Source organism: Pipistrellus kuhlii, unplaced genomic scaffold (assembly GCF_014108245.1).
Source record: "Pipistrellus kuhlii isolate mPipKuh1 unplaced genomic scaffold, mPipKuh1.p scaffold_m20_p_18, whole genome shotgun sequence".
Classification (NCBI taxonomy): domain Eukaryota; kingdom Metazoa; phylum Chordata; class Mammalia; order Chiroptera; family Vespertilionidae; genus Pipistrellus; species Pipistrellus kuhlii.
In genome coordinates this window covers 8,207,779-8,268,726 of record NW_023425493.1, presented here as the reverse complement: position 1 = coordinate 8,268,726, position 60,948 = coordinate 8,207,779, and the positions used below count along the sequence as shown (strand labels likewise).

The 60,948-nt window shown below is 39.1% G+C and overlaps 1 protein-coding gene and 1 long non-coding RNA gene across 2 annotated transcripts in view; both read right to left on the bottom strand.

Moving 5' to 3' along the window:
- Positions 1–2,373: 2,373 nt before the first annotated feature.
- Positions 2,374–34,422, bottom strand: CR2 (complement C3d receptor 2). The gene is made up of 28 exons (XM_036442072.2): positions 34,257–34,422; positions 27,626–27,805; positions 26,206–26,305; positions 25,703–25,791; positions 24,667–25,065; positions 23,508–23,684; positions 23,317–23,419; positions 22,625–22,710; positions 21,073–21,459; positions 19,616–19,804; positions 19,431–19,530; positions 19,113–19,195; positions 17,977–18,384; positions 17,200–17,376; positions 17,030–17,120; positions 16,689–16,765; positions 15,357–15,764; positions 14,795–14,971; positions 14,634–14,721; positions 14,198–14,280; positions 12,358–12,753; positions 11,025–11,210; positions 9,812–10,000; positions 9,141–9,164; positions 8,074–8,149; positions 4,643–4,742; positions 4,214–4,219; positions 2,374–3,155 (listed from the first exon to the last, which is right to left on the bottom strand). Exons 1-26 carry the CDS (start codon positions 34,312–34,314, stop codon positions 4,649–4,651), a joined length of 4,425 nt encoding a protein of 1,474 aa, XP_036297965.1. The 5' UTR covers positions 34,315–34,422; the 3' UTR covers positions 2,374–3,155; positions 4,214–4,219; positions 4,643–4,648.
- A 26,316-nt stretch (positions 34,423–60,738) lies between these two features.
- LOC118721414 overlaps positions 60,739–60,948 on the bottom strand; it is an 861-nt gene continuing 651 nt past the window's right edge. Inside the window, exon 3 of the long non-coding RNA XR_004988734.2 lies at positions 60,739–60,948. This exon is cut by the window's right edge and continues 52 nt beyond it. This is a non-coding gene — a long non-coding RNA (uncharacterized LOC118721414).

Below are 60,948 nucleotides of genomic sequence, written 5' to 3'. Positions count from 1 at the left end.
TCTTTTCTGTCATGTGATGCAATAAAATGTTGGTCTAAGCCAGTGTGAGATAAGATTTCTGTGACTTGGAGATGAATGTGTTCTAGCTCAATCAGGTTGGCAGGTGGGAAGGAGCCAGCGAGGAGAGAGGGAATAACTGATGGAGCCATGTCCTGGAAGAAACAGGGAGGGGGGAAAACAGTGCAGTCTATGAAAGTGGTCAGTGGAATGGATGGATATACAATAGATAAGCTTAGAGGTGGAGGGAGAGGAAATTGAGAGAGATACCGTGTGATGTTTTCATCTGCTAAGTGAAAGATGGATAATAGAGGTGTGGTAGAAGAGAGTAGATGGTCTGAAGTGCATGAACAGATAATGTGGGGAAGTGAAAATGGCACTCTGAATGAATAATATATGTTGAACGACATCTCACCTCTGGCTATATATCCAACCGATTTGAAAGCAATGTCTTCAGAAGGTATTCGCTGCACACCTGTGTTCTAAGCAGTGTTATTTCCACCAGCCACAAGGTGACAACAAGCCAAATGTTCATTGACAAATAAATGGAGAAACAAAATGCATACACATGCAATGATTTATCTAGCCTGAAGAAGAAAGTACATTCTGGCACATGTTACAACAGGGATGAACCTGGAGCACAACATGCTGAGTGGAATACATGTGTCACACAAGGAAAATACTGTATGGTTCCCCTTATATGAGGTACCTAAATTAGTTAAATTCACGGGAACACAAAGTAAATGGTAGTTGCCAGGAACTGGAGGACAGGGGGAAAGTAGAGTTTTTGTTTAAAGGAAGTAACATTTAATTTTTATAGCACAGCAAAGTTCTAGAGATCTATTGCACAACAATGTCAACACACTTAACACTTCTGAACTGTACACTTAAAAAAAAAAGGGGGGGTTCTGATGAAAAATTTTATGTTATAATACTTTTTACCACAATTTTAAAAAAACATGCCAAATAGCATGTATAGTCTGAGAGGAGATTGGGAGAGTAATTATTGGTAGCCAGTAAGCAGGGCTTTATTTTCTCAATAGATTAAATGCTGGAGCAGAGAAAATCAACAGCTGGATTTAGAGAGTGGCCAGAGAGAAGAAGGTTGATGATGTGCTGGAGAAAGCTAATAGTAATGGAAGAAAAATTCTTTTTTTTTTTTAACTTAAAAATTAAGCTGTTTATTCAGAGATGTAGTAACAGAACCATTGGTATTAACCAAACACAAAACAGATCTTTTTCACCCTATGATTTTGTCCAGAAGATAAATGCCCTCAAGGAAAATAAGCAATAGAATTGCTAGCACAATTGTGGCTAAAGGAAGAAATGACTTTTCTTTAATATGGGCAATGTTTGTTTTAATTTCTGTGCAACATTTCCTTTTGCTTTGTTCCAGGCATAATCACTCTACAAATACCTCCAGAGAGCTGGCTGTGTGCAGGAGAGCACAGTGGTTAGGAGTGAGTTGAAATGCAGGCTCCAACCTGATTTCAGATACAACTTCCTTCTTTTGCCAAGGCACTTGACTTCTTTAAGCCTCAGTTTCCTCATCTGTGGAATAAAAATAATACCTGACTCCCTAGAGTTGTTCTGAGGGCTGACTGAGATACCTCTGTAAGCAGTTGGCATAAAGACCTATTAGTACATGAAGATGATGATGACGACGATGATGATGATGACGATGACAACTAATTCTACTGTCAAGAAGTCAGCAGATCTTCTGGAAAGGGGATGTCTGAGCAATGCCAGTTCCTGGACCAGCCGGCCCTCGCCAGCTCGGAGTTGTGTTGTATTCTCTGCTCTACATGGCCTTAGGCTGGTCCTCCCTGGGCCTCTTTTGCTTCAACCATAAAATGAGGCTCCTTCCTTCAGAGTTGAATGGCTCTAAAGTAGCAAGAAGCAGACTTCAGTTCTCCCTCTCTGGCTTTCCAGCAGCTGGTGGCCTCTGACAGTTCCAGGCTGGGGATGAGGACCGGCATGACAGGGCTAAGATGGTAATGGGGTTGAGGTTCTGTATGAGGATTTCCAAGAAGAGAGTGGCAGAAACAGAGGTTCTCAGCAGTCCTGAGCATGTCCTGGGGTGTGCTGACTCTGGAAAGGCTTCGGGGATTCTGTTACTCCAAGTTGGAAAATGGTGGCCTGAAGAGGTGAGATAGCCAAAACCAACAGACCATTTCCTCTGCATCTTTCCTATTTTCTCTGTAAGGGAAATTCTTGAGGATGAGGAAATAAGATTGTGATTTAAGACTTTGGCCAAAAAAGCCCCCAAAGTGGTGGTATCTAGAATGAATACATGTTTAATCACAAACTCTAAAACCCTATGTTTGTATTCAGGAGTTCATTGAATCCAGAAAAATAGCATATAAGGCACATTTCTTAAAGATAAAATTTATTCTAATAACAAATGTACATATTATTAAATGACATTTTACAAGCAACCAGAGCTTCTGACAAAACTGCCAAGGAAACACCCAAAGTATAAATTGTACACCAAAACGTTACAATTAAAACTTGACTCTCTTAACTTAAAAAAAAAAATGTGCAAATTAGAATTACTGAGTGATTGAGGAAAGGCAAATAAACCAATAAATTCTGCCAAAAAAAACCCCAATAACCAAAGGCAATATGTTGTGAGAAAAATTCAAGCCAAGTGAAAAAAGAAGTGAAATGTTTAATCATATCTGAGGAGGAGATTACTATTACAGTAAAATCGGACTTCCCAACAAAGTTATGCGATCGTAACCACAGACAATGCTTCATACTTTGCTTAATTAAAACTGCGCTATCACCAAAAGTATGTGGTAACAGTAAGTATGCTGATTATAAAAAAGGAAGAGTCTGTATATAAAGACAGTTCACTTCAGTGCCTTCCTAGAAAAGGTGACTCCTCAGAGCTATGTAATTGCTTGTAGCCAAAGCCTGGCTCCAGGCATATCCCAGGTGAGGCTTCAGAAAGTCCTTGAAGAGTAGGAGGTGATGAAACTGGGCTCCCGTCTTTCTCATCAGGCAAGTGCTCCTTGTGCCGCTTGAGAATTAGTGCAAATAGGAAGCTACAGCTTAAGAGATCATTTCAGTGAGGTGGCGCTTGTGCAAAGAGGCTTGCTGATAGTCAGATGGTTTCTTTCCAACCCGTGTTCAGCTGCATTCCAAGCAAGAAGAATTCCTGGTGAGGAGGCAGCATGGAGAGCATTGGTACGAACCAAAGCTTAAATAATGTAATGTTAGCATTCTATGTGTAGACCAATTGTAAGCACTAGAACCAATAGAACATCAAGCCATGGTTTCATCCTCATTCATTCACACACGCATTGAACGAATGCTGATGTACTAGGTTCACTGTGGATCGCCACAGGTTTAGATTTAGAGGTCCCTCTGGCATGGTCCCCCCTGTTCTCCTCGACCACCTTCTTCTGACTCACCAGCAGCATATAAACGTTTCTTGCTCTACTGCCACAGCAGTTTTTCTATAACTTTTTTATGGTATATATTCTTATGTGTGTGTTATTTTTTTTTATTTTACTATATAAGTTCCAAGAGATCAGAAGTGGTATTTTTATTTTATAGTTTGTGTGGGATAAAGCTGTTTGAAGTCAGCTCAAATTCTACTTTTGCCAATTAATGACCCAAACCTAAGTTCAAACTGTCAGCAAATCCTCTGATCACGGTGCTAAAAACGTGTGCAGAACCCGCCTCTTCCCACCAGCTTGGTGTAGCCACTCACAGCTTAAGCCTGGATAATTGTGATAGAGTCCTCAGTGATTCCCCCTTTTCCTGCCCTTGGCTTCTTACACTCTGTTCTTAACATAGCAGTTAAGGTGACTATTAGCTTTTCCACTTAACCATTCCAATGGTTTCCAGCTCAGAATAAACACCAAGTCCGTCCAAAGACCTAGCACAGTGGTCAGCAAACTCATTAGTCAACAGAGCCAAATATCAACAGTACAATGTTTGAAATTTCTTTTGAGAGCCAAATTTTTAAAACTTAATATAGGTAGGTACATTGTTATTAACTTAATTAGGGTACTCCTAATTATTAACTCTTGTTATTAACTTAAGGGGCTCAAGAAGCCCATGTGGCTCTTGAACAGCAGTTTGCCAACCACAGACCTAGCATACTGATGGATCATCCCTTACCTCCTCCCTTTCTCTCTCTGATTTAATCTCTGCCATGTGGCTTACTATGGTCTGTCCATAGTAAGCCACATGGCCACTGTGAGCACACAACACCTTATGATCTTTGCACTTACTGTCCTTTCTCCCTGCAATGTGCTTCCACTACATGGCTGGCTCCTTACTTCATCCCAATCTTCGCTCAAATGCCATTTTCTTAAATGAAGTCTTCCCTTCCGACTTCCCTGCCCTCCCTATCCCCTTTTCCTGCTTTATTTGTGTTCATAATACTTACCATCTTCTTATTTACAGTATTCTGAATCACTTTGCTATTTAAGTATTTGTTGAATTGATAGATGAACAAAAAATAACAGGAAGATTAATTGGCAACATGGTCTAATTATGTTAATTTCTATGCAAGATTTAAAAACTGCAATAGAATAAATACTTAACACTGTGCTTATTGATGAGTAGAATTTGAATAACATTTTGACATAGAAATTAATTAAAACATTTTAATTAAATACCTTTTATTTTCTGGTTAGCTTGCTGGGTTGTACGGATCAATAGAATATACTTCTCGTGTTTCTAAGTGAAGATCTCCTTCTGTGGGGCTTTTGTTTGTATAATAATTGCTAAATGGAAGAAGGAAGAAAAAGTAAAATCTTTACTCACAGGCCATGATTACTATAAAGATGTAACAGTTGTTTTCTTTACATAACTCCCAACACATGATAAGTACTTTCATGGATAATACTATTTTTTTAAAATATATTTTTATTGATTTCATAGAGGAAGAGAGAGATAGAAATATCAATGATGAGAGAAAATCATTGATTGGCTGCCTCCTGGAAGCCTCCTACTGGGGGGCCTAACCCACAACCTGGGCATGTGTCCTTGACCGGAATCAAACCCAGGACCCTTGATTCCACAGGGTCGATGCTCTATCCACTGAGCCAAAACAGCTAGGGCACGGATGATACTACTTTATTGTCCTAAGCAACCTATGAAATAATCACTATTTGGAAAGGCCCATAAAAATGAACGATTTGCTAGGTTGCCAAGTGCCCTGGTCAAAAGTTGATGTTACGTAGCTTTACTTTAGATTCAGGACTCTCAATGACTAATAACTATGACTCCCTGTTAGAAAAATAAATAAAATCAAAGCTATTTTTTTTAGGACATCATCATAGATTTGCCTTTGGGGGACAATCTTAAATCAACTTACAAGGAAAATCTTATATTTGATGTTTAAAACATAGTCATATACCATTGAAAGCTTTAAATGATTTTAAGTGAATATTTTTTATTTTTCCTCTTTGAAAGCACATGTACTTTGCTATGCTTCTAAAACCACTTTGCTAAAATTAGGAAAGGACCAGAAAATGTCATTGTTCTATCACGTAGAACTCTGAAATAAAGTATTACAAAATTGCTGGGAAAGAAAGCTTACTTCTAGGATTATTTACAGCATGCTCCTAACTATGGTATTTATGAGGTCAGATTATAGGAAGATACATTAAGAATGTTATAAAATGGTAATTTTAGGTCAATTTAACATTTAGATTTCATGAAACGATTTTAGATGCCTAAAGAGGAATAGTTTCTCCTTCAAATGTTTAGATGGCTTTTATAAATATTTAATTTTGTTACAAAACATCCTTTTTAAAGTGATTCCTCATCTTTTGCAAAAAGTTATTAAGGCAGATGAAATGTCTATATCAACTATAAAAAATAAATTGAATTTGATTAGAAAATGGAAATAAAACAAGAAGGTGATGCTTAGAAATGTGGTTTAATATAAACATTTGGTTCATATCAATTGAGGCACTTAAATAATGGTATGTAATGTAATCATGTTAATACACTTCATGATAATCTATAATAATAAAAGCATAATATGCTAATTAGACCAGACGTCCTTTCCAGATGTCCTTCCTTTCAGACAAAGCCACAGTGGGTGGAGGCCTTGGCAGAGGCCCCTGATACCATGGTGGTGGTTGGGGTCCAGGGCCAAGCCCCTTGCACCAATTTCATGCATTGGGTCTCTAGTCATAAACATAATTATTTCAGGTTGTATTATTCCCAAAGGCATATTCTCCTACACATGCTAGGTCCTGATAGCAAATTTAGGAAGGAGCATGAAGGAAAGAAATAGAGACCACATTCTCTACTTATTTAAATTTGTTATTACTCATGGCTAAAATTATCTTCTAACTTCCTGGGAGGAAAGCCATGCAAATGACATTTCTATTTATTATTTATTGAGACCTTTTTCTCCCTTGAATTCTGTGCAACAATTGTCTCCTGGCTCTCCTCCTACTTCTGACTGGTTCTTCCCCTCTTGTCTTTTAAGCACACTGTCCTTCTGGAATTGGCTGTCAGCCCTATTGTTACTTTTTAAGTCTATTTTGGTGCCAAGGCTCCCATGGTGATTTAAACATCACCTATCTGAATTCAGGCCCCTCTCTCCAGTCCTACATCACAAGGACACAAACTGGCAAGGTCAGCACTGAACTTATCATCTTCCCCACAAACCTGCCCTTTTCCTCTTTTGGTGAAACACTGGGACCATCAAGTGACCCCCACTTGGCTCATTCTCTGTGCCCCTTGTCCCTCCTTTCCACAGGACACTCAGTCCTGGAATCCTAGGTTCTCCACAGGGAAGATGCGTCCTGCATCTGTCCCCTCTCTGGATCCCTGCCACTGCTGCTAGGGCTGATGGCCCAACCCCACCCCTTCTTTAAAAAATGCGAATCTGAACACACTTTTCTCTTGCCTCAGTCCCTATGGTATACACCCTAACTCCTCCTTATGGCCGGAAGGCTTTTGATGATCTAGCTCCTGACCACCTCCTTAGATTCCTCAAATGTCTGTTAAGTGGAACATTAGTTCCAAGAGTTTTTAAATGCATTATGTGAGAGAGAGGAGGGGAGAAAAAGAGTTGGGTAGTCCAATTAGTTTAGGAAACACTGGTTTAAAAATCATGAAACTGGCTTCTTTATTATAGGACTTTACAGAAAAGATGCCAATTTCTCACAAATTAATCTATGGACTTACATGCGATCACAACATTTCTGTTTTTAGAAAATGACAAATGATCTAAAATCACCTGAAAGAACAAACAGAAGAGAATGGGGGGATGGGGAGGGGAAGAATCCTTAAAATAAAAAAGTTATAGCGAGGTGATTCCTGCCCTACCAAATATTATAAGAGTAGAATGCCATCCTTATTAAATACAAGGTGATTTTGATAAAATAGATCAAGGAAGCAGAAAAAAAAGAGTCCAGAAATACAAAATATGCAAATATATTAATAATTTGATAGTCTATCAAGTTAGGACAAACTTTCTGGAAAGTCATTTGGCAATATTTACTACTAAGCATCTTAAAACATCATACACTTATCCCTAGAAATTCTAGAAATCTATGCTCTGGAAATAAGTACATGTATATGAAAAGGTTTATTAAAGGTGTTCATCATATCTTTATTATCAAGATAAATGCAGAAGCAACCTAAAATTACCACAATATAGAAATACGTGAAACAGAATGATCTATTATATAATTAAAAAGAAAGCATGATTTCAAGACACAAAATTATGTACATAAGCCAAATTAAAAAAAAATTAAGACAGGAGATTATAATGTCAAAATTTCAATTTGAAAAGAAAAAAGAATGTAAGAAAAAGATCAGATGGACCATACCAAAATACCTGCATTTGTTTCCACCAGGATTTTTGTCTTTCTCTTTTCTAGAATTTTTATAATGAGTCATTTGAATACATATCATTAAAACATGCGTCCGATACCAATTAAGATCTGCCAGATAGGGCTTCCCCTATGTTGCATAAAATGCCACTTACTGGTTCTCACATTGCTATATTCTTTCAGGTAACTTGTGCTTCCCTATTTAGTTGAAGCTGAAACCTTTAATGAATTTTGGTCCAGCATACATTGAACTTACCGTTTTCTGTGTTTTGGTAGCAGGTATAAGGTGACAGCAGTCAAGAAGAGAAGAAATAGCAAACCTATAGAAAGACCTAGAAAACAAAACAGCAAGTATCAAATGCCAGGAAAATGTGACCTATATGGTTTTGAAGTGATTGTGGGGCCTGTTCCAAGTGGAGGGGAATATGTTACTTTTATACTTATTCTTTCTGAGCCATATAAATATTTAATTCCCAAATAATGATAGTTGGGGTTAAGGTGTTTCTGATTCAATCGAGTCCACATTTAATCTAAAGCAGAAAGCATTTCACCACGTGATTCTAGTCAAGCTCTGTGGGACTTTTCTTTTCCTTTTAGTTTTATTAGTAATATTCCAGTCACTGGGGTAAAATTAGGTGCTCAGAAGACCAGGATCCTACAATTCTGTATAACATTTGACTGTCATTTGTGAAATAGTTTTTGTACTGTAAAATAAGCCAGCCTATTCTTATACTGCCAAACCATGCTAAAGACTAAGAGTTAATGTAAACTAAACTTTCAGCTTAAAAACTGAGAATAACTGGCTGTTCTAATTATTTATTCAACTCGATCCAAAAGTGATAGCTTGTAATGTGAGGGGCACATTAAAAATTTCATGAATACCAAAAAAGATCAATTTCTTATGAGTTAAAGAAAAAAAGATTAGTAATACTCAGGCAGGATACAAGACCTCAAATTTTATCTAAATTTTTAAAAAAATATCACCTTGATCAAATTCATGAAAACTAACAGAGATACTACCCTCTAAAGTAGTTAGGTGTAAAGGGTTTGATGTCTCAAATTGTTTTTGCAATGATAATAATAATGTATTGGATATATGTAGGTAGAGAGATATATATGGGTTAAAGCAAATGTAGCAAAATATAAACAATTGGTAAATAGTTAAATTATATATCAAAGCTTTTATTACAATATTTTTGTAACTTTAAGTTTGAAATTATTTCAAAATATGAGGCTAAAATAAAATGTCTCAAAACTGTTCAATTTTTTTGCTTATTTAAAAAAGATTATTAAGACATTTTTTAAGTAATTAAGAGAACTTACCACCAACGAGAGGAGTGAGTGAGCCTAAGGAGAATCCAAAATCATGAACATATTAGTCTATTGCATGATTCAGTGAAGTCCAAAAACCCATGGCAATGTCTGAAGTTCGCATTCTTTCTAAGTTATCACTCCTATCTCTCGCATTCTACTTAAAAAATTAATCTGAACCTTAAGTCTACCCACTCTTTCTTCATTTTTTATATAACAACTCATTGGACTTTAAACATATTTTCACTTTAATTAAGTAGGAATAGTTCACCAAATAAAAAACCAATATACTCAGTATAACCAGGGATTTCTGGGTTAGAATGCAAATATTAAGTGTTATAACTGGTTTGTTAACATATTTTTTGAGGTCCCTGTCACATCCTTAAGCACTGATAAGTCAAGATATAGCAATAAGGAAAGTCACAGCAGCAACTTCTTACAAAATACAATGTTAGTTTTGCACCTTTTAAGTTAGTGTCCTCTACTTTCTTTACTTCCCTCATCCTCAGAAAAAGTTTTGTTTCTTCTAGATTAGACATCCAACTTCAAATCTGTCTATCTATGGTATCACTGGTTACAAGCCTATATGTCAATTTAAAATCCAGGAGCCCTTATCATTGAGGGATACCCCTTACTGTCTTCTCTTTAGTGAGACAAGTACCAGCTAAGCTCCTTGCACTTACCTTGTGATTTGCAAACAGCCAGGGGAGGGTTCCATCCATGATCCTCCAGGCACTGGCTCTGGGGACTGCCTTCCAGGGTATACCCTTCTTCACACTCCAAATTAACAACTGCTCCGTGCTGATACTTTTTCCCAGAAACCAGCCCCTTCTGGATTCCATTCATATACTCTGGGGAGCTACAGTTTATCTCTGAAATGAAAGGAATCTAATTTACCAATGAAGTCGATACTGCTCTTACTGGAAAGCTTTATGAAACCATTAACTTAGTTCATTCTCAGCAAATAAAGCCTCCTTGAAGTAACAAAATGATAACCTAGGTAGAGTCTTTCAGTGTCAGTCATCTATTTCAATAATCTCTAGGTAACTTAAGCCTGATTATTTTCCTTCCTTATGCTTTAGTTTCTAACTAATATAATAGCTGGCTAATGTTAATGAGTTGTTAGGGCTAAATGGGTACAAATTCTAAATTACTGTTCTATCAGTATTGACTCTTACTCTCCAATTCTTCAGACACGTACATACTTCTTTCCTTCTTTCATATCTTCAGTGTATGGGGTCAGTACTGTGAGATTTTGGATATGAATCCTGACTCTAGGACCTCCTAATGTGTGACTTTGGGAAAGTTACCTCTTCATTCTACTGAGACCTCATCTCTAACATAGGAATAATAATGGGACCACCTTCATATGGTTCTCAAAGAGATTAAATGACAGAGCATTCCAAATGCAGTGCAAAGTATCAGACATACAGCAAAAAGTGCTCAACAAATATTACATATTAACTCAATTCTCATATTCCATATGCTTAATGAAACATAAAAACATATACCCATAATCCTACCATCACTCAAAGGAAATACACTGAAAAAAATTATTGTGCTTTTTTATTAGTATTTTGCCAGATGCATACTTATAATATCTACAATCACAGTGTAACTTCAATCTACACTTTGGTTGTTTCATTTACATAAGCATTTCCATTTTTTTATTTAAATGACTTACTACGTGATCAATCAACAGCGACTACACTCTAAGTCATTTTTCTTATTCTGTGGTATTTAGAGTAACCACATGTATTAATCCAAAGAAATACATTTAATTAATTATCTAATTGAGGCAATTATTTGGTGACTTTAAATCGAAAGTACCTAACTGCATATATAGATTTGGGACAGGTCTGAGTTAAAAATAAAAAAACAAAATAGATAATGCACCTTTACAAACAGGGGCAGGTTGGCTCCAGGTGCCCTCGTGTGTGCAAATGAGGAGTGCCTCTCCCACCAGCCCGTAGCCTTCACCACAGCTGTACACGACTGACATCCCAGGAGAAAATCGAGCTTTCTCACCACCAGTATGATTCCCATTGGATATCTCAAATGGAGGTTGACATCCTATGAAGGCTTAAACACCAATAAAAAAGGGTCTTTAATTTGGTACAGAGGAACACATGGCCAATACTATCTGTGAGTGAGAGCCATACAGGAAGAATGCAGGCAAAAAGCCAACCCATTGGTATCTAGTAATATCCATTCCACACAAACCCAGCAGTACTGGACAGAGATTTCCACTGCCTACGTATGTTGTGTACACTTCTGATAAATATACCCAGTAAGCGGGTGCCTAGTTGAAGTAGTTACTGTTATAAGCTACTTCTTATGGGGCCTGACCTGAAGGAAAATGTCAAAAGTAAGATAATGAAACTTCAATGGTTGCAGCCCACAATTGTGCTTTATCAGCCAATAGTGTTCTTTCATTTTCCCTTTAAATTTCCCTTTAAATTGTAGTCTAAGGGTCACACAAGTAGCCAGGTTGTGAGGCCACCAGATATGACGAAGGGGAAAGTATGTGCCCTTCTACAAATGACAGCCAAAGCCCAATTCAAGCAATTGTTGCCTTGCAGGAAAGCAGAGGAGGCCCTCACTGGATCACGGGTTCAACATTGATCTTGGGCTTGGATATGGGTTTCACTTAGGAGAGACTACTGTGTTGGCCAAAGAGAACAGTTCTGGTAAGTTGAATTCAACTCATGGGTCATTAATTGCCAGTCCCTGTTGTACATAGTCACCTAGTCACTGACAAAAATAAGACTAAATAATAACTAAAATAAAGGATAACTAAAATGACAAGAAAGACAATTCACTGGGTCCGAAGGCCAGCTTCATGCTTCCGAACACTCAAAGTTCTCTTTCTAACTGGTATTATAGCCTTAAATAAAAAATTATCAAGCAATATTACTGCCAACATTTGCCCCCAAAAATGATAAGTGAATTTTTATTAATCAAATTTAAGAAAAATAATAAATTTTGTAGAAGCCATCTCTTTGGAAGTTAACCATAATCCTTTCGTGTACTTTTGCTCAACTGACTTAGTAAGGAAGAGGAGTACGGGGATAGAATTTACTGAGAGGATAAGGCAAGTGTCTTATAAAACACTATAATTGTCTCAGCATTTATATGCTTTTCTTTAGCTCAAATGGCAAGTGCAGATTCAAAAAACATTTCTTTATTCTAAGCAATATCCCATAGTTAACTTCTTAAAATAACTTACCCTTTCTGATACATGTTGGCACACCTGGCACCCATTTGTTATTGGTATGGCACTTAATCAAGTCACTGCCATTCATGATGAAACCCTGGTTGCAGGCAACATATACAATGGCATTGTGGGAATACGATGAACGAGTTTTATTTAGCGTGTAGCCATGTTTGACTTGTGGGTGAGGGCAGTGGGCCACGGGAGGAGGTTTTAAGCACTGTGGGGGAGGTCCACTCCAAGATCCATGTCCTTCGGAATCTCTTATGCATCGCATTTTTCTCCTTCCCAGAAGAAGGAATCCGGGATCACATTCATAAGAGATTTCCATTCCATAAAGAAACTGTTCTGCCATCACACCTGTGTGCCTCCCGTTGTCAATCTTCCGTGGAGGAGGTGGACAGAGAATGGCTGTAGAAGAGATTTGGGAAATGCGGCTTCAGCTAGTGTACCAAGGCGGACAGTCGTCATTCGGATGCAAATAAAACTATGTGACTGCGTGTATGACACATAACCATATAATTATTTAGCTTTACAATCTGCATTGTGTTCTCACCAAAACAGCTTTATTAATGTTTCAGATTATATGAGTAATACTTATTCATTCCAAAAGTTTTAAAAATAAAGTAATAAGAAATACAACTATATTACCAAAACCTAGAAATACATGCAATATATATATATTAGAGGTCTGGTACATAAAATTTGTGCATGGGGGTTGTATCCCTCAGCCCAGCCTGCACCTTCTCCAATCTGGGACATCCCTCTCACAATATAGTACTGCTCGCTCCCAACAGTTTGCCTGCCTGCCTTCCTGATTGCCCCTAACCACTTCTGCCTGCCAGCCTGATCACCCTCTAACCACTCCCCTGCCAGCTTGATTGATGTCTAACTGCTCCCCTGCCAGCCTGAGTGCCCCTAACTGCCCTCCCCTGTAGGCCTGGGTCTCCTCCAACTGCCCTTCCCTGCAGACCCAGGGCCCCCCAACTGCCTTCCCCTGCTGGCCATCTTGTGTCCACATGGGGGCAGCCATCTTGTGTATTGGAGTGACAGTCAATTTGCATATTACTCTTTTATTAGATAGGAGAATAGAGGCCTGTGCACAGGTGGGAGCCAGCTGGTTTGCCTTGAAGGATGTCCCAGATAAGGGCAGGAGTTCCCCTGTGGTGTAAGACAGCCTGGGCAATGGGCCTGTGGTGGTTTGCAGGCCAGCCATGCCCCTGTGACCCAAGCAGAAGCCCAGGGATCTGAGATTTATTTATCTTTTATAATTCAAACTTTTTATCTTTGAGTGAAGGCCTGGGCCAGCCAGAGTATGCAGAAAGCTTGGCTTTCTCCATTACCAGGGAAACTCAAGCCTCCTGTTTGCTCTGGGCCACAGCCATTTTTGTTGGGATTTATTTATCTTCTATAATTGAAACTTTGTAGCCTCGAGTGAAGGGTGTGCAGGAAGCTTGGCTTCCTCCATTGCCAAAACAACCCAAGCCTCCTGCTTGCTCTGTGGCCAAAGTCATCTTGATTGGGTTAATTTGCATACTCGTTCCTGATTGGCTGATGGGTGTGGCAGAGTTATGGTCTATTTGGATAATATTCTTTTATTAGATAGGATACACACACACACACACACACACACACACACACACACACATTAGCAGATAGATGCCAAATAGTTCCTACTTGACAACTTTGCTTGTCAATGAGAGTGCTGACCAAACTGTGACAGGTATTTCTTATCTCAGGTACATTGAGATAGAACACAGATAGTTGAAGTAGTAACTGGTACAAGCTACTTCTTATGGGTCCTGCCCTCTCTAACCCCTAACCACCTCACTTAAAACTTTAATTTCTCTCTTACCTTCACAGAGTGGAATCCTTTGGAACCAAATCCTATTCTCATCATCTTCACACTTCTGAAAAGTATGCCCAGTCAGCTCATACCTAGAGTGAGATTATAATACATTACTTTTCTCAATATCACGTCTCTGAAACCTCACCTCCTAACACCACAAATACAGAGGAACTCGTACATAAGAACTTCGGTACAGAGGAATTAAAATCCCTGACCCACCCACTAAGCAATCTTCTTTAGATGAGAGTTGCTCACAGCAAAGCTATTTCCATGTCAAAAAAGAACTAACAAGTCAGAGGTGCTACTTAGACCTTTGGAACCTCATATTCTCTGTGAGTGTGGCAATGAGGAACCTCAACAAGAGTCACCAAGACAAGCTGAGGGTGGAACTAATGCACTAAACAGAGGGGGACCCTCCCTGGGTGGATCATCTCATACTCACCCATCCGGACAGGATCTATTAACTAGAACCACATGCGAATCAGCTGGAAGCTCTTGAACATCTTCTCCCACAGGCTGACATGGCGCTCCTAGAGGAACATAGCTGGAGTTACTCGCACATGCTTGCTATCAAAGGGAAAGGCAACGCTAGAGCTAAAGTACCTTCACACCGAGGGGCAGAAGGGCTCCAGTTTCCGGAAGGCATACAGTGAATGGATTTGTTTCCCACAAGCGAGTAGCCAGGGTCACAGGTGTAGTGTACAGTCATCCCAGAGACAAAGAGGACCCTATTTCCACCTGTGTGCCGACCATGGTGCAGCCCAGCAGGTGGCTGGCAGTCTGAAGAGAAAACTTCCCACATAAATACCAACAAAAGAAGAATTTATACTCAAGAACATTAACAGCACACCATTTGACAACAGACAATCTTAAGCATTTTAGCCACAGATCAGAAAGCTCTAATTCATTACTGAATGCTTTCTGCTCATTTGAAAGAACTAGACTTCTATAAATAGGTCCTCTCAGTATCTACCTTGAATATATCCTGGATACAAGAGCCATTTACATAATGAACATACACAACACACATGGATCATAACATTGTTACAAATAAAAGAAATAGGATAGTAATCTGTGTCCCATTGACTTTTCCCATGAGTGTAGTTTTGTGTGGGAGATGAGAATAATAAGTAAATACCTTGTTTTCTCCCATTGGGCTATTTACCTTTTTCACAAGTCGGTATTTGAGGATCCCAGGTATTATTGGCTTTGCAACGGATCTCACTGCTGCCCTTCAAATTATATCCTTCATCACACTTGACTGTCACACTGTCATTGTAGGCATAAGGAGCTTCCTTGCCCGGTATCAGGTATCCATTTTCAATGTGGGCATGTGAGCACTGAACAGCAGGGAGGGAAAGTTTACAGAGAGGAGCAGGGCCACTCCAGATGCCCCTCTCCTGATCATTGGTTGTACAACGGATGGTGCTCTCCCCGATGAGCTTGAATTCTACGCCTTCCTCTGGCCCAGGGTTACATGAGTAAGTGACTGTGGTTCCGTATGGAAAGTCTTCTGAGGATCTCCCTGTGTGTATCCCATTGTAGATAACAGGGGGCGGTGGGCAGGTGATTTCTGGAGAGATGAGAAGTGACTATATAATTCTGTTTCAATATTAGACACCATAGAAGAAAAAGGAAGCTGGATATAAATCTGTTGTTAACACATTTCCTGGAGGATATGGGTGAGTTTTGATTATATGAGTTATAGCAAAGCTCCTATGTGCACACAGTTCAATTTAAGCACGTTTCAAAGCAAATATTTTTATAATGGAAATCTTTGCTAAAAGTGAACATGTATAATAATTTAATAAAAATATTAAAAAGAAAAAAAGTGAACATGTATATCAATATCATATAGCGAGGGAGTAAAGGCCAGTAGTAAATTATTAATTAAAGCAAAAATTCCTTTTTAAATAAACAATAGATGAATAAAAGGCACAGAGGCACAGAATTAAGCCTTTTTTTTTTAGTTTCATCCTTGTGAGGAGGTTATTTGATTAGTTGAGCCAAGAATATTTATTCTTCATTGAGTATCTACTTACTAACACACAATTTTGTAACTTAAAACGTAGAGATAATACCATTAAGTAAAATAATGTTGAAGTCTGTAATCTTAAGCTGAATTTATAAATGAGGGGCTAAAAATTCAAAGAAGTTACATAAACCACCCAAGATCATATGAAGCCATAGATACAGAATAAGAGATCAGATCCCACACCAATCTCTTTTTTCTCCCCAAACTATAGCTTAACCCCACATTAAACATGATGGCTCATCTACTCATACGCTTTCATCATCTTATACACTTAAATTACAAAAAGAGGATCAGTGACTGAACACATTTAAACTAAGTGGTTGCTATGCTTGGAAGTGGATAGGGATGACAGTACTAAGACAGAAAAACTTGACAAAGTCTTTGGAACAGAGGCTAATATTCTTATTCCCACAACATAGCCTAGAAGAGAAATCTCCCAGGGCAGACATAGATGTTACTCACCTGTACAAAGACGAATCTCCTTAAACCAAGGAATGGCACCTTGACACAGCTGATAAGCACTCTCACCTAACCGGGACCTAGAGATAGAGTCACATCATTTTGCCGTCTAGAGACCATTGAACTAAGCAAGGGCTATTGGCTCAAAAGCAGACTTACCACTTTCAGGACAAGAAACAATACGAACAGAGTGTAGCCAGCATCAGCTCCATCACCCTTAGCACAGGCCTAGTCCCCATACATGGAAAGCTAGCACGATTAGCACGAAGGTAAACTCTTACACACAGCTTGCAGTACGCACTGATAAGACAGACCCAGTTTAGGCTGAGCCAGCACTCACTCACCCTTCATCGCAAGAAGAGTTAACAGCTGGTCTAATGAATCGATTCTGGGGTTTTTTATAGAGATACTTTCCTATGGGCTCACACTCTGCCACTAAGAAAAAGAGACTAAGATGAGAAATCAACTCAAGCAATCTCAAAACTACAAAATATCTGCATGGAAGTCCTGATACCTTTGCACTTGGGGACAGTGGGTGTCCACTCCCCCTCAGAGGTACAATGTATGGATTCTTCGCCCACCAGCACGTAGCCAGGGTCACAGCTGTATTTTATGGATGCTCCAGGCTCAAAGTGGATCCTGTGTGTATCTTCCTTTTGCCCATTGAGGATTTTAGGAGGGGCTTGGCAATCTACAGGAAAGAAAAATGTTTTATTGAATAAACATCAGCAACAGGGAGAAACAGCCAAAGAAATGGACATCAATGCTATAATTCCTCTCTGATGGCAGCTGTGTGACACAGAAGGCATCTTACAGCCCAGCCTGAGATGATTTTAGATCAGCGTTTCACGATCTTTTTCTCTTCTTTGCACTTAGGTTGCTGCACATTTTGTTCTGTTTCCACTCCGTGCTTTACCTCCACTCGTTTCTTCCTTTCTTAAGAAATCACTTCATATGTTCTCAAGGGGAGATTTTAATGTACCCATGGAATGGGCACTTCAATGACTTTCCTTTTAAGAAATCAGTATTAACACAAACAAACACTTTTCCCATAAAGAAATGGGCAACTTAGTGGTTCCTAATGTTATTTTCCCCAAGGACACTTCTACAAAATGAACAATCGGTGGGTGTGGTGTTAAAAAGCCTTCTACGTGATTTATAAACACTATACATATTAAGAACTGAAGCGACTACAAACTGGAAAATAACCTGCTTACACCCCAAGACCCTACCTATAAGCCTTAGAAAAGATAAAATCAGTAGAACCTTTTCTTGGTACTGGAACACTCACCCTTTTCACAGACTGGTTCAGATGGCTCCCATGTGCCTCGGCCACTACACCTTGTTCTATTGCTCCCTTTCAAGGTGAAATCAAACAAGCAACCAAATACCACAGTGTCATTATATGAATATTGATCTTTCTTCCCATATGATATTTGGCCTCTTGGGATCTGGGGAGGTGGACAATGAATTGCAGGAGTAGAAAGTTCACAGCGTGGGGCAGTACCACTCCAGATGCCAGTCTTCTGACTATCACTGGTACAACGGATAGTGTTCTTCCCAATCAGGATGAAGTCCACTCCTATCTCTGGGCCTGGGTCACAAGTGTAAGTGACTGTGCTTCCGTATGGAAAATTCATTGAAGGGTTGCCTGTATGACTTCCACTGAGAATAGGAGGAGGTGTTGGGCAAAGGATTTCTAGAGAAATGAGAGAGAAATGACAAGGTTGCAGCTGTACTACATACAAGAAACCCTCAGATTTGAAATGCCATTCTCAACTCCTAGGTTCAGAGACCTAGAATATTTGAATTGCTGATGAAACATCAAGGCAGCTATCTCTTTATATAAAAGCGTAAGTGAATGTTATGGCTGAACAACAGAATGACTGGAATGACGGGTCGCTATGACTCAACTGCCCCCTCATGGTCAGTGAACTCCCACAGCCAACCTCCCAGGGCTGGCCAACCTCCCATGGTCCCTCTCTCCATTTCTCCCCTGGCCAGCAGGCCCTGCTTGGGACTGGGTTAGATGGCCCTGATTGGCCCTGGATGCCAGCCAGGCCTAGGGACCCCACCCATGCACACATTCGTGCACCAGGCCTCTAGTAACAATATAAGAAAGTATATCTTGCTGATCCTTGGATTTCCGTTACTGAAAATGCTAGCTCATTTATGTGCCTGGCCTGGCTTACAAGTCTACTTAGCTCTAGAGAAAGAAAAGTCTAGGAAGCCTGTTTTACTTGAATAAGCAGAGAATAGAGAGGTAACTGAAGGATGCTTCAGTTATAACCCTTAAAGATGTCTAGGAGAGATATTGGCTCTATAAGGTTGTGTAAAGTGATGACTGAATCAAAATCTTTTAGCTAAAAGTGCCCTGTTGAGCCTCAGGTAAGTAACTAGGTTCAAACCACAGTTCGCATAACCTACCTTCACATATTGGCATCTTGGTCCATAAAGCTCTCTGTCCAACAATTACACACTGACTAGAAGGTTGGCCTCGTAATCGATATCTGGAGACAGAGGGTGGTCATTCAGAACTATTAGACAGCTGCTGATATGGATCAATAATCTCTACTTAAAGCTCAATACAAACTCATTTGTGTGCATCAACTCTTATTAGAATTTTTTCTCATAACCTCACCCCGGGCTCTATCAGATCCTCACAGAGGAGCCTTCACAGGTCATAGCACGCATGGAGAAGCCCAGTGAGTTATTGTACATCTCCTAGGTCCTCCGGACACTCACCCTTCATTACAGGAAAGGGTCACAGTTACGCCAACCCGTCGACTTGCAGGCCCCTTTATCTGCCCATTTAGCAATGGTCCTGGAGCATCACACTGTGCCTCTATGGAAACAAGCCAAAGATGCTCAATGCAGGGCCAATAACAGAATAGCCTAGTTTCTGAAAATTGATTGTAAATTTGGGGTACCTTCACATTGTGGGATGACTGCACTCCAGTCTCCTGAAGACAAACAACGAATGGTCTTTTCTCCAACAAGCAAGTAGCCAGGTTCACAGCTGTAAGTCACAGACAGTCCAGGGACAAAGAGGCCAACGCCCTCTGCTGTGTGATGTCCATTGGGGATCATGGGAAGTGGTGGACACTCCAGGGGGAAATCTTTACACACGCCATTAGAAGAAAAGGCCATCAGATGACACATCCTTCACAATGGAGGTTCTGACATAGTACATTCATCCAACTAAATGACACATTATCTGTGGTAACCAGTCATCATAAATTTTCAACTCAATCTTTAAAACAAGTGTGATGTAATATCCATTTTATACACCATATAGCTCATTATTTACCACTTTCAGTTATTCTTTATGATTTTGTGAAATTTTTAATTTACAAAAAAATAGTCCATTTTCACAAATACTCTCATCCTACTCTCTAGTCCAAAAGTTGCATATTATTAGGGGGTTATCCTGCTAGATATTAGTACTATAGTTTTATATGATCCCATATGTGTTACTTATATACATACATATTGGGTGATTATATGAGTACTCACGTCTTATTCTATGTCTTTCTTTGCTTAATAATCTATTTATGTTATCTTTCCATGTTGACACATATAGGTCAACCTAAATCTTTAGAATGGCTTATTTTCTATAGTCACTCATATTGTGACTATCTTCACATCTTCCTTACCTCCAAGATTATGTATCTACCTACAAATACATAGAATCATATTTTTCTAATAAAAAATTTTCAGCTTCATCAATTGATATTGTGCTTTACTAAGAAAATAAATACCTACTTTTGATTATAATAGTCAAATATGACAGTCCCTGTAATTGTATGATTAAAATTCAGATTTAGATTTCTGCAATAACATAAACCTAAGTAAAAAATAAGTAAATAAATCATAGTAATCCTTACTTTCAAAGTCATTTGAGTTGAAATGTTATGTCTGAGAGATGACTTGGCACAGTAATGCATCACATCAGAAAGTGTTTATAGAGGTCTCATAGAACAGGCATTTCTGCCAAACCATATGAATATCTATTTACAGGTGAGTTCTAAAACATTCAGTATATTTCTTCTCATTTTAACATTAACTCATATATATAGTTTAAAACCACACAATTCACACAGTACCATCAAAGTCTCACCCTCAATCTTGTGAGACTCATTCAGTTCAATTACTTTTTCTCATCATATTTTAAGATTTTTTCTGTTCTACTAATGTTTGTTAAATGAACATCCATACCCTTGATGAATAAAACTAAAAACAGGGAACAATAATTTTCAGCCTTTGCTATGCTTCCTCCTTCACCCCTACCCTTTGCACATCAACATTGTTCTTTGCTCAGAATGAAACAAAACGTTATCTGCAGAGAAATGCAAGGATCCACCCTCCCTTGAGGTTGATTACTCACCACTCTCACAGGTTGGTAGTGGTGTCGGCCCCCACCTGCTATTTGCTTGGCACCAAACAGTCTTGTTTCCTTTCATGGTGAAGTTGGCATTACAGGTGAAGGTCACAGAATCACCATGTCTGTATGGCGGTCTAGATGTTTTATCTTTGTGTCCCCCTGCCACTCTGGGCTCAGAGCAAAAAACTCTTTTATAATATTCACATGTAGGAGCAGCTTTATCCCAGATTCCTTTCACTTGGTCTTTACTTATACAAAAAAGATTCTTTTCTCCAATCATGCGGTGGTTATAGGCACAACTGTACCTCACCAAAGTGTTAAGAGGTATGGGGCCAGAAGTGTAACTATTCCGACCATTTTGGATAGGAGGAGGAGGGTCACAAGAAATCCCTGAAAAATAGAAAAGGAAATGTGTGGTAATATTGATTATGACAAGAAAAAATTCAGATGTAGATTAAAGCTCCAAATACAGTGTATGTCACTTTACCAGAAACAGACTTAGAAATCTGTATAATTTATTTCCTAGAGACTCGGAATCCCTACTTATCCCCAAGCTCCTAAATTCTTACCTTTCTCTTGATTCTCAGCAAAAAAATCAATATAGGACTTAAAAGTACAATCTTGACCAACAATAATAATGAAAGAGAATTTATTAAATAATTCTGAATCTAATCAATTTTAATAAAACTAAAGTTAAACAGCTGTGAAAATAATATGTTAATAACATGATAATCACATGTGGGGAGGTACCATGGACTAATGAAATATAAACTCAGACCTGGTTTCAAATTCCCACTGTTTTTGAAAAGCTGAGTGACCTTAGGCAAGTCTTATGTTCTCTAAGCCTCAGTTTCTTAGTCTATTGTATAAATTAAGCTACTTCATAATGTTGAAATGAGAAGTCAGAGAGATGCAAGTACCTGAAAGGAACAAGAACAAATACCTGAAGCGTACAAATTATCAGATGCCTATTTCAAACACACAGTGGGGGCAACAAGTGGAAGTACATTCTGCCCCTCTACTAAAGAGACTGCAGCCTCATTACAGTCATTTCTCATCTTTTGATGCTGAATCCCTCTGAAAAAGCCACAAGAAGTGAACAAGAGTTTGGAATAATGATCTCATATTCTTAAGATACTTGTCATATTGTTAATTATTTATAGCTGCGTTGGTATATGCACACCTCTCCTGAGTGAGTCTCAGAACAAATGGAAAAGTGCCAATCTCCAGAACTGCTGGTTGATTTCCATTTAGCTCCAAGAGCTGCTCATCAGTAGAGGAACTGGGATAAGGACACATACCACACCATTTCAGCCCTGCAGTGCCGCTCAGTTCCAGTGAGATAAGAGCCTTTACCTTAATATAAATAGAAGACTCAAAACAAGATGTAGTCAACTGAATAAATTCAGTCTTGGTCTACATGGTAGAACATACCAAAGAGTGGCATGTACATGTTCAAAGTATACATATGGATAAGATGTTATAACTGATGAATGCATGAGAACACACCAAAATTCAAGAAGTGAGATTCATACTTATTTTTGCTTCTACTCACGTTCACAGACAGGAAACTTATTATTCCAGAGTACTCTCATTCCTTCAGAGACACACTGACTAGAAGATTTGCCATTTAAACGGTACCTTAAACAATAAGGGGCAGCAAATCATCAGAACAAACCAGTTCTCAGTTGCATGGATTTAATCACGTCTCTCATGTAAGTGATATAAATTAGCTCTATTATTTTCAGCATTTAAGGGTTAAGGAAAAAGTCCAACATTGTTTGTGAATCAGACCAGGTGAAAACACAGAGAAAAATATCCTAATGATCACATATTTTTTTTAAAAAGTTATCCCTTTTCTCTTTGGTATCCAAATGTCAAGATCTCTTGACCATGTAGAATGAAAACAACCTCAGGTTCAAAGTAAAAAAGATATCATCCAAAGAGCGCCACTTACTAAACCCCTATTATCTATGCATCTCCAAAAGAGGGTCCTTAAATTGTGACCCAAAATTTGCTTTTTCAATTGATAAGTGGGTAATTCCCAGTTTGGGCTGGCCATGTACAATACATACACTTGAAGAAAACCAGTAAGGTTTGGTTAATAAGAGAATGAGAATTCTTAGTCATAAAAGGGAAAGGCTAAGAAAGGAAATGAAAAACCAGTAACTGTCTTTACAAATCACATTTTGCAATGCTTAGCTACGAGTCACGATCTCAATCCAGACCCTGTCAACCCACACTCACCCCTCATCACAAACAAAAGAAACCTTTGCCCCAAGCTGGAGATTTGGAGGAGCCACCACCTGGCCATTGAGAAGTTGGTTTGGGATGGCATCACATGATTTCACTAGGGGGAAAAGAAAAGAAACAAGGCTAGCTCACCAAGAGTTAGTTAACAGCAGAGTTCCCTTAAGATGGAATAGAGCTTTAGGCACCTTTACAATTGGGGGCTGTATGGCTCCAGGTTCCCAAGGATGTACACTGTATAGGATTAGTTCCAATGAGAGTGTAGCCAGGCTCACAGCTGTAGGACACTTTCTGTCCAATTGCAAAGAATTCCTTATCCATTTCATTATAATTACCGTGGTGGACATGTGGAGGTGGTAGACACCCTGAGAAAAGAGCAGGGCCAGAGGCTTTTTATTTCTGAAATAAGAACTTTCTTCTCTACAACCTAAGCCAACTTGTTGTTGGCAGGGATGGAATGAAGATGGTCCTGTCAACTCTCCCCAATGTAAAGGGGAGACTCCTTTGGTGAGATAGAGGGGGCTAACATGATGAAGTATACAGCCACCTGCTTTGTCTCTGGATCTGTACTAGGAAACATTACATCCCTCATCATTTTCTACTTCATTTGACTAAAATGACCTGGTCATCCTCTCACTAATATTGTAGTCAAGAGATTCAAACTCTGGTAATACACAATCACTACCAAAATTGACCTCAATTTTCCTGCTCCCCAAACCAAGTTGATAAAGGTTCTGAGTCGTGTAAGAGGGGCTCCAAATGTTGTCCTTTTAATTTGGATAAGTTACACATTCCTCAGAAAGAGTAGGGGAGAAAGGAAGAATGAGGGAAGAGTCTCAATCTTAATTCTAACCTCATAAAGACTACGTTATCCAGTATGAGAACGTATAATGTCTACAGTCTGAATCAAATACAGACACTAGCAAACTTCTCCCAACCTCATGGCCAATAAGATTGAGAATTTATTTATCCCAACTTAAATAAAATTTAATCATATGTTTTAGAAAAATCTCTGATCCTTGGCTCTGCTCTATCTTCTTTCTTTCTTTCTTTCTTTCTTTCTTTCTTTCTTTCTTTCTTTCTTAAGCATCTAAATTCCCCTACACTGTTCCAAAATATGGTAAATTTCCTACCTCTTCAACATTAAGATGTTACTTTCAAGTTTACTTTCAAATTCTTTTTTTTAAATTTCTTTATTAATTAAAGTATCACATATTGTCCTCAACACCAAATTCTTTAACAAGAATATCCAAGCACCTCTACTACTTTTCTCATAGCTACTGTGCCATCTATTCAATCAAAGGTCTCATTTCACTTATAGATCATCGAATGTTCAGCCCAACTCACCCTTGAAGCAACTTGGCAGTGGAGGATCCCATTTATTGTTTGGTCGGCACCAAGCCTTGTTGCTGCCTTTCATGGTAAAGCCAGGCTTACACTTAAACACCACAGTATCATTTAAGGAAAATGAACGACTATATCCAGATTCCATAATTCCATTTTCAACTTCTGGAAATGGGCATTTGACTAACTCAATACACTGAGGAGGAGGGCTGCTCCAGGTGCCAACTTGATTGTCTTTGCTGGTGCAATATATTGACTTCTCACCCACGAGGTCAAAGAGCTTTTTCCCATTCGGTCCAACACGGCACCAATAAGTCACCACCATTCCATAGTAAAAGTTATCTGTACTGCTGCCAGAAAATTCCCCATTGTAGATGTCTGGGGGTGACTTACAAGGAATAGCTTTTTTAGGGTTAGGTGGGAAAAGAAAGAAGACATTTTAATGTTATATCTTCTAGGAATTTTGTCTTCAGTCTTGCAAAACGAACTCTAATTCCACCTACAATTAACCCATTTTTAAAATTGTGTATCCTTATCTCAAAGATGGTTATAAATAAGAGGAAAAGGGTAGGAAGATACATGAATCTTCCCTAATGAAACATCAAAAAAACAAAAAACAAACATACAAAAAACCAACAACAACACACAGACACATACACACCCCCCCACCACCACCACCTCCACCAAAACAAAACACAAAGCTATGATCCTATCAGTAAATCTCATCCCCAAAATACAGATAAACTGTTGTAGGAGGCACCTGGGATGACCTACATTGTGCATGGTATAAACTTGACAGTCTGTAATCTCATAGCATATTTTAGATTTTTACCCTTATTCACTATAAAATAACTTATCATCAAGGGAAAGTGTGGTAGGGATTAGAAGTATAAAAACAAACCACTCCTCTGTGCCCAGAACTTCCCAAACCAACTATAACTTTCCTGGGTACTCATTTTGATATGCAGATGCCTCATTTCCTTCTAGAAGGCTATAAGCAGAATTACATAGGGTGCAATACAGGGATCATTTTACTCACGTTCACAAACAGGCATGTCCCTATTCCAGATTAGAATATTGTTGTGTGAGATAACACATGTAGCAGATGATTCACCAATGAGTCGATATCTAAAGACAAAGAGATGAGTGATCATCTCCCAGCTACATGTACATTTTAGGAAAGCTTAATTCTTTGTCCACTGAAAGAATGGCAAAAACACGGAAAACCAAGTATGAAAAATAGCAGTGATAGACTAAGGACTCATACAAAAGGCTAAAGAATCTAAAGCCAAACAAAAGTTGCCTTCTTGTCAGTAACACTAGAGATTTAAAATTGGAAGATAGGGGAGTAGCTCAGGCGCCATTTTGTTTTCTAGGGATCCTCTCCAGTGGATAGTCTTAAAAGGTAGTCTAGAGAGCAATTCAGGTAGGTGATTCTTTTTCTGCTTATCTATTTGGAAGAGTAGGTGCCAATTACTCAGATTTCTCTTAGAAGGCTGCTGTGAAACCCCTGTGCCCTGGAGATATCGCCTGCCAACTCACCCTTGATTACAAGAAAATGTAATTGTTGACTCAAACACGATACCCATGGGTGTGAGGACAGAGCCATAGAGGAGTTCTCCAGGACTCACACATGATTTACCTACAGGGGAAAACAAAATGAAACAGGATTTGGGGCTGGAATTTGAGGGACCTTTTGTGTTTTATATTAAATCCCAACCTGACTGGACTTGCTGACTAGCTTATTTACGTTTATTCAAAGAAATCTTTTGACATTTACAAAATTTCTATCTCCCAAGGGAATAGTCAACTCCAGAACAGTATTTGTTTAAAGCACATAGTCTATATTTTGAGTGTGCATGCAAACGTAATTTGTGGCCAACCATAATTATAATCTCTCTTTCCCCTTTTTATATTCTGTCAGGTGATGGCATCATTTACCAAGCCTTGTGGCTTAAAAAAAGCACACGTACAGTCACTATTTCCTTTCTGTAACTCATTCTTTATCCCCTGCTCTTCATTCATTTGATCACCCAATTTTAGTGACTGAACTCCAAAACTCTCCAAACCAACTGTCATCACTGCTGTAATCTCTCACTGGATCATTGAGTAACAAAATTTCCCTTTCTAATGCCTTGGTCTCCATCTTCTATGCACATCTACCACTGCACACATTATCTTCCAGAAGCACAAATGTGGTCATGCCACCACCTACATTTAAAAACTTATAATGACTTACCATTGTTGATTAAAAAAAAAAAAAAAAAAAAAAAAAAGTCATGGCCTGTCATAGTTAAGATCCAATCCACTTAATCAACTACTATTCCTCACCACGCACCTGATACTGCAACCACACTGAATTTTTCTATTTTCCACAGATATCATGGTATTTCATATGTCATATATTTCATGATGTTGCATATGCTATTTCCTCAACCTATAATGTCTGGATTTCCCTTATTCATCTAGACAGCATTTCTTATTTACTTCTTTATGAATGATTGAAATTACATCATATTATAGTATTTGTTTAAAGTCAGTCTTTACAATTAGTAATGGAATTCTTCACAGGAAAGGACTGGTAGACCTTTATGGTTCTTTCCAGCCCCTAAAGCTTCATACCTATTAGTTACTCAAAAATATCTCTTGAATAAATGGGGTTAAGAATGAAGTGAAACTAATATCCCTTGCATACTAACTTATAACTCACTCTACCACAGGACAGAGAGCATAGAGCCAACTCATGGAGATTACAGGTGAGGAGGTTTGGCCAGCAGTGATGACTTAACCTCAATACTCAATGCCCTCAGGGGTAAAAGAGAACATGGAAAACCCAGCCTCTCCCAACCCCCTTCTTTAAGAGGATTTACTAATTTGCTGGTCATTTACTATGAAAAATAGCAAGTTAGCTCACAGAGATACACTAATAGGCCCAAAGATGCCTCTATTATAGAATACTCACGTTTACAGTATTGAAGGGCATCTGACCACTGGGAGTTCTCTAGACAGGTGATTATGAATGACCTTTTGGTATACCCAGGAAGGCATTCATAGTTCCAAGATGTCCCAACAGCAAACTCAGAGTGATTACTCATATCTTTAGGCTTAGCAAAAGAATAGCTTGGCAGGAACTTACACTGACCTACAGACAAAAACCACAGGAATATCAAAATAAGAGAGGCTAAAACTTGCACTCCGCTTCTGTTTTGTCTCCAGTGTACTGACAACTTTAATCTTTAGAAAGTAAACCTAATATGGGACAAAAAATTCTGGCATCAAAAAAACATATCTCACAGTTGGGAGTACATACATCAAGAAATAAGCTCAGAAGTAAAAAGACATTTTAGGATAGACTTTAGAGATTTTAGGAAGATATGAAGGAAATCACTTTTCATAAAATTACATATGTACCTTGGAATAATTTTATATTCTTTCAACCTCATAAATAAAAACTAAAACCTTACAAATAAAACATTTTTTCAGGATAGCATCAAAAACTTAAGTACATAAGAGACCTTATACACTGAGCACATGTTTGATTCTCTAACATTACTTTAATTCATATTACTATCTTAATCGTTAAAACTTTAGGTCCTAGCAATAAAAATGTTTATGTTTTATTTTTTATGATTGTATTCCATTAACCTTGTGGAATAACATGCTCTCTAAGAGAGCTTAGTAATTTCTTCCTGAACTGTATTAGATAAAAGGAACTAGTCATTTCAAGTCAGTTCCTGTTAAATAATATTAATGATTAAACAAATTTTATCCTAGGAGATAGATAAGAATCTATGATACCCATATACTTTGAAGATATGCCTGGAAAATTTTTAATTCCATAATGGCAATATATTTTAACATGAAATTTATTATTTTTTCTCTCAAATGAGTCTGAGACAAATACAGGTGAAAGTCAAAGAAAAATTATGGACGGACACAGAACAAACAGAGCTCCCAAGGTTGTAGCCAGATCCAGGCTTGTTGCAGCCCAACACTTCTGTCGGAGGAGTCAGATAGACTGGGTTAATAGCCATCATTGCTGGGACCTAGACCTCACTGTAGTTCTCCTCCTGTTTCTTCCCTGAATTTCCTTAGTTTCCTCTATTAACTCCTACAAACGTTTCCAAGTGCATGCCTGGGCCAATCAGTAAGACTCTCTAGGAAAAGACAGGGTTTGACCAACTTCACTATCATGACGTGGCCAGTTGACTCTAAGCAAGTGATTTAACTTGCAATTATCCAATTTAAATAAGGACAATACCAGTTGGAAAGCCAATGTAAGTCCACAAGATTTGATCAGCAGCAATATGGTTTAAGGTTTCGAAGTAGCAAAAGCAGAAAGGTACTTTATATCATGACCTTCTGGAGTGAAAGTAGAATAACACTTCCCAAATGGAAAATAGTGTGGGAAATTTTTATCCCCAATAAGGACAACTGGGGACTCTTTCTCTTTTGACAGACACTAGCTCTTATTAGTCATGAAACTGCCAAAATCAGAGACAGAATTTCTAGCAATCATTTTCTGTTCCATATCAGAAAAGGGAAGGTTTGTCGATGAATCGTTAAGGAATACAAATTTTCTTAATCCTGCAGGCATCTTCCTAAAATCCAGAATAAAAATTAGAGTCAATCATGACTGGACCTAAAATAGAAGACATTGACATAGACATCCCTTGAACCATGGTGAAAACTAACAAGTTTCTATGGAACAATGATAGATTTAAATTTTTATTTAGCTCCAAGGGGATTTACCTAGCATGGCTTAGAAACCCACTTGAAATTAATGAACAATAACTGTAGAGGATAATAAAAATAAAACCAAAAATTCAGTCGGAAAACAGGTAGGGGAAATGATCATTGAGAATTATCATAATCAAATGCCTTAACACTGGCTACTTGATCCATTTCTGAATGGTGGTTATGAATATTAACCAGGGCACTGTCCTAAGCACAGGAAGGATATCAATGAACAATCACATTTTAGCCAGAGGCCCGCAGCAGGGATGGATTCGCTATACTTTAGGACAGATAAAAAGCGTGTGTGGTGGGCATGCGGTGATCAGTGGACAGTGGCATGAGATCAAGTGAGCAGGCTCTGTAAGGATGAATCACAGGGGGCTCTTCAGGCCACAGGAAGATGTCTGGATGTTATCCTCAGTCGAATCCTTGGAGAGTTCAAAACAGGAGAGTCATTTGGTCTGATTTACTTTTTAAAAAGAATAGTCTGGCAATTGCATGGAGAATGGACTGAACTTTCACTGTCAAGAATGAAGAGTACAGTCTAGAGGCCATTATAGTAGTTCAGACAGAAAAGTGAGGCTTAGACTGCAGAGAGATAGTGAGAAGTGGATGAAATTCAGCATGTATTTAAAAAGTAGAATTAAGACATTTTGTTACATAAGAAAATGAGAGGATTTAGTAATAACTTCCAGATGCGAGATAGGCAGTTTGTACATCCAACTGCCTATCTCGCATCTCCATCTGGAGACCTAGTAAGTATGTTAAATATACCAAATCTAAGGTGCAATTGATTCTGTTCCTACTGCACTAACACACACACACTGGTTCTTTCCCATATCAGCATATACTGTAGTATTACAGGCAAACCAGTAGTTTGACTTGAACTACTGGTTTGCCTGTAATACTACAGTATATGCTGATATGGGAAAGAACCAGTGTGTGTGTGTTAGTGCAGTAGGAACAGAATCAATTGCACCTTAGATTTGGTATATTTAACATACTTACTAGGTCTCCAGATGGAGATGCGAGATAGGCAGTTGGATGTACAAATTTGCCACTCAGAGACAGGTCAGGACTGTAGATAATGAGTCATTTGCATATAAATAGTATTTAAAACCATGAGACTGGATGAGATCTCTTAGGAGGAAAAAGTGCTGAGAAAAATAAAAGAGGTCCAGCATTGAGTCTCCAAACCCTTGAATATTTAGAGATAGGGCAAAAGGGAACAAGCACAGCCAGGGAGGTCCAGAAAAAAGGAGTGTCTTGTCTTGGAAAATGGAAATGGGGCTGTTTAAAGAGGCTGGAACTATTCAGCTTTGCTAAAAGACTGCAAAAGCCAAGAATAAAAAGTGACCACTGGATTTGCCAGCTTGAAGGGCAGCAGTAACGTTGCTGAGAGCAGCTTTTGGAGATTGGTAGGGAAAGAAGCCTGTATGGGGTGGGTTAAGGAGATTAAGTCATGTGAGCAAGTAGTCAATGAGTTTTGCTGAGAATGATGAGAAGAGGGGCAGAAAAATGCAGCTCCATGGTATCATGAGAAGTTCCCTTTCCCAAATAGAAGACAGGGCATGTTTAACGGCTGGTGGGCTTGAGACACAAGTGGCATAAATGCAATGATGCCAGTCAGGGACTTCTGCAGAAGTAAAGAGGGGATGGAAGGTGGTCATGAACACAGGAAGAGGAGCTCATTTTGTCAGCAGAAAGAATACCTTTTCCATTGTTACAGGAGGAAAATCCTTCCTTCCTTCCTTCCTTCCTTCCTTCCTTCCTTCCTTCCTTCCTTCCTTCCTTCCTTCCCTTTCTTTCTTCCTTCTTTCGCTTCCCTTTCTTTCCCTTCCCTTCCCTTTCCTTCCTCTCTCTCTTTCTTTCTTCCTCTCTCTCTTTCTTTCTTCCTCTTTCTTTCTTTCTTTCTTTCTTTCTTTCTTTCTTTCTTTCTTTCTTTCTTTCTTTCTTTCTTGTCTTTCTTCCTTTCTCTCTCTCTCTCTTTCTTTCTTTTTTTCTTGTTTAAAGTATTACAAATAGTAGAACATATGTCTCCCTTTTCCCCTATTGACCTCCCCCTGGCCTCCCCCACCCCACCCCCTGGCACATGCCCTCACCCCCCTAGTGTCTATACAAGTCATTTGGTTGATCTCTTACCATCAACCCCCCCACCCCAAATCTTCCCTACCATCCTGTTGAAGTTTGACAGTCTCTTCGATGCTTCTGAAAAGATCAATCTTATTGAACACCTAATTATATGCTCGTTCTAGAATTACTTGCGTAATGAATCAGGTTAAAGTCTTGCTCCACTGGAAGCTGTATTCCAGCAAGGGACTAAGCCCCAAACAAGTAAATAAGTAAACAAGAATGTTTCATATGAGGATGGGGGCTCTTTGGGAGATAGAACATGGTTATGTGATCCAGCATGACCTGGCAGAGGACTGTTTCACGTAAGAGTCAGAGATGTATCCAGATGAAGTTGAGACCTGAATGCCCAGAAGGAGACAGTCAAGATGATCTGTAGGAGGAGCATTTCAACAGAGGGAACACCCAGTGCAAAGGCTAAACAAACGTGGAGTATATTCAAGGAATGAATGAAAAGAAAGTCAATGTGGCTGGAGCAGAGGAGGTGAGGGGGCAGGACAGAGAAGAATTTGAGAGAGAGAGAGAGAGAGAGGAAGAGAGAGAGAGAGAGAGAGAGAGAGAGAGAGAGAGAGAGAGAGAGAGAGAGAGAGAGAGAGGGAGAGGCCTGGGGTCAAGGATAAGGGGCATTGACTTTGTTCTAATGTGATGGGAAGCCCTTGGCAGGTTTTAAGCAACAGAGAAAAAGGATCCGATCTCTGATGGAGGTAGAGGATTAGAAAACAAGAAAATTCCCAGTTGAGATTTTTGGCAAGAGAGAAATATAAACAGCAAAGGAATCAGTGTATGCAAACAGACAAAAGAAAGAAGTGGAGCAAGACTCTAAGAAAGAAACTTGCTGCCCATAGGACTGCTCACAGCCATGTGCCCTATAGACACCAGCCTCAGAATGTTCCAGAGAGCTTGTTAAACCTCAGCTTCCTGGGCCACAACCCAAACCTATGAATCTCTGGGGAAGGGGAGAGGTGGACCAAGAACCCTGCATTTTAAAAAGGCACCAGGAGTGTTTCTTAAGCATGCTCAAGGGCAAGGACTGGTCAGGAGCCAAGGGATAGTCCAGGGAGGGATCACAGTAGGAGCAAAAGTATGGATGGGGTATGGGTAAAGCATGAACAAAGAACCATGAAACAACAGTCAGCAAAGACAATCAATGGTGCATCCATGACAGAAGAACAGGGAATTTGGAGGGTCATGCTTAGATGGAATCCAATTACAAATGGCCTGAAGGGCTAAAGACATTGGATTTTTGTTTTTAATCCCATAGGCAGTAGGAAATCCTTTTAGATTTTTGAGCAAAGAAGTAGAATAATGATTACACACACACACACACACACACAGAGTAGAATAATGATTACACACACACAGTTTCAAAATCCTGATTTTCACTATTGGAAAAATGAAGGCCTGAGATCAGAATGGCCAGAGGAGGTTGTATGTGGAGTTGAGTGACAGGAGGGTCCTGCTGGTCCTGGGAGGGATGCTCTGGCCTGCATGGAAGGCAGGATGAATTGGCAGGGCTAGGGAAGAGCTTGACTTTCCATTGATAATAACCTCTTTAACATCTAGAAATGGGAATGCCATGCTGCTGAGAAGTCAGGTCTGCAACTGAGCCTGAGAGAGGGGTTGGTGGAAGCTGCGAAGGTGCATTCAAAGGCAGCTGATGGTCAGGAGAAAGTTAAACATCGGGAGGCAGACACCATCTGTTGTAACAGAACCACTTTGTGTGGTTGCCCTTAGCTAGCTGGAGGTGGCCGAGCTGAAGTGCTGGCTCCGTAAGAATGGTCAGTGTAGCCTTATTACTGATATTCAGTAGTAACAGCTAGCATCTTAACTCTCATTTGCCCATTTCACCTGCCACTCAGGGCAGATCTGGAAGGCCATTTAGCACTGGAATCATCTCACAGAGGAGGAAACTGAGGATCAGAGAGCTGAACGACTTGCCCAAGGTCACCCAGTGAGGGAGGTCTGCCTGCCACAAGCTTCTTAATAAACAAGGAATTCCCTGTACCCTGGAGGTAGTGAGACCTCTCTTCTCTCCAGGAGGCTCTAATCTTAAACAATAAATAAATAAAACACTTCTTTCACTTGTGCCACTCCTGAAGGTTAGAAGTGGTACCGATCACATTCAATGAGACCTCCTAGCACCCTCCCCATGGCAGAAGGCACACAGCATAAAGACAACCAGCATTAATCCATGCCTCACGTGTCCTAAATAACCCCAGGTGAGGATCTCATGACCAATATGACAAATCAAAAAGTAAAATAGAAATGCATAGTGAGCACCATGCCTGGGCACTAGGCGTTAGTGATTCTGACTCAGGGCAGGCGGCAGGGGGATCTGCTGCTCTTACTGGGCCGAGGAGGACTCAGCGGCTGCAGAAACTCCCGCGCCCGGTGGAGCATGCTGCCTGCAGCGTGGCCCCGAAACCTCCGGTCTGAGAGTGAGAGGCACCTGCTGAGCCAGGCGAGGGCACCCAGAGGGCATCCAGAGCACACCCACCGCCTCCCCAGGCACATCCCACAGTGCCCGCCTCCAGGTCCGGTGGTCCCAGCCCCGGAGACCCAGCGTGAGGATCTCCAGGACCCAGAGATCCCAGGGGACCCCCAGAGCGAGCAGGAGGCAGGCACTGCCCCTGCCGTCTGGCTTTAGACCCTGCTTTGCATGGCGGCGCAGAGGTCTTCCTGCCCGACAGCCGCGCCCTCCCTCCGCGCTCCCCCTCCCCGCTCACCGAGGACCCCCGGCGTGATGAGAGCCAAGGAAACCCACAGCAGGCCCGCGGCACCCATGCCCCGGCGGCAGCCCCTGCGGGATGTGTCCGAGCCCCGCGAGCCGCTGGCAGCTCCGGGAGGGCCGGGCGGGAACGGGAGGCGGCTGCATGCGGGGAAGGTGCCTCTTAAATAGGGGCTGGCACCACGTGCAGCTCCGTGCACCTGCAGGCCGCCTGCCTGGGGGCGGGACTCGTGCCGGGGGCAGGCAGGAGGAGGAACTGGGACGCCCTCAGCTGAAATCCAGCCCCTAGCTCAAATCCAGCCTCAGCTCAAATCCAGCCCTCAAGTGCAGTGACTTCCCAACTTCCCAAGCATCTCAGGGTATCCACTTTTGCCTCTTTGGAGAACTGAAACAGAAGTTTCACGAAATAGTAATCACTCTGATTAATCTACAGTGATTGAATCCGCCCTTCTCCTTTCCCCTTCCCTTCCCTTCCCTTCCCTTTTATTTATTATTATTATTTTTAATTTTTTGGCTTTGGTCCATGAAATTCATTTCAAAACAACAGTTTACTTAGAAAGGAAACTTATGAATAGCAACAAATCTCTACTATTTTGTCCTTTTTATTTTGAAATAATTTCTACAGAAAACTTGCAAGAATGGTACAAATTATAATATGTATATAATTTTCCAAATGTTAACATTTCACTGTTTTCTTTCTCATTCTCACTTTGGATGGATGGATGGATGAATATAGAATAGATATAGAATAATAGATAGATATAGTGCCATATATATGGATATATATCTATAATAATAAAAGCATAATATGCTAATTATACCAGATAGCTGAATGACCTACCGCACATCCTTCGACGAAGCTGAAGTAGTGGGGGCTGATTGGGCAGGCAAGTGAGTGGTTTCCTTTGAAATCAATAACCATTTTTGTAAAAAGCCATTCTATCAAAGTAATTGATGCATACTCTTCAAAAATGTCAAGGTCATGAAAGACAAACACCTGCGTGAGCACGCCCTAACACACACACACACACACACACACACACATACACACACACAATACAAACAAACCCTGAAGACTTTTATCAGATTAATTGAGACAAAAACATACATAACAGTCAAATGAAATGTATGATCTTAGAACAAAAAAAAATGTGTGTGTGAGCGTGTGTGTATTTGCTAAAATAAATATCATCTAGGCAGTTGGAGAAATTTGAGTACTATCTGTTGCTTAGGTAATAGTATTGTACCAATATTAATTTTCTGGTTCTGCTCATTGCATTGTAGTTATGTAAGATAAGGTACTCATTTTTAGGAAATACACACTGAAGTATTGAGAGGAGGGGTGTCATGCCTGTAACTTATCTCAGACAGTTCCAAAGTAACAATTTTATATATATTCTAGAAGCCCAGTGTACGGAATTCATGTAAGGGGTAGAGGTTGGGGGGAGGGGGGGAGTCCCTCAGTCCTGCCTGCACACTCTCACAATCTGGGACATCCCTCTCATAATCCAGGACTGCTGGCTCCTAACTGCTCACCTGCCTGCCTGCCTGATTGCCCCTAACCACTCAAGAGAGAGTTAGAAACATCAAGGATCAAGGATTAGAGATAGTCATTGATTGACTACCTTTTGCACGCCCTATATTGGGGATCAACCCTGCAACTGGAGCATATGCCCTGACTGGGAATCAAACCGTGACGTCCTGATTCATAGGTCAATGCTCACCCACTGAGCCATGCCAGTCAGCAGTAGAATGACTTTTAAATTAGTTATTTATTGCATAGTTACAAATTACTCTAAACATATTGATTTAAAGCAAGAATAAACATTTATTATCTCACACGGTATCTCTGTCAGGAATTTGAGAGCAGCTTATGGACGTAGTTCTGGTTTGGAATTTCTCATGAGGTTGCAGTCAGTACATCAGCTAGACATGCACTCATCTGAAGGCCCAACTGGGACTGGAGGATCCTCACCAAGATGGCTCACTTACATGGCTTTTGGCTGGAGGCCCCATATTCTTACCATGTGGACCCCATCATAGGACTCTGAGTATCCTTCCAGCATGTTTGAAACATGGTTCTGGTTTCTTCTCCCATAAGAAAGGCAGAAGCCACAGTGTCTTTTAAAATCCATCCTCCAAAGTTATACTATGCTATTGCCATGATGTCCCATTGGATACCATGATGATTAATTTTATGAACCCAGATAATGGTCAAACATTATTCTGAGTCTTTTTGTAAGAGCACTTTTGAATAAGATGAACATTTTTTATAGTGGTAACTGACATTTATTTTTATTCCTATTTTTCCAAGTTTTACTGAGATATCATCCTATCTAATAAAAGAGTAATACGCAAATTAACCATCACTCCCTACACCCATAAGCCATGTCCACCAGCCAATCAGGAGCAAATATGCAAAAAATCCAACCAAGATGGCTACAGCCACAGAGAACAGGAGGGAGGCTTGGGTTTTCCCAGCAATGGAGGAAGCCAAGCTTTCTGCACACCCTGGCCAGCTCAGGTCTCTGCTCCAGGCTACAAAGTTTCAATTATAGAAGATAAATAAACCTTAGATACCAGGGCCTCCGCTTGGGTCACCAGGGGGTCTGCCCCTTGCCCAGGCCACCCCAGCCCCAAGGGAACCCCCACCTTGATCTGGGACACTCTTCAGGAGAAACCAGCTGGTCCCCATCCATGCACCAGGCCTCTCTATCCTATCTAATAAGAGAGTAACATGCAGATTGACCCCTTCATCCAAATGGACAGGTTAGGGGAGAAGCCTCAGAGGAAGGGGATCTCTGGAATCACACCCCTGCCCTCCCTTTGGACCTGATCTCTCAGAGCACAGGGCCTGACCCCACCCCCAGCCAATTTGCATATCCCAGACCCTCAGATGCTTCCAGGCACTGGGCATTCTCGCGTCTTCCCTGCCTCCCAGCCACTGACCCTCACAATCTCCTACCCCAGAAACTCTCTGACCTCCACAACTTTCCGTCTTTATAGCTTAAATGCATGGTGGGTGTAGTTGCTTCTCCATCATGGATTTTATTTGATAAGAACTCAGCGAAGTCGCTTAGCAACTGATCTGCTCAGACTTCATCATGACACACCTTAGTTGGCTTTGATAGCAAAGCAATCCTATTCTTTTATATTTTAAAATAGATTTTTATTGATTTCAGAGAGGAATGGAGAGGGAGAGAGATAGAAACATCAATGATGAGAGGGAATCATTGATCTGCTGCCTCCTACATGTGCCCTACTGTAGATTGAGCCTGCAACCCAGGCATGTGCCCTGACCAGACTCAAACCTGAGACCCTTCAGTCCTCAAGCTGAAGCTCTAGTCACTGAGCCAAACCAGCTAGGGCAAGCAATCCTATTCTTAAAGACTTGATTTTTGTCATAAAAAGTGGATTTTATCATATCAAACCAATATACATTTTTAAATGAAATGTCTCTTCATTTCTACTAATGCAATTCTACCTTAAAGCTTATGTTGTATAATCTATATTATAATAATAAAAGGATAATATGCTAATTAGACTGGACATCTTCTGGACATCCATCTGGATGTCCTGCACAAAGCCATGGTGGCGGAGGCCAAGGCAGAGGTAGTTAGGGGCAACCAGGCTGGCAGGGCAGTTAGTGGCAATCAGGCCAGCAGGCAGGTGAGCAGTTAGAAGCCATTGGTCCCAGATTGCGAGAAGGCAGTCAAACATTCCCCAAGGGGTCTCGGATTGGAAAGGGTACAGGCCAAGCTGAGCATCCCCCCTACTCCCACCCCCCACATGAATTTCATGAACCAAGCCTCTAGTTGACATATAATATTATATTAGTTTAAGGTACACAACATAATGATTTGATATATGTATATATTGTGAAATGATTAACACAGTAAATTTAGTTAACTACCATCACCTTTTTTTCTTATGATGAGAACTTTTAAAATCTATTTTATTAGTAACTTTCAAATATACAATACAGTATCATTAAATATAGTCAACATGCTATACATTACATCTCCAGAACTTATTTATTGTCAACAGGAAATTTGTGCCTTTTGACCACCTTGATCCATTCACCCCACTCCTTGGCCCCCACCTCTGGCACTCTCCAACCTGATCTCTGTTTTGTTACATTCCACATATATGTGAAAGCATAGAGTATTTGTCTTTCTTTATGTGACTTATTTCACTTCACATTATGCCCTCTCGAGGTTCATCTATGTTGTCACAAATGACAAGTTTTCATTCTTTTTAATGGCTGAATGATATTCCTCTGTCTCTGTGTGTGACATTTTCGTTAGTCACTTATCCATCTATTCCAGGTAGTGATTTATTTTCCTTTGGATATATACCCAGAAGTGGAGTATACGGTAGTTCTATTTTCAGTTGTTTGGGGAATTGTCATACTGTTTTCTTAGTGGCTGCACCAATTTACATTCCCATTAAAAGACTTCCACATCATTTCCAACACTTGTTACTTCTCGTCTTTTTGGTGATAGCCATTCTAACAGGAATTTTGTCAAATGTTATTTAACATCTATTCAGATGACCATATGGTTTTGTTAATGTGGTATATCGCATGGATTGATTTGTGAATGTTGAACCATCCTTATATCCCTGCAATAAATATCACTTAGTCATGATATATATGATCTTTTTAATGTACTGTTGAATTTCATTTGCTAATGTTTTATTGAAGATTTTTTAATATAATGGGAGAAGTTGGCCTGCAATGTACTTCTTTTGTAGCATTCTCTTCCGGTTCTCATCTGAGGGTAATACTGGCCTTTTAAAATGAGTTTGGAAGTATTACCTCTCCAATTTTGGAAGAACTTGAAAAGGTTTTATATTAAGTTTTCTTTAAATATTTGGTAGAGTTCACCAGTGAAGCCACATGATCCTGGATTTTTCTAGGTTGGGAGGGTTTTGATTATTGATTCACTATCCTTACTAGTAATTGGTCTATTAAGATTTAATTTTTTTCATAATTCAATCTTGATAGGTTGTATGTTTCTAGGAATTTATCTATTTCTTATAGGTTGCCCAATTTGTTGGTCTATAATTATTCATAACAGTCTCTCATGATCCTTTGTATTTATTTGGTATAAGTTGTAATTCTCCTTTTTCATTTATAATTTTATTTGAGTTCTCTATTACTTGGTAAATCTAGCTAAGGTTTGTAATTTTTTTTTTATCTTTTGAAAAAATAGCTCTTAGTTTCACTGATCTTTTCTATTGTCTTTTTAGCCTATATTTCTGTTATTTCCTTTATTATCCTAACTTGGGTTTTGTTCTTTTTCTAGTTCCTTGAGATATAAAGTTTGGTTGTTTGAGATTTTTGTTGTTGTTGTTGATGTATTTATTGCTATGAACTTGCCTCTCAGAATTGCTTTAGCTGCATTCTATAAGTTTTGGTGTGTGGTATTTCCCTTTTCTTTTGTCTCAAGATTTATTTTTATTTTGATATGTTTGATCCATTGATTGTTCAATAGCATGTCGTTTAATCTCTACATATCGAAAACATTTTCAGTTCTTCTTGTAATTGTTTTCTAGGTCATACCATTGTGGTCAGAAAATATGTTTGAAATGGTTCAATTTTATTAAATTTGTTAATACCTTTTTTGTGGCCTAACATATACTAGAGGATGTATTATGTGCACTTAAAAAATATGTATTTTTCTGCTGCTAGATGGAATTTTCTTTAAATGTGATTTACCCACTACCATTACAACACCAGAGTATTCTGAATTTAACTATATTTTTATTTTTGCCAGTGAGATTATACGTTCATATGTTGTTACTAATTTGCACCCTTTTATTTCAGCTTAAAGAAGTTCCTTTAACATTTTTTTTTTTTTTTGTAAGACTGGTCTTGTGGTGATGAATTACTTCAGCTTTTGCTTGTCCAGAAATCTCCATCTCTTTCATTTATCAAGGACAACTTTGTGAGGTTTGAGCCTGCAACTAAGATACATGCCTTTGACTGAAATCGAACCTGGGACCCTTCAGTCCATGGGCCAACACTCTAACCACTGAGAAAAACTGGCTAATGTTCCCATTTATGTATTCATTCATTTATCTATATCAACATGGACTCAATATATCAATATAGACTTTATTCAGTGGCTCATAATTTATTATTATCATTATTTATTTTGGTGCTCAGCTTGCCCTGTTTTTGCCAGTGGGATTCTCAAATTAGCTCCTGTGTCATATTGACCAGTACCCCCTCATTCTTTGGCTTTTCTTTTTGGCAACACAAAATGTCCCAGATTCACTTTGTATTTTTCCATATACAGAATGGAACTTGTCATTTCTCCAAAGAGGGCAGCTTTTTTCTAGCAAAGAACAGTATTTGAAAACCAAGATCTTGATGCTAAGTGTGCTTATTGCTATTGGAGTATCATTGCTTCTACCCCCTCTGAGAAAGCAGTTCTGGGAAATATATGTATGTGTACCTATTCTATGTCTATTTAAATCTTTTTTTATCTATAGTAGAGGCCCAATGTATGAAATTTGTGCAAGGGGGTCAGCCCTCACAGCCCTGGCTTCGTCCGGAAGGTCATCTGGAAGGTCGTTCTGCCATCCGGTCTAATTAGCATATTACGCTTTTATTATTATAGATTTATATCTAAGTCATGGATTTCATCAATTCTTCACATTCCAGTCCATTACCACAGATAACGTAAACTTCCCTCTTTCCATCTTTGCAACTCCCTTCTCACAGTGAGATACCTAGTTCCATTATCTACGATGTATGAACTGTTTGCTTAACCCTAGAACACACAGAAAGTTTTGGAATTGCTAAACCGTACTATGGTGGAAAGCAACCCGAGGTTATGGATGGGATCTTGCCCTAGCACACTGTATGACGATTGCCATTGTACAAATGGGGCTAACACATATGCAAGTTGTGGTTTTGGGTGGTGACAGGGTAAGGGACCTGAGCTTCCTGGCATGTTGCCAAGAACACACACGTACAGTGAGTGTCTGGGCATGGTAGAGAGCCCCCACATAGCTACCAGAGAAGATCATTCTCCACGCGACCTAATTTTCCCCAACTCAAATAGTGTTTTAGGGATCTGTCACGACACTAATCCTGTCATGACATTAATATGGAGTTTAAAACAGCTTCAGTGTTTACACCATCTAACTGGAATATGGGTCTCTTAAATACAATAAAAAATCATGTTTTGTGTGTGTGTGTGTGTGTGTGTGTTTAAAGGAAAATCAATTCCTAGAGATTTACAGGGAAATCTGGTTCACTTGAAAAGCAGAAGAGAAACTGCTCTCTCGTGGGGGGGGGGGGGGGGGTTTCCATATTGGCTGTGTGGTGTGGAATGTGGCATCCTCAATAGTGAAAGAAGTATATTCAGAAGTCACATAAAGAGCAATGTTGTTCCCTTTTGGAAAGCAGAATTAATGTAATATCAGATCTAGCGGAATCTGTGTCTAGATCCTGGCTAGGACAATTCTCCCCCTCTCCCTCCCTCCTAAACCAATTAACGATTTCAGCGAGTGACCAGTTTAAGACCAGCACCCTGTACTGTAAATTATCTCAGTGTAATTCTGTCACATGATGTTAATGAATGAATTGTCCACGAAAGTGGTCAAATATAGGGTTGCCACCTTGAGACCAGGTGGTGGTGCTGGTGGTGACAATGGTGGGGGATGGACAGGAGGCTAGGGGAGAGGGACATTCACAGGGGCTTTCCAGGCTACCTAACGTTTCACAGACATTTCATTAGCATTTATAGTTTCTTCCTTTGAAGTCAAGGCAGATGAGGTTTTGTTGCCATTTGGACCTACCTTCCTGCAAAACTCATGGATTTGCATGTCATATTTTACTGCATTTAGCCTATTTCAGATTCTGTGTTTGAAAAAGTGCAGGATACTCAGAATGCCCCCTGACCACCCCTGGGAATGGGACCGATTGCTGTCATCTGTGGCATCCCATCTGCCTCCTGAGGTGGCCTGGCTAAGAAGAGCAGTGAGGAGCCAGTAAGTAGTGGAAGAGGGTGTCTCTTCATTCTCCTTCCAGACTCTCCACCCGTTCTCAGTGGCTCCTTTATTTCTTCCTTGGGTTTGTCCAAATGTTAAACAAAGATCTTTGGTTTCTAGAAGATAAGAATTAGTCATGACTCTATCTTTATTCCTAGTCCTCCTTGGCATGTGAAGAAGTCCTTTAGCTCATCTTCTTTGCCTACAATTCACTGTTAAAAGAATGTTAACAAACTAATGTACTAACGACATTACATTAAATTCCAAACACTGAAGATACAATTTCATTAAAAAGAAAGCATTTTCCTTAATTTAATCATCAATCATTTTTTTTAAGTTTTTCACTGAAAATTTTAAGATTGAGGAAAGACAGTGCCAAATTATACAAATTATTATTAGTTAATTAAACATATGTATATATGCTTTTATGTATGTGTGTATATTCATATACAAAGAAAGATTTTATATATATATATTGATTTAATAGAAGAAAGGACAGAGATAGAAATATCAATGATGAGAGAGAATTAAGCTGGGGATCGACCTCAAAACCAGGCAAATCGGTTGACCACTTGGTTCCTGGGTCAATACTCAACCGCTGAGCCACATCCAGATTGGCAAAAGTGAGATTTTTTAAAAGGCATTTTTAAAGATCAAGAGCATGTTATTTCTTTTTGTTACTCTACTTCATACAATTTTACTTATTTTCTTTTTTTAAATTTTTTATTGAATTTATTGGTGTGACCTTGGTTAATAAAATTATACAGCTTTCAAGAGTGCAACTCTAAATAACACATCATCTATATATTGCATCATGCATTCATTACCCAAAGTCAAGTCCTTCTTCCATCATTACTTATCTTCAAGAGTAAATTTTATGAGTCGAAATTCAGGTTTTGTATTAAGAGAAATTTGAAATAATTATTCTCAACATCAGAAACAAGATGAAGAATAATCAAGTGAAGTAGTTTTGAATTTCATTTAAATCCACAAGCTGTAAAATGTATAATTCATATGACAAATAGTACAACTAATCCAGTGAAAAAGTCAGTTTGATCATGATAAGACTAATGATATGCATAAAAATTAATAAGCTCACTAAAGCAATTTTAACAGCTCCATAAAAGTTATAATCACTTTGCTCACTATGAAGACTAGGATTTAAAGCTTAAAATAAAAGCAATTTCTCTAAAATCAAAAGCAATTAAAAAAAACCACCAACAATAAATATAATAAAAACTTTATTTTATAAGCATTTCCAAAGATCCCTCTTTAAACTTCCCAGGTCATTGGGCAGCACCACACAATTTGAAATTGGGATATTTTTATATACAATATATTTGATAGCAGTAGATCAATGATAGTTAATATTTTTGCAAATATAGCAAATAAATGAAAAGGGCAAATTTCATTAAGGATCTACAACTTTCCCATGCATATACAACCTCACTATTGATTCCAATTAATAGGGAGCAAAGATATATAATATCAACAGTGACAGCAGATAAAAAATTTAAATAATCTATTATCTCCCAAACTGTAAATCCCCCAGAAAGTCTATAAACTCTTGCTAGCGAACTTATGATTTTAAGTGATAATTAACAACTATTTCAAGTTCCATTGTAATATATAGCAAATAAAAGTTTCCTTCCTTCAAAGTTTAAGAAAATAGTTCATGCATCCAAGCTAAATAATGCATGAAACTATTAATGAACCACTGCATCTAAACATATTCTCTGGCAGCAGCCAGGCCCGGAGCTGCTGGGCATGGAGTGGCCAGGAGCAACAGCCCAGGCCCGAAGAAGCTCGCTCCTCGCCTGCCCATGCCCCAGGGCTGCCTCTCAGACATGGCTGGAAACTTTTGGGGGGACTTGGAGGTCTGCTGAATCAAGTGATGAAGGCTTAGATCTGAATGTGTTGAGTTGTTGTAGCGCTGGGGTGTTGATCTGTGAGTGCCTTGTGTGGGGTCTGGATGAAGTTGGTTGATCTATTTCGAAGTGTCTTTTGTTTGAAGTGTATCCTTGGGCATGTGGAGGTATTATTGATTTGAGAAAATGCTAAGTAATTGATTTGCTACCTGAAAAATTTAAAGTTCTGAAAGTTTAAGGTCTCTTGTCAAAAAGAGGTTTTAAAGCTAACACCTTAATTTTAATGGAGAAAGGGGAGGAACAGGTAATCCAATTCCAGCCAGCAGCTATCTTTAAACAATGTGTTCATTTGAATGGCTATGCCCTTTGATAGCCTAAGGGCAGGTTTACATGTAAACAAGTTTGCTTCTCAGGGCAGAAAAAACAAGGTTTAAAATTATTAGATTTTAAAATTTATTCTTAAAAATATAAAAGTTTATTAATTAAAAAAAAAACAAGGAAAATAAAAAACCTGATGAACAATATTAACTGTTGATTATAATAGAATCAGAGATATGTGGGGGGGAGACTGACAATTCTCGGGGAAAAGGGGAGTGGTGGATGGGGGAAGAGACTGAACATAAACTGTGCACCTATGGATGACGACAAGGGGGGGCGGGGAGGGCAGAGATGGGGGGTGGGAACCTGGTGGAGGGGAGAAAAAATGAGGAACTTTTGTAATAATATGAACAATAAAGATTGATTTAAAAAAAATAAAAATCAATATAAAATCTTTAAAAAAATAGAATAAAATAAACATATTCTCTGTTCCTGTAACTAACCATTTATCATTTAATTCCATAAATTACAAATAAGAATTCCCCGGTATTTGTAAGTCATACATCTAAAAATTTACTTCTCTGAAACAGTTCGTAGAAAAAGTATAGAATAAATAATAATATGTGAACTTGCTCAGAGTGAGTAGACATGCAGTTTTCCCCCCAGGGATTTCTTTATTTTTTTTTATTTTTTTTATTTTTTACAAGCTATTACTGCTTCTTTGGCTGGTGATTTTGCAAGCCCTAGCCATAGCCTCTAGAACAGGGCCCCCTTCAGGCAGAAGGAACCCTGTGTCCGGAAGCTGGACTTGAACTGGACTCTATTTTAGCTACTTCAGCTCTGGGTAGAGCAAACTGCATAATCACCTGCAGAGGCTCTTGTTTAGGCCTCAGTAAAAGGCTTTGTTGTTATTTTTCCTTTTGACTGCTTTAATTCTGAATTACTCCCACATGGCATCACTCCCTCCTTGTGCCTTTAACCTTAACTTCTTCAACCATTAACAACTCATTAATTAGTCAGCAAAGTTTGTCATGCTTCTCCCTTTGTTCTTTGCTTAAATGTGTTTGGAAAGTGAAGATGTTTCTACTGCGCCTGAAGTCAGTTTCCCAATTTCAACATGTAGTAAGACATCACACAGTTTCTTCTTTCTTCTTCACGTAACAACTTTTTTTTTTTTTTTCATGGCAAACCTGTTTGCAGCTCTTTTCCTCGTTTCAATAGTCTATGTCTGTATTTACTACTTTATAAACTATTTTTGCCAGTTGTAATGTATTACAGAGAAGTCTCCCCTAAGGATCACGAGCACTCAAATTTGTTTTTGGGGCAACTCAAATCAAGATAGGAGTCAGTGGCCCAGCTGGTATGTCTCAGTGATTGAGCATCAACTCATGAACCAGAAGGTCAGGGTTCGATTCCAAGTCAGGACATGTGTCCTGGTTGCAGGCTCGAACCCCAGTTGGGGGCATACAGGAAGCAGACTATTGATGATTTTCTCTCATCACTAATGTTTCTATCTCTTCCTCTTCCTTCCTCTCTCTGAAATCAATAAAAACATTTTTTTTTTTAAAGGAGTCAATGAAAGAAGCAGGTGAAGGATAACTTAAAAACTTGAAAGACTTAGAGAAGCATTTTTTAAAAAAGAAAATATCCTTAGTCATGTCCAAGTGGCAAAGGATTTTCATGCTGGAATCAAATACCCCAAAACTTGGGCTTAAGTTCTAACTATGGTAGGATTCTGGGAAAACAAAGAGGGAAGACTTCTCTTGGCAAATCTTGCTTCTGCCCATGGAACCCCAAAACTGGGGCCTAACTGGAGCATGAACACCAGAACCCTTTCAGAAGCAAAAGCTGTTTCCAGGGATATCCAGTGCGGAAGCCCCTTACCATAAACAGGTGGTCAGCAAACCACGGCTCTCGAGCCACATGCGGCTCTTTGACCCCTTAAGTGTGGCTCTTCCATAAAACGCCACGTGCGGGCACGCATGTACAGTGCGATTGAAACTTCATGGCCCTTGCTTCATGGCGCAGAAGTCAGTTTTTGGCTTGGGAGAGTCTATTTTGAAGAAGTGGCGTTAGAACACTTAAGGGGCCAGAGAGCTGCCATGTGGCTAACGAGCCGCTGTTTGCAGGCCACTGCCATAAATGGTCAAGTTCCAAAACTCTCCTGTCAAACTTGTCCCTCCAGGGCTTCTGTGCACTTTTTAAAAAAATATATTTTATTGATTTTAGAGAGGAAGGGATAGGGATAGAGAGATAGAAACATCAATCATGAGGGAGAACCATTGATTGGCTGCCTCCTGCACACCCCCTATTGGGGGGTCAATCCTGCAACCTGGGCATGTGCCCTTGGCCAGAATCAAACCAGGGACCCATCAGTTCACAGGGTGACGCTCTATCCACTGAGCCAAACCAGCTAGAGCTTGGGTGTGCTTTTTGCTCCTAACCTTAAAACCTACTGATTGTTTGCCATTGGGGAATTCAGGCTTTAAGCAATACAGCTTCTCATTCTCCTTGCTTAGTTCTCTGCAAATGAAGCGACTCTACTCTCTTCACTGCAAAACTCAGTGTTCAGTTTCCGGCTCTGCAGGTTCCAGGCTATGATCTCTTGTTCGGTAACAGTTGGTCTCCAATTTGATAGGTGAACCAAAATCCTAATTTTCTTCTAGAATATTTCTAATATTCTTTTGTAGGCACTGATTTATTTGAGAATTTTACTATTTAACTCATTTTGATTTTTTTAAATTGCTCTAGGACTTTACTTCAGGGCCAATCCTAATAAAAGAATAATATGCAGATGACCATCACCTCAACACACAAGATGGCTGCCCCCATGTGGTCAAATATCCTGTCCCCATACTGGCACAAGATAGCTACTACAAGATGGCCAGCAGGGGAGGGCAGTTAGGGGTGGCCAGGCCAGCAAAGGAGGGAAGTTGTGGGTAGACAGGCTGGAAGGAAAGCAGTTAGACATCCATCAGGCTGGCAGGGGAGTGGTTAGGGGGCAATCTGGAAGGCAGGCAGGCGAGTAGTTGGGGGCCAGTAGTACTGGATTGTGAGAGGGATATCCGACTGCCATTTGGCCAACACCACCGGGATAGGGCCTAAACGGGCAGTCAGACATCTCTCAAGGGGTCCCAGATTGGAGAGGGTGCAGCCTGGGCTGAGGGATGCCCTTCCCCCCGCACAAATTTCATGCACCAGGCCTCTAGTGTTATAAATAAAGTCCATTACTCCTATCTAGGTATCTTCTCCTTGCCTCCAGTACCTCAAGAAATTCACAAGGTGTTGAACACATTAAAAATCTCTTGCTTTGCAGGATTGTCTTCTTTCTGCACTGTTTCTGGTTCTCTTTCTATAACTTATATAAATGGTATCTTATAAATCCTAATCCAGAGACCCTAGGTTAAATGTCCATCCCAATATCCTGAATTTAGCCTCCAATTCTTTTCCTTTGTTCTTGAATCACCACTGTTATTGATTCCCCTACCATAGTCCAGCTACCTGTACACCTTCTACATGAAGAGCAAATCACCAGTTACCCCTCCATCAGCACTGAGTAACCCGAGTGTTAATTACATCTCCCATCACAATTGCCTGCCTCCATTTACATGGGGGATTTATATGGGGGCTAATTTTCCCAATAGTGATATCTCAGATAGAGGCTCTTGGATTTTCTTTTCCTACACACTTGAGACTGGAGTTTCAGATTATAGTCTCTCAGTCCCATCAGTATCAAAGGGAAAGACTTCCGTCAAGTCACATTACTTCTCCTGGCCTTTGAAATGTGTACTCTTGAGAGCCGTGTTAGCTCTCACGTTTTATGATTTTTAGGTCACTTCATTAGCACTTTTAAGACTGATCTACTTAAAACAGGCCTATAGACTCATCTGTAGAATCGCTGCCTTTATCACAGCTTTATCAGTTCAGCTGTCCTTGCTCTATGGAAACAAATGATTGTCTGGGGTCCCAGTGTTGCCTGTTTGAGTACAACGAAGTGGAAACAGAATCCAGGAGTAGATAACAGATATTGCATAAACAATTCCTGAGAGTTACTGGCTTATGTTCATGCTGACTAAAGGACATTTGTGCTTTGTGAAACTTTTCAGTTTTCTTTTTAAATATGTATTTTTTTAATGAAACAGTACAATTGGCTAGTTGGACAAAAGGTCCTTTGCTCCCTTTGGAAAACCCCTGTATTACACTAAGAAAGACCGGTGCTTTCTGCAGGATAGCAAAGGAATATTATATTTGACCCCAGATCTTCGATAAAATCTAACCAACATCAATGATCTTAAATTGTCTAGTAGAATAATTAGACAATAAACGACCTAGCATTGTTTTTTGTTTCTTAATTCTTCTAAAATCTCTTTCAGGTTATATTTTTAGGATATTCTTATAAGTTCACTAATGACAAATTAATAAATATAAATTACCTTAACCTCACTGAATATTTCATTAGACCATTTGGCCAACAGCAGCAGCTTTTGTATGCATTTGGGATTATAACATTTAGAATTGGAATAGGCTTTACGAAATAATACGATTCATCACAATGACCAAAGAGCAGGTTGAAGATGTAGATTCCTGTGCTACAACCTAAATTAAGTCCAAATAATTTAGAAGCCCCAAGTGAAGGATCTAGAACTTTTGTTTTTTAATGATCTCCCAGGTTATTATTTTGATGTTTTTACCTTGGCACCAATACTTGAACAACTTTTCAAGCCTCTGAACATTTCATCCCTCTGTCTAAACTGCATAACTCTGTGCTAGGATTATCCTCAGAGAGCTTTACTAGTTGTCCCTTGAGTTGAAATTGGTAAAGGCTTTTTCTCCTTACTTGTTTTGGCATGGAGACAAAATTCGCCCATCAGCCATTGGGCTGACTGAGTCCTGCCGTTTGGAGCTACACAGAATGAGCTAATGCTACTTTACATATTTGACACCAGCTGTATCTTTCTCTTCGATAGGCCAAGTACTTCACTTCTTTAATTAGTTACATTAGAGCCAAGTACTTGAACCATCATCTTCCCTTTGCTAACAGCCCTGTTTGCTTATGCTCATTCTGAAATATGGTGGGCAGAGCTGACCTCACCATCATGCAGGGTCCAGTGAAGATAAGAATGAGATTATCGTTTTCCTTTTCCTGAACACTATACTTGCGCTAATGTTTTCCAAAACAACAGCAGTGATTTAGAATGTCCTATCATCTTACTGGTGAATATTGAGTTAATGTAATACTGAATGGTTTCCACACATGCTGCTCTTAAGTCATGTTAGTTCCCATGCTGAACCTAAGCATTTGAACATTTGAAGACTTTTTAAAAAATAATTAAGTACCAGCACTTATCGTTATGTTTTTAAAATTTCTTTATGTTAGATTTGGCCTACAGTTTTCCTATGTCAGTACTATTTTGGATCCTTCTCCTTTCCATAAGCTCTGGCTATTCATTTACTAATATACTTCATATCAACCACAAATTCCATACACCTGCCATCAATAATTGTTCCACATTACTGAGAGGACCAATGTCAGGCTTCTACCCTGTTTCCTCAAAAATAAGACAGTGTCTTATATTAATTTTTTCTCCCAAAGTTGCGTTAGGTCTTATTTTCAGGGAATGTCTTATCTTTCCATGCGCTAGGTCTTATTTTCGGAGGATGTCTTATTTTCAGGGAAACACGGTATTTAAGGTGAATTATCAATTGCAAGGAATAATACTTTTGTAAGGACTTAAGTAAAATTAACTGAAGCACTAACTCGTAGATCATGTATGTGCTTCACAGTAGTATTTTATAGTCACTGAACTATGTTTCTTAACATTGGGACTTTAAAAGGGTTTCGTTGCCTCTACCTGGAGTTGGTGAGTCTTAGTGCTGTTTTTTCTCTAGCTATTTTGTGATTTGACTTACATAACTAACTTCACTTCCTTCCTTCCCCCGCAGGTTTTAGTCTTACTGCTGTAAGAGTTCCCATGGGAAATAGGAAACAAGGTACATTGCACTTCTTTTCAATTCTTCTTTTTCTGGTCCTTCTTAGGTTAAAGAGTGTTTGTGACAACAGCAACTTTGAAAGTTGGTTTTAAGTCTCTGATTGGTTTTATTGTTGTTAAATAACAAGCTAATATTAGGAATGGTCATGTAATTTGAAGTAAACATGATTTGAAGCTACTTTTTAAATAAAATTTTTTAAAAATTTATTTTTTTTGTCACTTAAAGATATAGCTTATACAAAGTTAGTTTTAGAGATCTTGTAGAAATCTGAGGATACCATCCCTAATCCGAAGTTTTCTCTATCCTCTCATAAATCACTCTCTTCTTTTCTCTTCTTTGTATTCCTTTGGCTATTTTAGTGGTTTTCAGCAGCACCTCTAATAAGTCTTCTATTATACATTAACTTTCCAGTTATCTCTTTTTTCAGTCTTCAAAAATGATATATAAAGGAGAATATTTAAAAAGAACACTTTGAAAGTAATGTCACAAATAATTATACCATTTCATGGTAAAGTCAATCTATCATATAGTTATTATGTGCATAATGTTACAATAAAGTTATTATAATCTGATTGTACTCTTATAACAGAGAAATTGTGAAATAGCCCTTGCTCCTTGTTTTTTAAGACAACCAGGAGATAAAATAATGGAATATCTTAATATTTTAAAATTACTTAAAATCCATAAATTTGGCTCCATGAAATGTTCATTTTGACTTCATTTGGTTATAGTTTGTGGCCCCTTCTTCAAGCATTCCCACTGTTCCCACTGCTTCCTTTTAGATGACTAGTTTCAAAGTTTGTGCTGAGGAGTTGGGAAATCAGAGGCAGAATTCTTCCCCATCTCTCAGGCCAATGGTTCAATGTTGTCACCCCTATGAATAGTCAGAATTACTTGGGAAGCCAGTATATATCCCCATCCTCCACCTGAGAACTACTTAATCTACTGGTTCCCTGGGGGCAGGCTGGGAATTCATCAATTTAAGAAGCTCCACAGGTGATTCTGGTGATCAGCCAAGGCTGTAGAACTGGTAGGTGGGTAAAAGAAATTTGAATGCCATTGAAAGGAAGTATGCGACCTAAATATAAATTTTTACAGTTGCTAGTTTAAAATATGTAAATAAAATCTGTGAGAATGGATTGAGAGGCTGAACATTTATCCCTAGTGGATTTAGTTTTTTAAAATAATAGCAACTAATAAAATGATACTTGTCTATATATGGACTTTAAGAGCAAGGTTAAAATTTAACATAGTTTCAAGCAGGTATTTTTAAACAAACCACTTCCTTGGTAACACTCTAGGCCTTGTTGTGTCATAATTTTGCATAACTTCCAAAATCACTAATTCACCAAATTCAACATCCTGCTCTCTGTTTATTATCTCTTTTATATCCAATTACTTATTCAACTACTCATTCTTGACCTTTGACTCTATTAGGAACTTCTACTTACTCTTTAACAAAATTATACAGGTTTCAGGTGCACAATTCTACAACACAGTACCTGTACACTGCATTGTATATTCACTGGTCTAAGTCAAGTCTTCTTCCATCACCAACCCCAATATAGTCAATATATAGTGTTATTTTATTAAAAGTATTTAGAAAACTCCAAATATGGATCAACTCTATTTTTCTCTTTCCCTTGCACCTTCTTATTCTTCAATTGCAGGTTGTACTGGTAGATAAATTCAGTAACCAATATCAAATGTCTATTTCATCTTGCAAGGCAACTTTACAGTTTTTTTCTTCTTAATTCATTTTCTCAGTAATAACTTTGAACCCTTTTTATTCTCTCTATTCTTCCAAGCGTATTGCCCCCATTTCTGCCTTCTCACCTCATTCTTTTTTAAAAATTGAATTTATTGGGTAACATTGGTTCGCCATCAGAGATATATTTGAATTTCCTTTTACCAATTCTATGAACCTCCATCTAAACCTATCTTCTGCTTTCCCCCCACATCTCCACTCCCATTTAAGGTAAATCTTTTCACCTGAGTCTTGGATTCTACTCTTCTCTAATATTTCAAAAATATTATATTATCAAATAGTTCTCTTTTCTGCATATCCAAATGCTTCCTAACATTGGATCATTCCCAGTGGCATTTAAATGTGCTAAAAAATATTTTGAAGCCAAGATATAGAAGCAATATGGGCATCCACTTTAGATGAATGGGTAAATATAAACAATGAAATATTATTCATCTATTAATAAAATGAAACCTTGCCATTTGCAATAACATGGTGTATCTAAAGGGTTTTATGCTAAGTGAAATAAATAACATAAAAAAAGACAAATACCATATAATTTTACTTACATGTGATATCCAGAAACAAACATACAAAACAGAAACAATCTTACAGATACAGAGATGGTTGTATCTCTGTATGGTTGCCAGATGGGAGGAGGTTGAATGGATGGACAAAAAAGTTAAAAGGGATTAGTTGTCAGTTATAAAAATAGTCACAAATATATAAAGAATTACATGGGGAATATAGTCAATAATATTATAATAAATATGTATGGTGCCAGATGATAGTAGACTTATCAGGGCAATTGCTTTGTAAAGTATAAAAAATCTAATCACCATGTTGCACAGCTGGAATTAGTATAATATTGTATGTAAAATATAACTAAAAATGTTAAAATGACCTAAAAAATTAAACATTTTTAAACATTTAAATGGTAAATAAAATTCTAAAGCTATCTTTCAACCTCTGATATTTAGACCCCTTTCTAAATACCTCACTTTCAATCTTTCTTTTTACTTCCAAAGTTAAACATATAACATTTTTTACAGTTATAGATTCCCTATTCTATTCAACAGCTTTTACTAATATTCAATTTACTAATATTCAATAATCTCATTGACTAGAAACAACCCTGTATCCACTGTCATAACTTAAAATTTTCAGACACCACACTCTTCACCTCCATAATGCCATATCCAATGGACATTTTCAGTTCTTGGTAAAATTTGACATTGTTAGCCACACATTCCTTCTTGAAATAGTTTGTTCTGCTGGCTTCCATGAATATTATGTACTGGTTTTCTACCTAATTCTCTGGCTGCTCTTCCTTTCTATCATTAAAATGTTTTCATTGTTGTTGCAGATTCATTCTCCTCTACTTGTTAATTAAATGATGGTATTTCTTGCCCTAGCCAGTTTGGGTCAGTGGATAGAGCATCAGCCTGCGGACTGAAAGGGTCCCTGGTTCGATTCTGGCCAAGGGCATATACCTTGGTTGCAGGCATATCCCCAGTAAGGGGTGTGCAGGAGGCAGCTGATCAATGTTTCTAACTCTCTCACCCTCTCCCTTCCTCTTTTAAACAATCAATAAAATATATTTTAAAAAATGATGGCGCTTCTCAAGACTCAAGCCTGGCCTGTCTCTCTTCACATTCTATTATATCTCCACAGGCAAATACATTTATTGCAAATATATATACATGACTTTTAAAAATTGTAAATCTATCTTACACTTCTTTTCTAAGCCTAGACCTTATATATCTTATTTCACATCTCCACAAGGATGCTCCAGTTTCAATACTATGTCAGCTACCAAACTCCCTCCAAAGTTAGTTCTCTCCAATGCTTCTAATCTCATTGACCAGAAACAACCCTGTATTTACTGTCATAACTTAAAATTTTCAGACACCACACTCTTCACACTTCAATATTTAATCTATCTTCAAAATCTGTCTATTCTTCATTCTAAACATCTCTTCTATCCATAATCACATTCCGTATCTTCTGCTACCATATTACCACTATCTCTAACCTGAATTAATGTACTAGTCTTTACATTAATTTCCTCACTGACTCCCACCACCCACATGGGCCCCCTTTTCCTATCAATTATTGTGCCTTACCCATTCCAATCCATCTTGACAGCACACTAAATAATTTCTTTAAAATGTTTCGTCAAATTGATAAAATTATGGGTAGGTCATTCTTTCTTCAAACTTTGTGTTTCTTTTCATCTCTAAGGAATCAAATTATTACATGTGTATTAGTTGACTGAAAGTTATCTCACAGCCCAAAAATACTCTGCACTTTTTTTTTCTCTGTATCTTATTTGGACAGTTTTAATTGCTATGTCTTCAAGTTAACTAATCTTTTTTTTTCTGTAATGTCTAATACACTGTTAATCTTACCCACTCTTTTTCATTTTACATATTTTAGTTTTAACTTCCAGCAGTTTGGATTATGTCTGTTTATACATGTCATGCTTTTTAAATTATTTTTTTGTACCTATGAAATATGGCCATAGCAACTGTTTTACTGTACTTTTCTGCTCATTTTATCACGGAACGTAGGGTCTCAGCCCTAGCCAAGGATCCCCTATCCAGGGTAACAGAGAAGAAAAGGGGGCCCATGTGGGTGGTGGAAGTCAGTGAGGATTTGGTCCACCTGGGAGACTCCAACCACATCATCCCAGGCAAAGAGCGATTTTTTTGTTCCAACACCAGCCTAGGAAGTTAGCTCTGGTCTGGGACTGCAGGAAGGGCCATGCGCCAGTACTTGGGGCTGGTGGAAGGGTCTGCTTGATACACCTAGCAGTGACATTGAGGGGTCTTCTATTCTCTGACAGGACCTTGGGTAAAGCACCTGTCAGAGACTTAGAATGTGTGGCTTGGGAAAGAGGATCAATCTTGCACACCTCCAGCCCACCTTCCACTCAACGACTAAACTCCTGGGTTTGCCCCATCCTGCTGTGATCCGAGGCAAAGGGGAATGGTGCTGGGCTGGAAATGTGCACTCCTACTGTTCAGTTTGAAGGTGTGTGTGTCTGGGGCTGGCGCGGGGGGGAGGTGCGGGCAGAAGAGTGTACCTTTGGCCTGATGGGAGCCTGGTCAGGGGCCCACCCAGCTGAGGCCGGCCACAAGAAAAGATTAGAGTGCCAACTTCCCCACCCACTTCCTTTGGCCAGGGCTAGGCATGTGCTGGGCTCTGAGGCTGCATCATGGGGAAGCAGATCTGAGCTCTCCAGTGAGGTCAGCCTGTGCAGCCCTGGGAGGAAGAGGAAGTGTGCCCACTGCCCTTCTATAGGTTAGGGGCATCACCCGCAATGGGAGTCTGTTTAAACCACCCAGCCAGGTCCTGGATGCCCTGCTGAGTACAGTTTTGTGGGGAAAGGTGAGAGCAGCTCATAGAGGAGACACTCGACTTTAAAAAAAAAATTATTTTTATTTTTATTTTTATTTTCTATTTCCATTTTTCTTCTTTTTTCATATTTCTCTTATTCTATTTCTCCTTTTTTATTCTCTTTATTCCTATTTTTTCTATCCTATATTTTATCATTTACTATTATTACTCTTTAAAATTATTTTATTTAAAATTTTTATTACTTCTCTTTTCTTGTTCTCTCTTTTTTATTTCAGTTGTTTTTTCTCCTCTAATCCTTTTTGCATTTTTTGTTATTTTTTGTGTGTCTCTTTTTTCTCCTTATGCATTATTGTTGTTGTTGTTTTTGTTTTTGTTGGTTATGGTGATTTTCATATTTTCTTTTGTTTTCAGTTTGATCCTGTTTTGTCTTATTTTGTTCTGTCAGTACCTGCACAACAATTTGCACAATGTTGCCGGGGTTGAGCCGCACTATTAGTCAACTCAAGAGCTGAGCCCACCCATTATCTGGACAACAGCAATCAAAACTCAGCTATCCCGGGGGGGGGGGGGGGGGGGCTACATAAGGGACATTCCTACAGCACCCAGCTCAGGAGATCAAAGAGATTACACCACTGGGTCCCACAGGACACTCACTACAGTTAAGACTTCCAAGCTCAGTTTATGAGGCCAGAATTTTCCTAATTCCAGAACCAGAAAAAGACACTACACAGGAAGAGAATCATGGGCCAATATTGCTGATGTACATAGATGCTGAAATCTTCAACAAAATATTTAGCAAATTGGATCTAGAAATACATTAAAAAGTTTATACACTAGGAACTATGGCTACCATCAATAAATCACAAACAACAAGTGCTGGTGAGGAAGTGGAGAAAAGGGAACACTAGTTCACAGGAAATGCAGAATGGTGCAGCTACTGTGGAGAACAATATGGAGTTTCCTCCAAAAATTAAAAATGGACCTTCCATTTGACCCAGTGACCCCACTTCTAGCAATATATCCTAAGAATCCCAGAACACAAATCAGAAAGAATATATGCACTTCTATGATCATAGCAGCATTATTTTACAATCTCGAAGGTCTGGAAATAGCCCAAGTGCTCATCAGTAGACGAATGGATAACAAAGAGATGGTACATTTACACAGCAGAATATTAGACAGCTATAAAAAAAGAAGGATCCCTCACCCTTTGACACAGCATGGATGTACCTGGAGATTATTATGCTAAGTGAAATAAGCAAGGCAGGGAAAGACAAATTTCACATGATCTCATTTATATGTCCAATCTGATGAACAAAATAAATTGGTGAACAAAATAGGACCAGAGACATAGACACATGGAACAGACTGACAAATCTAAGAGAGGAGGGGAGTAGGAAGGGACTGGAGAGATTAAAGAACAGAAACTCATTATGTTCATAGTCCATGGACACAGATAATAACATCACAAAGGCCTAGTGGGGCTGGGGAGTGGAGGGTGGTTGGAGGAGAGAAACAGGTGAGGGGGTGGTGAACATCTGTAACAGTATCAACAATAAATTAAAAAAAAAAAAAAAGAAGAACAACAAACGAATAGTCTAAAATAATATAAGACAATTCTTTAGTCACAGTAAAGATTTGTCTTGGAGTTTTCTGGAAACAGAACCATTAAGTTTCGTCTAGAACCCTTGTCAAGAACATTTGGGAAACCCTGTAACTGAATGCAACCTTAATATGAAAAACGCATTATTTGGACACTACAATATGCTGTGTAACCATCCTAAAATTCACTGTGAACAATATTTTTTCTCATTCTCCTGCTTCTGTAGGTGGATGGCAGTTTGGCTGATTTAGGATGGGCTCAACTGGGTGGCTCTGCTTTAGAAGGAGGAAGCTGGGCTAGGTTATTGGTAAACCCAAGGTTATAGGTGGACTCAAGCCTATTCCCCACCACCACCACCCGCCCCACCCCCACCCCCGGCCTCGTCTAAAGGTCTTCATGGCTGTTTATCAAAAGGGAGTGGGGCAAATGCAGACACATATCTAAGTTTTCTGATTGTGTCAAATATGCTAAAGTTTCACTAGCCAAAGCAAGTCATTTGGCCAAGGCCAACATCCATGGTGGGAGAGGAGGGGTAAGGGAATGTAAACTTCTCCCCTGTGGGCCAGCAGGGAATATTTACTAAATTATTACAGGTCAAATGATTTCACTTTTAGGAATCTGTCCTAGGGAAATAATGAGTAGTGCCTGCAAAGTTACTAATCTCTGTGTTTGTAGTAAGATGAAAATAAACCCAACATGCAAATATCTAAAAGCATGGATAACTAAGTAAAGTAGGATCTGTGAAGGAAATATTACACAGAAATCTGGAAAACATGGGGAAATTCAAAAAGCAGCATGAAGGAGGAAGACAAATTGCCAGTTATAAACGGGAAATTTCCCAGGAACTGCTTCAGCATTTTAGAAGAATGACAACGTTCTTCACACAGAAAAGCTGCCCTTTTGTTTGTGAAAGATGAAGGGGCGTCTCTGGCGCTGGAAAAAGGCCATAGGCCAGTCTAGATAAGGAGAGATTTAGAAAACTCAGGGACAAGTTTCTCATCATATCACAAGGTCTCAGTATTTGCATTGGTATCCTGAAAGAGTGTTCAAGACCTTGAGCAAGAAAGAGAAAAGAAGCAAGAGGAAGATCCACCATAGAGCAGTAGTCCAGGCACTAGGGAAACATTGCTTCTGAAATGAAAATAAACCTCTAGTTATATAAGAATACTTGATTTTAATTTTTAAACTTTTCGCCATCTATTATTACACGGTGCTTTTAATTAGAAGAGAAGAGCATCATGACAAATACGCAAAATCTGTTAACACTTGAATAAAAAGGTAACTATTAAAATATTTCTCTACCCACCAGTTGCAGAACTGAGGCCCAGTCAGTTTACCGGTCGGTTAGATTTACACTTTGTACCTGCAGGTTAGTGAATTTGAGCAACAGCGACACCTGCTATTTCTTTTTCAGTTATTTTCCTTTGTCCTCTGCTATTGCTAAACCTTTAGCAAATACTTTTATTTTAATATCCAACAGCAACGTGGGTTTGGTGTTTTGGAAAATATAGGAGAGGGAGCTAGGTAATAAGAGGAAATGATAAGCCCTAACCGGTTTGACTCAGTAGATAGAGCGTCGGTCTGTGGACTGAAAGGTCCCAGGTTCGATTCCGGTCAAGGGCATGTACCTTGGTTGTGGGCACATCCCCAGTAGGGAGTGTGCAGGAGGCAGCTGGTTGATGTTTCTCTCTCATCAATGTTTCTGACTCTCTGTAAAAAATCAATAAAATATTTTTTTTTTAAAGAGGAAGTGATAAGCAGGTGCGGGTGTGTGTGGGGAGGAGTGTGATTTCAGACGAGTAAGTGTGAACCAAAGCAATGACATCCAATAGAACATTCTGCAATACGATATTTATATGTGCTTATTGAATATTTTCAGTTTGACTAGTATACCTGGGGACTTGAATTTTCCATTTTACTTAGATATAATTAATTTAAATATAAACAGCCACATATGGCTATTATATTGGACAGCACCAAGCATCTAGATAAAACCAGAAACAGTGGATGAAAATGCTCAAAAGAATGTTAAGTAGGTTGTCTGTCATTCAGAATTCTCAGAACTAGTAGAAAAGGCTCTTCCTCCGTCTTCCTCCCCCTTCCTTTCTGCTATCTGTTTACTAGTCTGGATAGTCTTTTGAAGTATGAATTCTGCCCTCCTCCTAAAATTTCTCCATTTCCTTCCCCTGCTCAATTGACCAGGTAACTTACTGTGACCCAGGGCTTGCTTGTTTCTGGGAAAGTATGTGGCTGGCAGAAAAGCAGAAGTTATCTGCAAGATTTCCGGTCTTTTGTTTGAGGATGTAAAGATGCACAAAATTATTCAGAGAAATTGGGGGGTTTCAACAAACAGGAAGGGCAATAAGACTTGCTCCCAGAGAGCAAAATGCTTTCAGGGATTGAGAGAGGGGTCTTTGGTAGACCTGGGGGCTTACATAACCTCAAAGGGGAATGGCTACAAGCAATGTGTGGGGAGTAGAAGATACAAACCTTGGGATTCTCTGCTTTACAAGAATGTCCCTTTATGGAGGAGATAAGAGAGCAACCGAAGGACTTGTATGTATGCATATAAGCATAACCAATGGAGGCAAAATTCCGGGGAGGGAGGGAATATATGAGAGGGAGGAGAATTGGTAAGATATGTACACATATAATACCTTAATAAAAAAATGAAAGAAAGAAAAAAAGAATGTCCCTTGTCTCAAGAGGGGGTGAGAGAAAGCTGCCAACCATGAAGGTGTCAGACAGCAGCAAAGAACATTTCAGTGATAATCTGTGTGGACCAAAGGGCCCAGCACCACTTCTTGCATTTCATTACAGTCCTGGTGTAGGTGTGAAGGGCAAAGGAAGGAATGAAATTTCCTTCCAGCTGTTCAGGAAGGATCTGAAAATTATATTGACTTAAGTAGCTTATAAAAAGAACATGGCCCAGCCAATGTGGCTTAGTGGTTGAGCACTGACCCACAAACCAGGAGGTCACGGGCACATGCCCAGCTTGTGAGCTCAATCCCCATTAGGGGGCGTGCAGGAGGCAGCCAGTGGATGATTCTCTCTCATCATTGATGTTTCTATCTCTCCCTCGCCCTTCCTCTCCTTCTGATATCAGTAAAATTATATTTTAAAAAAAGAAGAACATGAAGAAAATGGAACCCTGTCCAGTACACCAAAAGATGGCAGGTTCAATTCCTAGTCATAGCACATACCCAGGTTGCAGAGTTGATCCCCATTTGGGGTGTGTGTGTGAGGCAACCAACTGATCAATGTTTCTCTCTCACATCGATTTTTTCTCTCTTCCTCCCCCTTCCTTTCTCTAAAATCAACTTAAAATATTTCCGAAAAAAAGAACAAAAATAGAACCCTGATACATTACTGATTAGAAGTTAAAATGGTGCAACCACAGTGGAAAAGTTTAGCAATTCCTCATAAAGTTAAACAAGGAATTACATGATCCAGCAATTTTACTTCCAGGTATAGACCCAAAAGAATTGAAAGCACAAACTCCAATACATATTTGTGCGGACAAAAGAAGGGCCATATGCTGATAGCTAACCTGGCTAACTTAGGGAAGGCCTGCGTGGAGACCTACTAGTAAATAACCACACAGGATGGTCTAAGATTAAAAACCTTTCATTAAAAAGCAGTTTGTAGTGGGTAGTCATGTCCTAGGCCAGTATCTTCCTTGACAAAGATCAACTTCGGATCTTTATTGAGTCTATTGTCTTTTTGCATCTAAGAACTATCCTGTGAAATGTCAGGGTAACTTGTAACTTCCCCTTTCCCAGACTCCTCAGGG

What these genes read in the sequence shown, in the direction of transcription:
- CR2 (XM_036442072.2), bottom strand. Translation starts at nt 34,314, where the DNA reads ATGGGTGCCGCGGGCCTGCTGTGGGTTTCCTTGGCTCTCATCACGCCG. An exon ending in TCTTTTGTTTGTGATGAGGG is followed by an intron (nt 22,711 to 23,316) that starts GTGAGTGTGGGT and finishes TTATTGTTTAAG; the next exon opens with GTACCGTTTAAATGGCAAAT. An exon ending in AACTCTTCTTGCGATGAAGG is followed by an intron (nt 16,766 to 17,029) that starts GTGAGTGAGTGC and finishes CTCTATCTCTAG; the next exon opens with GTCCCGGTTAGGTGAGAGTG.